The sequence below is a fragment of the Callorhinus ursinus genome, unplaced genomic scaffold (assembly GCF_003265705.2).
Source record: "Callorhinus ursinus isolate GAN/ISIS: 27379988/994484 unplaced genomic scaffold, GSC_fseal_2.0 scaffold5, whole genome shotgun sequence".
Classification (NCBI taxonomy): Eukaryota; Metazoa; Chordata; class Mammalia; order Carnivora; family Otariidae; genus Callorhinus; species Callorhinus ursinus.
The window spans coordinates 24,262,168-24,334,256 of NW_027397067.1; the positions used below are offsets into that span (position 1 = coordinate 24,262,168).

A 72,089-nucleotide genomic window follows, 5' to 3' on the forward strand; every position below is an offset into this window, starting at 1 on the left:
CAAAAACATTCTTCTGAAATAGTAAACAGAGGAGTGTGAACTAACTGGATGCTCATCCTTTAAGACTCAGGTAACCTGAAGCTTTTAGACGTGTTGAGGCCAAAATAATCATGCTGTTTTCTGGGCTTCCGAAAAATTTTGTAAATTGGTAATGGCATTATATTTTAGCTTATTTTTAGGTGTTTCCTCCACTGTGTAAGTACAGTGGATTCCCAATTTTATGCAGTATCTTTATATCCTCTGCTCCTTAGTCTTGGCAATAGGCACTCAATACCTCTTTAACAAGAATGAACAAACATAATATGGTTGAGAAGGATTCCAGAAGACAAATCTGTCAAGTATCAGCATCACACGAGCAAGCTCCATTTATTGGTTGAATTTAATTCAACCAACCCAATGGTTGAATTAAATTACCACTCATTTTTGTCCAAGTCGCATAAAATATTATTATTCTGTGCTAATAGGCTAGAATCATTTTCTAGAAAGAAAATATATTTGGGGGCCTAGAAAATGACGCCCGGGAGAATAAAAGATTTAACCCTAGCTTCCAGGCTTTATCTTTCGCGCATGGCTCTCTTCTCTGTCCTTCCACAGTCTCATAAAGAGCGCTCAAGTCTGGGAAAAGGAAGCCGCGCGCAGGCTGGGCGTTCGAGTGTCCCTGCAACTAGACGCCGGCGTGCGGTGTTCAGAGTTCTGTCCGCAGGAAACGCGCGTGGCAGGGAAAGGTGCAAGGTTACGTATTCTGCGCACGCGCGTGCGGCTAGGGGCGGAGTATGAACGGCAGGTTCCAGCTGCGGCCGGGTGAGGAGCTGGGCCTCAGGCTTCCCCGCTGTCGCCGTAGCGCCGTCTGCCGCCACTTCTCACGCGCGGGATGCTGCTGCTGGCGCTGGGCAGCTCGTGGGCGGCCGGACTTCGGCTCGGAGGGAAGAGGACGGTGCCGTGGGCGGCCGCCGCGCGGCTGGCCTCCTGTAGTGGCTCCTCGGGGCTGGTTGGCTGCGGAAGCGTGGGGCTGCGGAGAGCCTCGCCGCTTCTCGGGCGTCGGGTGCGAACGCAGGTCGGCATTCTGAAGGCCTGCGGACCGAGTGAGGGTGGACGGTGGAGGGAGCGTCGGGCCTGGGGACTCTGGTGCCGAAGGAGCCCTCTGCGGGCGCGCAGAGGCAGCCTGCTTCGGCCGCGGGAGCAGGCCAGGGGTCCCGGGGTTTACACCCACGAGTCTAGGAGTATCCGTTCGAAAGTGGTCATTTTCTGGGCGGTTCCAAGTAATTCACAGCTGGCTGCAAACCCAGCGGGTTTGTGATGACTCTCAACTATTTTCTCTTCTACCTCTGAGTGGAGGCTCGGAAGGGTTAATTTGCAACGAAATTAGATACACCACCTGGTGACCGAACTGAAAGAACTCAACCTGACTTTAAGTTTGTTCTGTTTTCTATTAGATGAGGCTATTTTAAGGAATTCTTTTGCTCCCTGGAAAAGGGGATGGAGACGTTAATCCTCTCATTTTAATCTGAATAAATTGTCTCCTAATCCTGCTCTGTAAAACATCAGAATTAGCAAACATGGTTGGAAAGTTGGAAGAAATGCCTAACATGGGAATTGGAATCTAATTAAATTTCAGCATAAAGGGATTAGGCATATCTTTTGAATTTTGAAGGGTTTAGACGTTCGGGGACCCCTTGTTCCTGTGAAATTTGATGAAGATTTCCAGTGAAATATTTTCTTAAGAGGAACTAAGGGATGCAACGAGATGAATAGGGACAGTTTCTTTCTTTCTTTTTTTTTTTTTTTAATACTAGCTATAGTATAAACATTTTAGAAATCTTAGAAACGGTCTGGACTTGAGACAGTTTACATTTGCAGTGTTTTACTTACATTATATTAACATCAATTTTTTGAAAAGTAATGCATTTAAAATTTTGACAATGGAACAAGAGTAATGTTTTCATTTTAACCACAGAATGAATTATTCCACCAAATTTTTTTTTACTTGTTCGAGGCCACACTTTATCTAAAAGCTTTGAGCTGGGATGCAAACCTAGGTTTTCAAAAAAACACTATTTGTGACTGGAGTTAAGGACAGCTATTTTGTTAGTTTGATTTCTTCAGCTCTGTGGATTATTTGGGAGAATTCCTTAAATCACCTCATGTGACAAGTTCTCTTTTACTCTTCATTATAATTTAAAAAAGTTAAAAAAATTAAAAGGTCTAAAATGCACTTTATTATGTACTCACATTATAATGGTCTCTGTTTCAATAGATACCTCTTTGTTGGGAAAGATGGGTTCAGTGCTTACATACACAGCTTGAAAAATCAGAAGATGGAAGGCTGATTTATACTGGGAATCTGGCGAGAACAGTATTTGGTGGGTAATCAGAAGTGAGGGTAATTTCCTTTTTAACTCCCCTTTTAGTTGTAAAAAATGTACTTAGGATATGTTATCTCTTATTTTAACATCTCTTAATTGCAAGATATGAGGAAAAATTAGGTTATGTATTTTTTTCTTGTGGCCTGTTGAATCAAGATTGAGAGGTTGAGGGGCGCCTGGGTGGCTCAGTCGTTAAGGGTCTGCCTTCAGCTCAGGTCATGATCCCAGGGTCCTGTGATTGAGCCCCACATCAGGCTCCCTGCTCAGCAGGAAGCCTGCTTCTCCCTTTCCCACTCCCCCTGCTTGTGTTCCTGCTCTCACTATTTCTCTTTCTGTCAAATAAATAAATAAAATCTTCAAAAAAAAAAAAAAGATTTAGAGGTTGGGACCTTTGCATTTTTAGGAGATTTTCAAAAGATTTTTTAAGACTGTTAGGACTTTTTGATCTTATTGCTGGGTGCTAAAGCTTACATCCTTTGGTCACTTCCCAAGATGTTTAACAACAAAATAGAACAAGAAGTGTATATTTGTGTAATGTTTGAATATGGAGAGAAAAAATATGGAAGTATACCTCTTAAGAGTAGTTTTTTTGGGAGGGTACACATTTACTTTGCATATTTTTAAATTTGGCAGTTAAAATAAGCATATAATACTTTTATAATTAAAAAATATATTTTTTACATTTTTTAGGTCACCTTGGCATTTTCAAGAAACATCTTCATTTAGTGGCTTTTCAAGGTGGTGTAGAGTACTAGAGAAGACAAAGACAGATTATTATTATTATTAAAGAAGAGAGTACAGAGGGAGGGAGAGAAATAGACCCCCGCTGAGCAGCAAACCCGATGATGATGCCGATGCTGGGCTTGATCCCAGGATCCTGGAATCATGACCTGAGCAGAAGGCTTAACTGATTGAGACACCCAGGCGCCCAAGACAGTGTATTAAACAGCTACAAATTTGAAGCTCTTTCCTTAGTTCTTAATTTGGTATTTAGTATGGAATGATTTATTATGAAGGTCAGAAGAACTTAGATATGTGTTTTGTTCAAGTTCCTGAGATTGTAGTTCATTTCAGTAATCTTAAAGTATAACCTGAAATATCTGAAGGATTGCTTTATAGTCAAATCGGCCACAAGATTTCAGCACCTGCATTTGCATTCCTGTTTTTGGTTATGCTGGTGTCACTGATCATCTAAAATTTACTCTGGAAATCCATATGTTCTCAAATATGTGGCATCAAAATAGACTGTTTAGAATATAATTTTAGGTATTTAAAACTTTGGCAATAAGGACTTACTATAATCACTATTGAGAGGAGTTCTGAAGTTACTGGAAAAATCCATTTTGGTGATTAGAAATTTCTTCAGAAGTCAGTACATGAGTAGGCCATTGAGCTTATGTCACATCTCTGGCCTGGGCTACCTGGATTTATACTATTGGGAGGTGTTAACAGTGACACCCATGATACCTTTCCTTCTGAACAGACACGGTTCCTTCAGATGCAGGGAAGGCTTATTAATTTATTTCTTATTTGCATTTGACTCCATTCTGTAAAGAAGAGACTATAAATAGGAATTAATTTTGGTGTGGGTAGGATGTTATGGTTGTAGAAGAGCATAGCTATTCAAGCTATTCAAAGTTCTAGAAATATAACTTGTATAGGAGTTTAATGTTTGAGTTCTTTCAATACTCTGTACCTTATTCAGGGATTACTATTTTTTCTATGTAGAAACTGAGGGAGAAACTTTTTTTTTTATGTAAAACTGAGTGAGAGACATTAGGATAGAGGTACCATGCTTGGAGATTCTTTAAACTACTGAATGGGGCCTCGTTTAAAGACATTTCAAGGGTCTTTTAGTTGATAGTTCTTGTTAATTCATCCATAAGTGATTACTGATATCATAGTATTATTGTAGGATGAGTAGAATTTGAACATGAAGAGGTGTGAAAGAAGGGCATCTCAGGCATGGCAGTAGTACGAGCAAAGACATGAAGATGGGAGAGCCCAGAATATGTTTAAAAAATAGTTATTTGAATCTAGGCAAAATAAAGTACATGTATGTATTAGTTTCCTTAGGCTTTTGTAATACATTTCCACAAAGTTGGTGACTTAAAGCAACAGAAATTTGTTCTCACAGTTCTGAAAGCTAGAATTCTGAAATCAGGGTGTTGATAAAGGCTATGTTCTCTCTGAAGGCTCTAGGGAAGAATTCCTTGCCTCTTTGAGCTTCTGGAGGCTTTCAGCAATCCTTTGTGTTCCTTGGCTTATGGATCCATAACTGCATAACTCCAATTTTTGCTTCCTAATTCAGATGGCCCTCTCTGTGTCTGTTCTGTTCTGTCCTTATAAGGATATTGTCATTGGATTTATGGCCCACCCTATTCCAGGATGATCTCAACTCAATTTTTTATTATCTGCAAAGACCCTACTTCCAAATGACGTCATATTTGGAGGTTCTGGGTGGACATGAATTTTGGGGCACACTTTTCAACCCACCATAGTGTACCAAAGTCATGGGGAAAAAGGAGATAGTTGGAAGGACTCAGGAGGCTTTATATAGGAGGCATCTTGGTCCCCATTGTATCTATGTTGTATTGTATGTGTACTGGTGTCATAGCAACTACCTGTGGGAGGCAGGAAGGAATTATTTTTAAATTACTGATGCAGGATAATTAAGCCTTCAACCAATTGCAATGTACGAGAGTGTGTTACAGTCTTACCAACAGAGTATGTTGTCAAACTTTTAGTTTTTTGGCATCTCACTGTGCTTTTAATTTCATGTTCTTACGATTGAAGTTTATTAACATTTCATCTGTTTAAGGACCATGTGCATTTTTGGTTTAGTGAACTGTCTGCTTATATTTCTTGCATGTGTGTGGATAGGGTTGTTGATCTTTTTCTTCTCACATACTGGAAACCTTTTATATGTTGGGGGTATTAACCCTCTGTGATAGAGGTTGCAGATAGTTTTCTCATTTGTCTCTACTTTGTTTATGTCCATGTACATTTATAATGTAATCAGATTTACCGGTCTTTCTCCTTGATTGCTTCTGTGTTTTCAGTCATAATTAGAAAAGTTTTCCCATTCTCAGATTATAAAGACTTCATGCATGTTTTCTTATAGCTTCATGATTTTATTTTTTACATTTAAATCTCCAGGTAATTTGGAATTTTCCTGGTAGATGATATGAGGGATGGATTGAATTTTATTTTTCTATATGGCTATTCAGCTGTCCCAACACCACTTTTGCCCACGTATTTGAGATTTTTTTTTTAAAGATTTTATTTATTTATTAGTGAGAGTGTGTGCGGAGGAGCAGAAGGAGAGGGACAGGCAGACTCCGCACTGAGCACGGAACCCTGCACGGGGCTCAGTTTCATGACCCTGAGATCGTGACCTGAGCCAAAATCAAGAGTCGGACACCGGACCTACTGAGCCACCCCGGTGCCCTGAGATTATATCTTGATACTAAATTTTCATATGCGGTCAGGTTTATTTCTAGATTTTCCATTTTGTTCCATTGATCTGTTTATTTGTGCACCAGCACCACACCATTTTAATTACAGTCTTATGTTTTAGTACCTAATTCCTCTCCCCACCTTTTTTTTCTTCTTTTCTTTTTCCAAATTAACTTTGTAATCAACTTGGCTGGGATCTCAACTTGTCTGTTTTCTGAACAGATGGTGTTTTTGTTGGGATCATGTTAAAATTATACAATCAAACTAAGAGAGATTTACATTTTAAGTCATTTATTTATTGTGGTAAAATATGCATAACATAAAATTTACCATCTTAACCGTTTTTAAATATGCATTTGAGAAGTCATTGATTTTTAATCTTTTTAATATGACAGGTAAAAAAAATATCTCACTGTTTTAACTTGAGTGTCTTTTCTTGGTAAAGAAGTTGAATATATTTCCCACATATTTCTTAACCACTGGTGTGTTTTTTGGTAATTTGCTGTTTTAATCCTAGGCACTTAGTCTAATAATGTTAGTCTCATATTTAAACATTTAATGTTAAGCATGTGGAAGTGCTTGTTAATAGAAGGTTTTATTTAATAATCTGCTAACTGAATTAACATTTATAATATGCATAAGGATCTTTGAGTAATGTGAAGTCTTTTATTGGGGAACTGAGGTGGAGGCCAGTTAACCCTAAAGCAGATTTCCTACATGGAGAGGCAGAGCAGTGTATTGGCCAGTGGCCTGGACGCTGGAGTCAAATTGCCTGTATTTGAATCCCAGTACTGCCTGCCTCTAGGTAGCTTTGTGACATTGAGCGAGTGCTTTGTTTTTCTCATGTCTTAACATGGGAGTGAGGATGATAATCATGCATCTGTTGCATAGTGCTTTTTTAAAGATGTTATGAATAAAATCTATAAGGATGTAAAGTACCTAAAACAGCTTGGAAAATAATCACTATATATGTGTTTTGATTTTGTTGTTTTGATGATGATAGAAGAAAGGTGGAAGAATTAATTGAATAGATTGATGCTTTTATAAAATCTATAAATATTAATACTGTCCTTTTTTTTTTATTTCTTGTTTAGGTGTGAAATGTTTCTCTTATTCGACAAGTGTCATCAGCCTTGCATTACTACCATACATTTTTGCGCAAAACAGTATTATATTTGGAAGTCTGCCTTTGCAAATATTATTTTATGGCATCATAGGGAGCTTTACCATGATCACTCCAGCACTGCTTCACTTTGTTACAAAAGGCTATGTCGTTCGGCTGTACCATGAAGCTACAACAGACACTTATAAAGCCATTACTTACAATGTTGTGCTTCTAGAAACGAGTACAGTGTTTCACCAGAATGACGTGAAGATTCCAGACAGCGCACATGTGTTTACCACATTTTATGCTAAAACGAAATCACTGTTAGTTAATCCAGGGCTCTTTCCAAACCCTGACGATTATAACCATCTAATGGGTTATGACAAACCATTCACTTTTGATATGGAAGAAGACAGTGAGAAAAAACAGGTTAAAGATGAGAAATGAGTCTTGTTTTTTAGGTTTGTGCTTAAATGTGATTTATGTTCCAATGTATAATAATGAAATTGCCTTTACTTTTGTTTTCTGTTAGTGACTGATTAAAAATAATTTGAAACTGTATCAACTTTTAATTTTCAGAGAATTATGTTCCTATATAATAAATATGCTGTGTTTGAAAAACAAATCATGTAATATTCTACCATTTGTGTTTTTAAAAAAGTGTGAAAATACATGTTCATGCTGGCATAAGCATGGATAATTTTATATAATAATTGTGGTTGTCTCTAGGCTGGGGATCAGGTGTCAGAAGCAGATGGGAGAGTTGTTTTTCCTTTACGTTTGGATTTTTCTAGGTGTATAGATACTAACTTTGCCCACATTAAAAACTGTTTTTAAAAATTCTAAAATTATGGGAAGCAGTGTTAATCTTCCTTGGGTTCACAGGTTTTTGCTTATCTTTTCGGGCATAGTTGCACATAATAAGGATCTCCATGTCCAGTTGAGTGTGGTAGCTACCTGTGTTAAATAGTGATGGTGAAATGGTGACCTAAATAGTGATGTCTTTGGTGGCAGTCTTCTCCCTTGCGTATCCTATCAGAGTTGGAAGATCATAGTTACTAAATAGATGGACAGTAGTTTTTATAAAATCACAATCTCTGTGCTAATTTTATGAAGTCCTGGAATTTTAAGATTTTTAACCTCTAATTGTAAAATGAAAATTGGTTCTTGTGAAGGATATTCGGCAAGGAGCAGAAGGCCTCAAGTCATGCTATTTAGATTAGTAGCTAACTTATTAAGTGCCCAGTGTGTGCCTGATACTGTGCTAGTAGTTAGAGTCATAGTTAAGAACAAAACACCCAGGGGCGCCTGGGTGGCTCAGTCGGTTAAGCATCTGCCTTCCGCTCAGGTCATGATCCCAGGGTCCTGGGATCGAGCCCCATGTCAGGCTCCCTGCTCAGAGGGGAGCCTGCTTCTCCCCCTTCCTCTGTCCTACCCCCTGCTCGTGCTCTCTCTCTCTCATTCTTGCTCTATCTCAAATAAATAAAATCTTAAAAAAAAAAAAAAGAACAAAGCACCCAGTCTCTGTGGAGCTGTCTAATGTATCCTATTATCTGCCATGATGGTAAATCTTATCTTTATGGCTTACCTGTGTGTGAGGAAGGTTGATGGGAAAGCACCAGAAACATGAGTTCATAGACAAAGATCAGGTCTGAAGCTGCTAGAGGCTTATAGGAGAGACCATGAGGTAGAAAAGTGCCCCCCTTTCTGAGACCTAGAGCCTGCCCTCTGCTAGGATCAGCCAACTTGTGATCCTAGCAGAAGGCGGGCTCTAGGTCTCAGAAAGATGAACAAACGGGTGTCATCCTCATCTTCAGTTTGGGCCTCTGCCTGCCTGTTCCTCAGTTCTGCGTCACCTATATATATACCTGTTGCTATCTTTCTATAAAAAAATTTTCCATGGTCAAATGTTGATCAGATATTAGTAGAAGCAAGAAAAAAAATCACTCTTAGTTCCATTCCTAGAAGAAAAAACAGCTTTGTTAATATTTTAACGTTTTCTTCCAAGGGTCAGTTTCTTCATAACTTGTTCTGACTGTATCATATCTTTCTTTAAATGTCCTGTATCCATATAACCATTATGTCACCTGTGTAGTGGAATGAAAAACCTGTTTTTATTAGTATCAGAATAGTTCAGAAGACAACTTGGTTGTTTAGGGAAAAGAAAAAAAGCTTAAAATACTAAGTGAGAAAGATGACTTCTCAAGTGCATGGTCTGGAGCAACACCAAGAAGTAGAAAAGGAACAGTATGTGTAGAATATGATTCATCACTGAAATAAGTCAGCAGAAACAATTCAGGCCAAGGTGAGGGGGAGAAATTTACACACATCCCTCTATGCCACTTTACTACGTTCACCACAGGTGGAGTAAAATCTTGGAAAGGTTAGGGAGGTGAGGAGTCTCCCACTATCTATAGGAAGGGCGTTGAGTCAGTTTTGAGTCTCAAAGGCAGGGTGATCCTGCCCTAACATCTGGATTATATCAGGTAATACACCCGTTGATAATAAAATGTTTTGTAATCCCTTTTCTAAACCTCGATTTCATTATCCTGAAAGACTTCAGCTTTTAGAAGCAAAAGTAACAAAGTGGCCATTAGTTCTAAATGATAGCCTTAGCTTGGACACAATTTTAAAAAATTGTATTCTGATTTTTTCAGGTACTTTTGTTGTTGGCTTCCTTTTTGTAGAGAATTTCAATCATTCAAAAGTAGAAGAGTACGATGAATCAACATGACTGTCATTCAGATTCAACAAATAACAGTTTGTTGTCAATATTGTTTGATTTAGACCCCAACCACTTGCCCTCTACTTTTATTTGGAAGCAAATCCCAGACATCATAACATCTCTTTCTTAAATGTTTTGTAACTCTACCAGATAATGACTTAAAAAATATAACTATAATAACATAATACCCAAACCACTCCCCTCTCCCCAAAGTTATCAAGGATCCAGTCTGTTCAAATTCCAATTCCTCCCCACATGTTGTTTGGATTAAGATCTAAGTAAAGTACATGCCTTATTCACACCAATTAATGAAATTTCTTTTAAGACTCTTCTATGGGCCCCTCCATTTCTTTCCCTTCGTTTTTTTCTCCCTTGTAAATCATCTGTTGAAGAAATGGAGTTCTTTGTCCTTTACATCTTTTTGTGGTCTAGATTTTCTGATTGTATCCCTGAGGTATAGATTAACATGTCTCTCTGTCTTCTGTATCTCCTATAAATTGGTAGTAGGACTTGAGGCTTCATCAGATTGATATTTGATTATTTTGGATAAGACTAATTCATAGATGATGTTGCTTATATTAACTATTGTTGCATTAACAAATTGCCCCCAAAAGTTAGAGTTGTTTTTTTTTATTTTTTAGACTTATTATTTGAGAGAGAGAGAGAGTGTGTGTGAGCGAGCAGGGGGAGGGGTAGAGGGAGAGGCAGAGAAGCAGACTTCCCACTGAGCGGGGAACCTGACCCTGGGCTGGATCCTAGGCCCTGAGATCATCACCTGAGTTGAAATCTAGAGTCAGTTGCTTAACTGTCTGAGCCACCCAGGTGTCTCAAAAATTAGAGGTTTAAAACATAATACTGCATGGTGCCTGTTGGTCCAGTATCCAGGAGGGGCTTAGGTGAATGCTTCTGGCTCAGGTTCTCTCATGAGATTGCAGTCAAGCTATCACCTGGTGCTGCTGTCATCTGAAGGTTGAACTGGGCCAGGAGGGACTGTTTCCAAGGTGGCTCGCTCACATGACTGACAAACTGGTGCTGGCTTTTTGGTGAGAGGCCTAGTTTCTCACCACATGGTTCTCTCTTTAGGGCTGCTTACTTCCCCTAGAGGAACAGATCAGAAGAGCAGAATGGAAGCCACAAGGATGTATTTTATCCACCTTGGAAGTTGCACACTGTCATTATGCAATATTTTATTAGTTACAGAATCAGCCTGATTCATTGGTGGAGGAGATTACACAAGGATTTGAATACTAGGAAGTAAGGATCATTGGGAGCCATCTTGGAGGCTGGCTAGCACAGGGTTCATCCACCAAGAAGTTCACAAAGTCTTTCTCTCTCTCTCTTTGTGAAGTTAGCAACCACTGATGCTCGGTGCTTAAGCTCAGTAATTCATTAGGTGTTGCAAAATGGTTATGTTCTATTTTTCCTTTTTTCATATATTAGCTGAATACTTCTAAAAATAGATAAAAGAGTATAAGGAGGCAAGGGAAAATTGTCCCATCTACTATCTGGTTACCGGTAGTTCAGTTTCTATAGAAAAGTCAGGATAAATGCTTGATTCTTTCCCTTTATTAGTTTTCAAAAGAGTTGACTTCTTAGCATCATCTAATGATTAATTAGACTTTTAAAATATTATGAGCTCAGGGCGCCTGGGTGGCTCAGCTGGTTGAATATCTGACTTGGTTTTCAGCTCAGGTTCTGATCTTAGCATTGCGAGATCAAGCCCCGCATTGGGCTCTGCACTCAGTGCAGAATCTGCTGGAGATTCTCTCTCTCCTCTTCCTCTGTCCCCCATCCCCCCCACTTGTGCTCACTCTCTCCCTCTCTCTCAAATAAATAAAATCTTTAAAAATTTTTTTTATGAGCTCATAGTTTTAAATATATTTGGTGTATTTCAGTTCATTGTAGTTACTATCTTAATGTTTGTATAGTCTACAAGTAGGTTGGATAAGGGTCCCCCAAGAAATTCATGTCTGGAAACAATGTTAAATTGTATGACAAAAGGGATTTTATAGATAGATCTTGGGGAGATTATCCTGGATTATCCAAATGGTTCTAGTGTAATCACAGGGTTCTTATAAGAAGGAGGCAGGAGGTCAGAAGAGGTAATGTGATGATGGAAGCAGAGAGGGGAGTGCTGAACTTTGAAGATGTAGGAATACATGGGTTGCAGTTCTCTAAGATGAAAAAGTAAGGAAACAAGTTCTTCCCCCAGAGTCTCCAGAAGGAACCAGCTCTGCTGACACCTTGACTTTGGCCCAGTGAAACTGATTTCAGACTTCTGACCCCCAGAACTGTAAGAGAATACATTTGTATTGTTTTAAGCCCCTAAGTTAGTGGTTAGTCATTACAGCAGCAATAAGAAACCCATCTTTGGTCACTGGGAACTGTCTTCATATTGGTTATCTAATATGCTAAGGTGTTCCAGGCTCCACTTACACATTTTCTGCCCCATACCTGGAATCAGCAATTTCTCTAGAGTCTTTGTTCCTTTTAGTGGGAAAATGGTATTTTTGAGACCACTAGGGGCATTCATAGGTTTTTCTTCTTCTTCTTTTTTTTTTTCATTTCTTAAATGTGGTAAAAAATATATAATATAAAATTTACCATCTTAACCAATTTTAAGCACAAGTTCAGTAGTGTTAACTATATTTACATTGCTGTGCAACAGATCTCTAGAACTTCTCATCTTCCAATCCTGAAACTCAGTACCCATTAACAACTTCCATTTCCCCATCCTCCCACAGATTTTTGCCTTTCTAAAAATGGGAAAGTAGCATAGTTCTTTAGTGGAATCTTTTACCAACATATGATTATTTTCCTCTAAACTTGTAGATTTTTAGGCCCTGACTCCATGCTATTTTTATTTCTGGCTACTAATCCCAAACTATGTCCTACAAAGGATTTTAAGTAGCAAAGTATCTAAAAGATGAGCTATTTTTCTAGAACAGAGTGAGAAGTTTGAAATACATGCCACATGCAAAATAATGACCGTTTCATTATCAGGGCTCAAAATACCTATACTTTGCTTAAGTAGGTGCATTCTCAAGCTTGGTGTGGTCCCCGCCCACAATGCAAAAGTATAGCTAATAGCCCATGTCTGCAGTCTCATCTAGTCTGGCTCTGCCCTGTGGCTGCACCTGTTGCAGAGCAGAAATAATTTGCATCATACTATTCAGTTCAGACCTAGAGGTCCAGCTCCCTGAGCCATGAGAAATTGTTGTATAAAAAATTGTTGTATAGGGGCACCTGGGTGGCTCAGTCGTTGGGCGTCGGCCTTCGGCTCAGGTCATGGTCCCAGGGTCCTGGGATTGAGCCCCGTGTTGGGCTCCCTGCTCAGCGGGAAGCCTGCTTCTCCCTCTCCCTCTCCCCCTGCTTGTGTTCCCTCTCTCGCTGGCTCTCTCTGTCAAACAAATAAAAAAATGTTTAAAAAAATTCTTTAAAAAAATTGTATAAAAAATTGTAAAAAGAAAAAAAAGAATAGCAATGCAGATGGAAAAGGAGTGGCAGTCTGTTGGGATTCTAAAGGAGACCTACAGACTGGTTTTGTTACTATTGACCAGGAAGTACCTTGTTTTGTTTTTAAAGTTCTGTGTTCTTATTTGCATTACATGTTCTAGAAGAATATATTCTAAATCATTTTCCTCTTTCCCCTTGCCGGAAGTGCTCGAATACTAAACACATACACTCAAAAGAGGAAACTCAGGAACTCAGAAATCAGGTGACCAATGACTAAGTTAAATCTTTTCTGCTTACTGAAAGGGAAGAGTCTGATGATTAGTTGCCGATTCTCCTTGTATTTTTAAAGTTTTGGAGATACTGAATCATGTTCCCATTTCTGCTTTTTTCCACTCTGTTTTCTTCCATATTCACTGAACCTGGGCAGCAACATTGGATCTGCAACTCCTCTGATTCCAGTGTTTGGTATACCTATTGTGGTAAGTAAAACAGCAACAAGTGGTTCAGGGTAAGTTTTCATAAGAACTTCACGCTGCTGTGGAGGCGACACAGGAAACGACAGTGTGTTCCCACTGCCGCTGCTGGTGGAAAGGTGATGGCTGGTTGCTGTCCTTTGTGGATTTTCTGGATCCTTCACAGACCTCACAAGTCTCTAAACTGTGTTGTACTTGACCTCCGAGCGTTTCTGTTGTTCTCTGTGGTCAACTCTCTCCTCCTTGAGCCCAGTTTCAGATTCTTTCCAGTTTTGGCAGAACTCTTTGCTTCTGAGCTTTTGCCTCAGCCCCAAGACTTACTGGTTCTTCTTGAGAAGGTAGAGTAGTCCTAGCTGCCTTTTGGAATTGATTATTGCTCTGGTATGTGATTTTTTTTTCCTTCAGCACAGCAGTGGGCCTATAACAGCTTCTTTATAAGTGTTTGAGGCAGTGACTTTTGGGGAGTCTGGGAATGATCTCCCTAATTGGATATTAGCCTGGTTCTGTCAGTTACTAGCTGTGTGACCTCGAGCAAAAAGTACTTAGCTTCTCTGTGTCCCAGCTGTTTTGTCTGTAAAATGAAAGTGATTTTTTTAATGTGGGGAGGGGCAGGGGGAGAGAGTGAGAGAGAATCTCAAGTAGGCTCCACGCCCAGCGTGGAGCTGAGGCAGGCCTTGATCTCATGACCCTGAGATCAGCCATACCCTTATGCTATTAACTAGCTGTATCACTGTTTTTTTGTTTTTCCTCCCTATTTCTCTACAGATGTCTGCAGTCTGAAAGCACAGCATCAGGGCTAGACTGCAGTTGTGGTTTGGTATTTTCCACTGGTTTGCTCATCATGGGTTGACTGGTCTTTTCTACCCATTAGTGGTATCAGGAAGGTTTGATGCTTCCGAAAATGCTAGCTCCTTAAGATTCTATTGGGAAAAAGGACTGATGGTCTAATCCTTGGGGGAGATTTACAAATGTACTTTGAGTTCTGAGAAGTTCTGTAAGAAAGAAACCTATTTAATCCCCAGATTTTCAATTTTATTTTATTTTATTTTTTGAGTGTGTGTTGACTTCTTGAAAAACACACTCTGGCAAATGCTAATATAAAGTTACTTCCAGGGAATTAGCGTAATTGCCAGGTATAAGAACAAGACTTAGCCGTGTGACCAATCTTACACTTGTGGCTTTTTTCCTATATGTGGATTGTAACTGAATTCCCTTGCAACTTATCTCTGAAATTTTTCCATCCTGTAAGGTCAGTATACCTCTCCCCCTCCAGGAAGCCTCCCTAGCCCACTCTACCGCCAAGTGTCTCCTTTCTTTTGGCTTTTATGTACCTTCTATTTAAAAAAAAAAAAAAAAAAGATTTTATTTTTAAGTAATCTTTACACCCAACATGGGGCTTGAATTTACAATCTCAAGATCAAGAGTCACATGCTGGGGCACCTGGGTGGCTCAGTCAGTTGAGCATCTGACTCTTGATTTCGGCTCAGGTCATGATCTCATGGGTGGTGGGATCGAGTCCCACATCTGGGTTCTGTGCTCAGCAGGGAGTCTGCTTGAAGATTCTCTCCCCCTGCCCTTCCCACACATTCGCTCTCTCTCTCTTTCTCAAATAAATAAAGCTTTTAAAAAAGAGAGAGAGTCACACGCTCTACCTACTGAGCCAGCCAGGTGCCGCAATTATGTCACCTTCTCTGCACCATGTTGCACATGGCCTTTATTTATATTACACTTCCTATTATTATTCAAGCTTTTAATCTTTTAGTAACAATAATCTGATTTATCTTTTGATCTTTGAGGGAGGATCTTACGCCTTTCTGTCTAATGCTGGGAAATCCTGTGGTCCTTTCCTGCTGCCCCCTGCTGTAGGGACTGAGGGGAGCAAGCTACAGCACAACCCTGCTTGGGGCCATGGCCACCGCCATGTCCTTATCTTCCCTACCTTAGAGAATCTATCCTGGCTGAGCTCAAAAACGGGTGTGTCGGAAGCACTGATTCCTGTAGGTATTCCTGTGGAGCTGGTGGTACACCACCACCTGATTTAGTCTTTCCGAGAGGGTGAATTGCGTTTGGTGAACCTATGGGGTATTTACAGTGTATCGGTTTGCTAGGACTGCCATAACAAAACACCAGAGACTGGGTGACTTGATAGAAATTTATTTCTCACAGTTCTGGGAGCTGGAAGTCCAAGATCAAGGGTCAGCAGATTTGTTTCCTTCTTCCTTGCAGATGGCCACCTTCTTGCCATGTCTTTATATGGTCTTTTCTCTGTGTGCACTCATGCCTGGCACTCCCTGTGTGTCTAAATCTCCTTTTCTTGTAGGGACAGCGATCATATTGGAGTAAGACCTCACCCTAACAGTTTCTTTTTAACTTAATCTCTTGTTTAAAGACCAAATCTCCAAATATAGTCACATTGTAAGGTACTGGGAGGTTAGAATTTCAACATATGAATTTGGTGGGGGTGGGAGGGGACACACAATTCAGTTTATAATCTACAGAAATGGCAAGAAGTAGCTGTGTGTTCCTCAACTTTGGAAAAGGCAGAAAATGTGGGTGTCCGTGTCAGTCCATAAGACCCTGGACACATGCCCTCTTGTAAACTAGAATCATCAGACTCAGATTCGGTTCTAGCCCTTTTTTTTTTTTTTTTTTTTTTGCTATAGGTAGTCCAGAAACCCAAGAATTAATGGATCATTTAATTAAACCAATATTTACTGAGCATCTAGCCTGTCTGTTCTAAGCACTGAGGATATTATATAGTAGTGAACAACAAAGAAAAAAGTCCCTGCCCTTGTGAAGTTTTTTTTTTAAGACTTATTTATTTTTTGAGAGAGAGAGAAAGAGAATGGGTGGGGGGAGGAGTAGAGGGAGAGGAACAAGCAGATTCTGCCCTGACCACCAGAGATCACCACCGGGGCCTAATCAAGAGTCTGACATTTAACTGACTGAGCCACCCAGGCGCCTCCTCGAGGAGTTTTTATCAGTAAAATATTCAGCATGTCAGACAGTGGTAATTTCTGTGAGAAAAAAGTAGAGCAGGGGAGGGGACAGAGAGCAGAGATGGGGAATGCATCCCCTTTATAATGGGGATGCATTATAAAGTCGGATGACCAAGGAAAGCATCCCTGGGAAAGTGACATTTAGTAAACACCTGGAATAGTTGAGGGAGTGGGCCATGCAAGATATCTAAGGGAAGAGGTAGAGCAAAGAGCGAACACAAAGGCCCTGATGTGGGACATGTCTGGTGTGTTGGAAGGATAGTAAGACGTCCAGTGTGGCTGCAATGGAGTGAGGGAGGGGAAGGCAGTAGAAGATGAGGTCATAGAAAGAAATGGGGGGAGGGGGGCCTTGTAGGTCAGGGGATGGCTTATCTTCCACTGCGAGCAAGGCTTGGTCTGGCTCTTGTGTTGATGATAATCCATAACGGGGCGCAGGTGGAGGAGGAGATGTGTTGTGAGGCTGAGGCTGTTGCACAGTACTCCAGGTGAGAGAGATAATGGTGACTTGGACCAAAGGAGCTATGGTGGAGGTGATGAGAAGGGGTCAAATTCTGGAAGGAATCTGAAGATGGAGCTGACAGGACTAGCTGACAGATTGGGTGTGTGCTTGCAGCATGGCTCTCCAAGCTAAGCAGGTATATCCCTGTGTCTTGGTGTTCCCCCCTCTGAATGGGCCAGCCTCTTCACTGGCCTTTAGTTGTACCTCTTCTGTTCACTAACTTAAAATATCCTGTCTGTTTCATGCCAACTTTTTGTGGTCCATTAAAGTCCTACAGAGCATGTCAAGTCAAGTCAGCTGAATTTTATTTAGTTTAACAAGCTTTATTTAATAGGCATTGAGTTTAGTTATTATGTTAAGGAACACTTAGAATGCAAAGGATATGTGAGATACAGCCAGAACCTCAAGGAACTTCTGGCTTTTGTCTCATGTGTAGCAGGGGGAGTAACTGTAACATGAGGATTCATTCATTTATTCTATGAGCTCAGCGTGGCCACTGGGAAGCCCAATAGCCATTTGGAGCTAGAACTCTTGACCTATGCCAAGCTGAGCCCGCTTCTTCCTATCTTTCCCATTGCATCATATGATCTTTTGATTCTTACATCTAATTATTTTTTGTATGTTGGTCTTGTCTTCCCAGAAAAATCATAGACTTCCTGATGTGAAGACTAAGCCTCATATCTCTGTTCTCCACTCTCTAATACCCCTGCCCTCTGCCCAACCTGGGGTATCCTTTAATTATTTCTTTTCCTTATCCCCCACATTCATTGTGTTGATGATTCCCATTTTAACTATCTCCAGAATATGTTCTTAAGCCAGCTACTTCTCACTGTCCTCTACTCACCACTCATACCCCCCATCTCTCCTCTGGCCTCTGCAGGAGCCTCTCAGATTGTCCTCTCTCTACTTCGATTCTTGTCCCCATACAACCTGTTCTTGGCCCAGAGACCGGGGAGGTCTTTTGAAAATGCAAATAAGTCAGGCAATGTCACTCTCCTTGCTTAAAGCTTTCCAGTGGCTTTTCACTATAATTAGAGTGAAGTCCCAATTTTATACCAAGACGTCCAAGACCCCTCCAGATGGCCCCTGCCCACTTGTCTGATCCCTGTGATTCCCACCCACCCTCTCTCATTATTTGCCATCCACACTGGCCTTTATTATTATCATTGTTTATATTACCAACATAACACACATCAAAGTTTCCCTTTTAACCATCTTTAAGTGGATAGTTCAATGGCACTGAGGACATTCACAGTGTTGTGTGATCATTACCACTATCCCTTTCCAGCATTTTCATAATCCTGAACGGAAACTCTGTACCCATTAAACACTAATTCCCCATTTCTCCCTCCCTCTAGTTCCTGGTAATTTCCACTCTACTTTCTGTCTCTGTGAACTTGCTTATTCTAGTTACCTCATATAATGGTCTTTGTGGGTGCATGTTTGTGTGTGTCTGTATGTGCATGTTTTTGTTGTTGTTGCTTGAACATATCAAAGTCATCTCACCTCTGAGTCTGCACTTACTAGGAGTCCTTCTGATTAAAACACTCTATGTCCAGTTTCCACAGGCCTGCTTCCTTCCTGTCACTCCCTGAGTAAGGTAGTAAGTATCTCCACCACCCCGGCCCTCCACTCCTCCATCTCGACCACACACTCACTCTGTGTCCCATGACCCTGGTTGAGTTTCTTAGTGGCATGTACATTTCTCAAGAGCAGAGCCCATGACTTCTTCTTCATTGTTCTTTTTTAGTGCCTAGAGAGATGTTCGTCACATAATAGATGCCAAGCAAAAGTGAATAAGCACACATTTGTTATCTGCCATGTGTCTAGCACTGTGCTATGTGCCAGAGACATGAAAAACAGAGACATTCTTTCTGCCCTGAAGGGTTGTGCTATCTTTATGAAGAAGACGGATATGTAGGGGGCACCTGGGTGGCTCAGTCATTACACGCCCACCTTCGGTTCGGGTCATGATCCCAGGGTCCTGGGATCGAGCCCCGCATCGGGCTCCCTGCTCCGTGGGAAGCCTGCTTCTCCCTCTCCCGCTACCCCCTGCTTGTGTTCCCTCTCTTGCTATATCTCTCTCTGTCAAATAAATAAACAAAATCTTAAAAAAAAGACAGATATGTAAATGAATAATTGTAATAAAGATTTACAAATGAGCACTGAAGGATGGTCCAGTGCTATGAATGATAGTGTGTCTGTGACTGTGGGAGTGGGGAGGTGTGGAGGAGTCAAGGAAGGCTTAACAATGTTGATGATATTTGAATACATTTTGAGGGAGAAGAAGGAATTTCTAGACTGATGATGACAAGGGCATCCCTGTCCAAAGGGACCGCATATTTAGGTATCAGAAATTCCATTAAAGAGGTAAAATGATGTGCTATGAAGATTCAACTCCAGCTAACATTTCCTCCCTAGACCTCCGAGAATACTTAATGCCAACACTCAGAGGGGCACTGTTTTCATTTCCAGTGCCAACTGCAGTTGCCTGTTAAGAAAGATTCTGAGGCTGAGCTCAGTGGGAAAAAGTGCTATGATGGATTAGCAATGCTGACCTTTATGGTCGCAGTGGAAGTTGGAGCCTCTTGTGCTGGGCATTTGTTAAAACTGGTCACCACTTTCTGTAACAAACCAAATAGAGGATTTTATCGTATACGTTGTGACTTTAAAGTAATGAAGCTATCCTCCAGTAATTCCTTGTAAATAATAAAATCACATTCCATACAGTGCTATATGATCTTCTGATTCTTACATCTAATTATTTTTTTGTATATTCGTCTTGTCCTCCCAGAAAAATCATAGACTTCCTGATGTGAAGACTAAGCCTCATATCTCTGTTCTCCCCTCTCTAACACCCCTGGCCCCTGCCAACCCTGCTGTGATACCTGGCCCAACACTGAGTACCCACAGGGGCTCTCTAAACATTTGTCTGATTGAATTGAGTTGTTGACCTTGTCCTCCTAATCAGACAATTTCAGACCTGTGGGAACCTTAATTGGAAATAGAGAATTGCCCTTAGTAACACGACTCTGGTGATTCACTGCTTTTAACTTGTTCTCAGCTTCTGCTCCAGAGTCTTTGGTCTGCTTGCTCTGAGGATTTTCTACAAGGATATGGCTGGCAAAGAAGACACACATTACACTATGCTTGGTAATGCATATGAAAGTTTCCACATTTCAATACCCTAACAACCTTTTTCTTCTTAAGAAAGGTAATAATGGGTATTAATTATGCAAATCTTTGAAAATACAGGTGAAAACGAAGACATAAGGTAACCTAAGCCTATCACAATTGAGTTGGCCGCTGTCAATATTCTAATTTTGGTGAATATTCTTTTAAATATATAAAGGTATATATTAAAAACCACAAAACACCAGAATCATACTGTGTATACTATTGGGTAAACATATTTTTTTAAAACTTGATACTATACGATAAACATCTATGTCATTAAATATTCTAAAAATCCATTTTAATGACTGCATATTAATTTAATATATAGGTATACAAATTTAGTTATTCAACCACTTCTGTACATTTTTAATTGAGATATAATTGACATATAAGATTATATTAGGTATATGTATGTATCACAAAATGATCACAGTAAGTGTGGTTAATATCCATCACCACACATAATTATAAATTTTCTTTTATGATGAGAACTTTGAAGATATATTCTATTAGCAACTTTCTTTCTTTTTTTTTTTTTAAATATGGAACGCTTCACGAATTTGCTTGTCATCCTTGTGCAGGGACCATGCTAATCTTCTCTGTGTCGTTCCAATTTTAGTATATGTGCTGCCGAAACGAGCACTCTATTAGCAACTTTCAAATGTACAATACAGTTTTATTAACTATAGTCACCATTCTGTATACATCCCAGGACTTATTTTATAACTGGAAGTTTATACCTTTGGACCACCTTCATCCATTTTTGTCCATACCCATCGCCCACCTCTGGCAACTACCAATCTCTTCTCTGTATCTATAAATTTAGTGTTTTGTTTTGCTTTGTAGATTCCGCATATCAGAGAGATCATATGATATTTGTCTTTCTCTGTCTGATTTAGTATAATGCCCTCAGAGGCCATCCATGTTGCAAATTGGGCATTTTTTCTTTGGTCATAAACCATTTAGGGATGAACATCTTTTGGTCAAATATTTGTGAACATCCATGATTAGGTGAAATGACTGTTAATATAATTCATTCTATGAGAATTTTGTTGCAGGTAAACTCAATTGAGTGAGAGATGTTAAGATTGATTTTTTAAAAGGTTATTATTTATTTATTTATTTATTTATTTATTTATTTATTTATTTATTTGAGTGTGAGCAGGGGTAGAGGGAGAGAGAGACTCTCAAGCAGATTCTGCGCTGAGCACAGAGCCCCTTGTGGGCTGGATCCTATGGCCCTGAGATGGTGACCTGAACCAAAACCATTAGAGTCTGACACTTAACTGACTGAGCCACCCAGGCACCCCTAACATTAATTTTAAGGGTTGCATTCAGGGGCAAATCCACACAAACCTGTTATCGCCCCCCCACCGCCGCTCCTCAGTGCTTTTATGAACTCTTCTATACCTTTCTTGAAACTCCCTCTTCAGGAAGACTGTTCATTAACTTATTCATTCATTTATTTTTTCACTCACTTAACATTTACCAGATCTCTATATTTTCTATTTTGAACCAATGGAACATATGCAATGTGAAGACAGTGGATAAAAAGAGAGCAATGTTGATGGGAAAAGGTTAAAAGTTCCAAGTTAGAACAAGTAATTTTATGAAAATATTTTGGGGGGAGTTTTTTTCCTCCACACAGTTTAAAGTAATTCAGTATCTTCAAATTCCACCTCAACAATATTAGGCCATTTAAACACTATTTATGTTATGGGGAGTTTTCTTTTCTGTATTTGTACAATATTTTAAAATTCATTTTACTGTGGTAGGAACATTTTACATGAGATCTACCCTCTTCAATATTTAAGTGTACACAATATTGTTGACTATAGGCACAGTGTCATACAGCAGAGCTCTAGAACTTATTCATCTTGCTTGGTTGAAACTTTATGCCTGGGATGCCTGGGTGGCTCAGTTGATTAAGGGTCTGCCTTTGGCTCAGGTCGTGATCCCAGGGTCCTGGGGTCAAGTCCCACATCTGGCTCCTTGCTTAGCAAGGAGCCTGCTTCTCCCTCTGTCTGCCTCTTTCTCTCTCTCTCTGACAAATAAATTAAATCTCTAAAAAAAAAAAAAGAAACTTTATGCCTGTTTGTTAGGATTTCCCCATCTCCTCCTCCCCTTCAGCCCCTAGCAACCACTCTATGAATTTGACTACCTCATATGAGTGGAGTCCTGCAGTATTTGTCCTTATATAACCAGCTTATTTCCTTTAGCATAATGTTCATAGGATCCATTGATACTGTAGCATATTGCAAGATTTCCTTCTTTTTCTAAAGCCTGAATAGTATTTCACCGTATGTAGGCCACTTTATTTATTTATTTGTTTGTTTGTTTGTTTAAAGATTTTATTTATTTGACAGAACGCATATGCACAAGCAGGGGGAGCGGCAGGCAGAGGGAGAGGGATAAGCAGCCTCCCCGCGGAGCCAGGGACCGCAGCTCCGGGCTCGATCCCAGGACTCTGGTGGCTTAACCCACTGAGCCACCCAGGTGCCCCCAAAACAAAATCTTTAAAAAAAAAAGAAATCATGTCTGCATGCAAGGAAAATTTTACTTCTTCCTTTCCAATTTGGATGCTTTTTATTTATTTTTCTTGCCTAATTGATCTGACTAGGTCTTCTGGTGCTATGTAAGGAGTGGGTATCCTTGCTTTCTTTCTAATCTTAGAGGAAAAACTTTCAGTTTTTTACCATTGAGTGTAATGTTAGCTATGGACTTTTCATATATGGTTTTTATTATGTTGAGGCCATTTCCTCTAATCCTAGTTTGTTGAGAGTTTTTATCACAAAAAGGGTATTAAATTTTGTCAAATGCATTTTCTGTATCTATTGAGATAACCATGTGATTTTTATCCTTCAGTCTATAGAATTTTGCATCTACATTTATTGGAGATATTGGCCTGTAATTTTCTTTTCTTGTGGCGTCTTTGTCTGGTTTTAGTATCAGGGTAATGCTGGGCTCATAAAAATAAGTTTGGAAACGGTCCCTTTCAAATTTTTGAAGGAGTTTGAGGATTGGTATTAATTCTTATTTAAATGCTTGGTGGTAAATTTTACATGTGAGGCCATCTGGTCCTAGGCTTTTCTTTGTTGGGAAATTTTTTTATTACTTATTCAATCTCTTTATTAGTTATAGGTTGGTTCAGACTTTCTAATTTGTCATTCCTTTGGGTATTCCCCTTGGAAAACTTGGGGCTCTGGATACATGAACTAACCTCTTGCTTCTTGAGTGAAGCTGGGGGCTAGGGGCTGTTTTCCTGATTGTGCTGTGCCCGATGCAGGGTGTCTAGTAAAAGGACGTCCTCTACTGACTTTGGTGAGTCTGATTTCACATTCTCCTGGGATACAGGAAACTTTCAGTTAGTTTCTGATTTCTCGCAAAGGGAATTTGTCCATGAGTTGTTGCAGAATTGGTATGTTTGTGAGGGGAAGGGGTGGGTCTTGGACTTCTTACTCTGCCATTTTATTGACATCACTCCTCCAGGGAGGGAGATGTTTTTAACCACCCCCAATTTTTCTCATTACATGATTTTAATGGCATCTTTTGGGGAATGATACTTAGAACACTCTACTTACTAGAAATGATTAATAATAATTTATTGACATTATCTTTATTCTTCCATTTAGATAACATGAAAGTTCCTATTTCAATAGATGTTAAACCCTGTATAGCATTGAAGGGAAGCAGGGGATATTTGCATATTTACTACATTCCAAGTAAGTTCAATGTTTTGTTTTGTAATTCAATTCAACAAAATGTTTTTGTTTTGTAGTTCAAGAAGTATTAATGATAAATGATTGTGTTCCAAATGTACATGTATTGGTTTTCTATTTCTGTGTAACAAAGTACCACAATTTTAGTGGCTTAAAACAGCACACATCTATTATCTTGCAGTATTTGTGTGTCAGTAGTCTAGGCATGGCTTAGTTTGTCTGCTTCAGGATCTCCCACAAGGTTTCAGTTAAGGTGTCAGCCAGGACTGGAGTCTCTTCTAATGTTCAAGTAGGGAAGAATCCACTTCTAAGCTCATGTGGTTGTTGACAGTATTCCGTTCCTGTCTGGCTGTTGGACAGCAGTCAGTTAGTTCCTTGCCATATGGGCCTTTTCAACATAGCTTCTTTCTTCATCAAAGCCAGCAGGAGGGACAAGCTAACAAGATAGAAGTCACAATCTTATGTAGGCTAATCATGGAAGTGTCACTCTATCACCTTTGCTGTATGCTATTTGTTAGAAGCAAGCCACTAGGCTAGCTCACACTCATGGGGGAGGGGATTCCATATGACATAGGGGTAAAAATGGAAATAACTCGAGACTTCCAATAATCTAATAGGTATATCCTTTGTCAGCCATTAACTATTCAGCTCGTAAGTAAAGCTGGGTTTCCACTAATCAAAGATCTGCATATGAGCAAGCCACAACTTTTTTTTTAATAAAGATGACCCGCTAGAGAAAACTATGATGATAATGGGATGAAAGAAGGCAATTTTTTGGTTTTGTTTTGTGCTGTGTCTTGTTTTTCCTCTCTATCATTTTACTTGTAATCATTAGTTTAGTAAAAATGAAGTTAGGTAATGGTGATTACCCATTAATCACCATTAATTGTGGTGGTTACATGTGAGGCCATCTGGTCCTAGGCTTTTCTTTGTTGGGAAATTTTTTTATTACTTATTCAATCTCTTTATTAGTTATAGGTCGGTTCAGACTTTCTAATTTGTCATTCCTTTGGGTATTCCCCTTGGAATCAGGATGGATGAGGGTCTGTGAAAACATACAAAATGTTCTTCCTCTCCTAGTCAGCTCTGTTGCCTGTAAGTCCTAGGAAACTTCAAGTCTAATCATCATCATTATCATTATTGTTTTCGTCATCACCAACATCACTTACATCCTAACTTATATTTGGAGCTTATACTTTACAAAGTGCTTTCACATAAATAAACTTAAACATTTCCCCCTGATTTTAGTTCTCCAGTTTACAAGACAAAAGACAGCTGAGAACCCAGAAATATAGACAATAAACTTGTGTTTTAATTTTCTTGAATCTAATTGTTTAAACTTATTTTGAAACTTTCTGTATTCATTAAAAAATACTTAGAAATGCATAGTGTATTTCAAGTATAGTGACAGGGCTTGTGAATTCATTGATAAATAAGATGTTCTCTTGACCTTCAAAAATCAGTGCAGGGGTGCCTGGGTGGCTCAGATGGTTAAGCGTCTGCCTTCGGCTCAGGTCATGATCCCAGGGTCCTGGGATCGAGTCCCGCATCGGGCTCCCTGCTCCTTGGGAGCCTGCTTCTCCCTCTGCTTCTCTCTCTCTCTCTCTCTCTCTATCCCTCTGTCTCTCATGAATGAATAAATAAAATCTTTAAAAAAAAAATCAGTGCAGTAGGAGAGAGAGAGATCTGTAGATAATATGGTATGATAAGTGACATGATAGCATTTAGGCTTAGTGGTAGCCAAGAGGAAAGAATAATCAACTCTGTTTACTCCACTTTCTTGGCCAAAGGTGAAAGAAATAATCTAAGTTTTTGCCTGGCTAAAGTTCTACATTTTTTTCCTCTTTTCTCAGGTTTTGTTTTCTGCTTTAGGTGGTGTGCTTTATCTGCCCCCCACCCCCCATGTTTGGCAGGAGTGATTATTTACATAACAAATGACCTCATTTTCAAGTGAACCTCTTGCCCTTACACACAGGAAGCAGAATGTATCCTTCTAGGCTAAGTAGTATTGTATTATTACTTTATTAAGTAATACAGTACAGTGTACTTGTGGTTCTCTGAAAAGCAGGGACTAAAAAAGGAATTAGACATACAAGAGATTTATTGGGGGAAGTGCAGGGAAAAATAAAGTGAAGAGAATGCCGGAGTAGGCAAGGAGGGAATTCAGATTAATGTGCAGGTCTGATACCTTTGAAATGAGAGAGGAGGGCGCCTGGGTGGCTCAGTTGGTTAAGCAACTGCCTTCGGCTCAGGTCATGATCCTGGAGTCCCTGGATCGAGTCCCTGGATCGAGTCCCTGGATCGAGTCCCTGGATCGAGTCCCACATAGGGCTCCCTGCTCAGCAGGGAGTCTGCTTCTCCCTCTGACGCTCTTCCCTCTCGTGCTCTCTGGCTCTCATTCTCTCTCTCTCAAATAAATAAATAAAATCTTTAAAAAAAATGAGAGAGGAAAGGAAAGAGTATTTGGTAAGATGGTCATCAGACCAAAACGAATCCCTGAGATACTCTGAGCCAGGTCAATGGGGAGCCTTAGAGCAAAGATTGCCTGTCTGATGACAGGCAGGGGTAGTTTGACTGTAGTGTCCTTGTGGAGTTTGGTTATTATAGGAGCAGCCTTGGTCATAATAGGAACATTATAGGAGTTTGGCTTCTGGATGATTCTGGAGATAGATCTGAAGGTGCAGCAGCTAAAGGCTGTCTGCCAACTACACTTCCTTCTCCCAGCAGTTCTTTAAAAGGGAGGTTTGAGTACCTCACCACTGTGGCCACCACAAATAACCTTAATCATTCACTAAATATGACATTTTTATAACATTTTATTAATTCACTAACAAAATAATTATTTAGTCATATTTTAAAAATTGGATTATTTTGCGTTTTTATGGTGTTGTTGTATAAGTTCTTTATATATTTTGGATATTAATCCCTTATTGAATCTATCATTTGTAAATGTCTTCTCCTATTCAACAGGTTGTCTTTTTGTTTTATTGATGGGTTTCTTTGCTGTGCAAAAGCTTTTTATTTTGGTATAGTCCCAATAGTTTAATTTTGCTTTTGTTTCCCTTGTCAAAGTAAACAAATCTAGAAAAAATGTTTCTGTGGCTGATGTCAAAGAAATTACTGCCTGTTTTCTTCTAGGAATTTTATGGTTTCAGGTCTTACATTTAGGTATTTTAATCCACTTTGAGTTTATTTTTGTGTGTGGTATAAGAAAGTGTTACAGTTTCATTCTTTTGCATGTGACTATCCAGTTTTCTCAGTATTATTTGTTGAAGAGACTGTCTTTTTCCCATTGTATATTCTTGCCTCCTTTGTCATAGATTAATGGACCATACAACTGTGGCTTTATTTCTGGGCTATTTTGTTCCATTGATCTCTGTGTCTATTTTTGTGCCAGTGCCATACTCTTTTAATTACTACCACTTTGTGGTGTATCTTGAAATCTGCAATTATGATATGTCCAGCTTTGTTCTTTTTCAGGATTACTTTGGCTATTTGGGGTCTTTTGTTGTTCCATACAAGTTTTAGGATTATTTGTTTTATTTCTGTGAAAATGGTTTTAGTATTTTGATAGGGATTGCATTAAATCTATAGATTGCTTTGGATAGTATAGGTATTTTAGCAATAATTGTTCTCCCAATCCATGAGCATGGAATATTTTTCCATTTGTTTGTGTCACCTTCAATTTCTTTCATCAGTGTTTTATAGTTTTCAGAGTATAGGTCTTTCACCTCCTTAGTAAAGTTTATTCCTAGGTATTTTATTCCTTTTGGTACAGTTGTAAATGGGATTTTCTTAATTTTTCTTTTTGCTACTTTATTATTAGTGTATAGAAATGCAATAGATTTCTGTATATTAATTTTTTATCCTGTGACTCTACTGAACTCATTTATCAATTCCAGTAGTTTTCTGGTGGAGTCTTTAGGGTTTTCTTTATATAGTATCATGTCATCTACAAATAGTGAAAGTTTTACTTCTTCCTTACCAATTTGGATGCTTTTTATTTCTTTTTGCTGTCTGATTGCTGTGGCTAGGACTTCTAGTACTATGTTGAATAAAAGTGGTCAGAGTAAACATCCTTGTCTTGTTCCTGATCTTAGAGGAAAAGCTCTCAGTTTTTCCCCCTGGAGTATGATGTTAGCTGTGGGTTTTTCATATAGGGCCTTTATTATGTCGAGGTATGGTCCCGCTAAACTTACTTTGTTGAGAGTTTTTACCATGAGTGGATGTTTTACTTTGTCAAATGCTTTTCCTGCATCTACTGAAATGATCATATAGTTTTTATTCTTTCTCTTGTTAACGTGATGTATCATGTTGATTGATTTGTGAATATGAACCATCCTTGTATCCCTGGAATAAGTCCTACTTGATCATGGTGAATGATTTTTTAACGTGTTGCTGGATTTGGTTTGTTAATATTTTGTTAAGGATGTTTTTTGCATCTTCATTCATCAGAGATACTGACCCATAGATCTCTTTTTCTGTAGTGTCTTTATCTGGTTTTGGTGTCAGAGTAGTGCTTGGCCTCATAGAATGAATCTGGAAGCTTTTCTTCCTCTTCTGTTTTTTGGAATAGGTTTTTTTTTTTATAAAGATATAATGTATTATTTGTTTCAGGGATACAGGTCTGTGATTCATCAGTCTTAAACAATACCCAGTGCTCATTATCTCACATGCCCTCCTTAATGTCCATCATCCAGTTACCCCTTCCCTCCAATCCCCTCCCTTCTAGCAACCCTCAGTTTGTTTCCCATGATTAAGAGTCTGTTATGGTTTGTCTCCCTCTCTGGTTTTGTCTTGTTTTATTTTTTCTTCTCTTCCCCTATGATCCTCTGTTTTGTTTCTTAAATTCCACATATCAGTGAGATCATATGGTAATTGTCTTTCTCTGATTGACTTATTTCGCTTAGCATAATACCCTCTAGTTCTGTCCACGTCATTGCAAATGGCAAGATTTCATTTTTTTTTGATGGCTGCTATTTTCTTTAATATTTTGAGAAGAATAGGTAATAACTTAAAAAAAACAATAATTGTTTTTATCATAAAAAAGATTGTACATATTTTCCAGTTGGACCAACCAAATGAATTAGAAGGGTTGAGCAAAATGCAGTGTTTACTGGAATTTTCCATGTTAAATGGTACTATGGAGACCATGAAGAAATAATAAGATAACTCATGTATATTATTTTCTTTTTTTTAAGATTTTATTTATTTATTTGACAGAGAGAGACACAGCGAGAGAGGGAACACAAGCAAGGGGAATGGGAGAGGGAGAGGGAGAAGCAGGCTTCCCGCTGAACAGGGAGCCCGATGTGGGGCTCAATCCCAGGACCCTGGGATCATGACCTGAGCCGAAGGCAGATGCTTAACGACTGAGCCACCCAGGCGCCCCTAACTCATGTAATTTTTAATCAAGAGGTTGTTCTATTCTCCATGAACTCTTTCATCAAATCTCCTAAAAAAGTGAGCATGAGTTGATTATCCTCATTTCCTTTCCTTTCCATGTCTTTTTTCGTGAACTTCCTAGCAGAACTGTAAATTTTACATTTCTGTTTGATGGTTTTCTCAAAAACATAGGCTCCTCTCTTTTGAGGCACAGCATACATAATTCTTACTGTGGAATATCCTGTTTGGTTACATTCCACTAATTATCCTCTCAGAACTTCAGTTTTCTCATCTGTTACAGAGGGATAGCAATGCCCACATGGTAAGTTGTTGTGATGATTAAATGAAATAATATAGGAAAGGTGCTGGGCATGCTTTAAGTATACGGTACAGTACATGTTAATTATTATTTATAAAGGAATCTATTCTTTGAAGGACTAATGGGATTTTTTTTCTTTTTAAGGAAGAGATATTAAAAAATTATATTTCAATCTCTATATATCTTTTCACTCCATGCATTTTCCAATGCGCAAAGAAGTTGTTTGCCGAGGATCTGATGATCTTTATTCTTTCTGCAGAGCTCTGAAGGGAGGTAAGCATTCAATTCATATTATTTTCAGAATAGAACAGAATAGTTTATGAGAATGTTCTGAATATTAAATGCACTGAAAATGTGCAGTTCCTTTTCTAATAATTTTTTTCATCCAAAGTTTTTACTTTTAGCGGCTTAAACAACATTTTACAATTATGTCATTGAATTGTGAGGATGGTACTTACTTAAGTGTGTTTGAAGATATATTAAAATTTTTACCTTGTTCAGATTAATATTGTACATTTACCATTGGTTATAGATCCCTTTTTCTAAACATTACACTTATTATTTTTTATAGAAACTCACTGAACCACAGCCAAGGGAATAGGATTGGTGGAATCAGAGGGGAAAGAAAAAAAAGGGAATTAAAAAAATTTTATTAAAAAAAAAAACCTCACTAGGTTTTTCTAGTGTTTTCTTCAATGTCTTCCCCCATCTTTTTCCACCCTGATGTTATTCACAGAATCACAAAATTTCAGAGCTTAGGACCTTAAAGGCTACTTATTGCAAACTCATGAATTTTTCCTTAATAATTTTTAAACTAGCATTTTACATAGTTTCAATGTTTATAAATATTATACAGTCACATTACCAAAAATTGGGAAGTATAAACAATAAAAATATCACAGAATCATATTTCTAAAAACATTTTGGAGTATTTCCTTCTGGTTTTTCAATGTATGTGCATTGCTTATGTACTCATAAGTATGCTACACTATAATAGTTTTCTTTTTTTAAGATTTTATTTTTAAGTAATCTCTATACCAACATGGGGCTTGAACTTACAGCCCCAAGATCAAGAGTCACATGCTCTACCAGCTGAGCCAGCCAGGTGCCCCAGTAATTTTCTTTTTAAAAGTTATTGTATTCAATGGGGCGCCTGGGTGGCTCAGATGGTTAAGTGTCTGCCTTCGGCTCAGGTCATGATCCCGAGGTCCTGGGATCGAGTCCCGCATCGGGCTCCCTGCTCCTTGGGAGCCTGCTTCTCCCTCTGCTTCTCTCTCTCTCTCTCTCTCTCTCTCCCCCCCTCTGTCTCTCATGAATAAATAAATAAAATCTTAAAAAAAAATTATTGTATTCAATTTTTTGAGTAGTTGATCCATGTGGTTCAAAAACCAAAGTATAAACATTACATAATGAAACATCTCCCTTAATGGGTATGCTCTGGTTTACTTAACCATTCTCCTGTTGGACATTAGTTTCCTTATGATATTTTTACTATTATAAATAATATTGTAATAAATATATTTCTGTATATAATTTTTCTCATATTTTATATTTGAATATGTTTGCAAGGAGTTACATATAACTCCCCGGGAAATAGCTGAGCTTAAGAGGGTTGACTGTATTTGTGGTTTTGTTTACATAGGCCAAATTGCTTTTCTAAAGGAATGTATCAATTTATACATTATATCACCAGCAATGTTATATACAGTAGTTTAATCTCTGTCTTGTTAACAGTGGACGTTATCATCTAAAAAATAAAGAAGTTAAAAAAAAAACTATTGGGGGCTTCCTGGGTGGCTCAGTCGGTTAAGTGTCTGCCTTCGGCTCAGGTCATGATCCCAGTGTCCTGGGATTGAGCCCTGCAGGGAGCCTGCTTCTCCCTCTCCCTTTGCCTGCCTGTCTGCCTACTTGTGATCTCTCTCAATCTCTCTCTGTCAAATAAATAAACAAAATCTTAAAAACAACAACAACAACAACAACAAAACTATTACGTTAAAAAAACCCCACCAGTTGTTTTATTAACATTTAAAAATTACTATTGCAGTTGAATATTTTCCTATACAATTAGTTATCATTAACCTGTGGTCCCTCTTATTTAAAAAAAAGGTTTTAGGTAGGGGTGCCTGGCTGGCTCAGTTGGCCAAGCATCTGATTCTTGATTTTGGCTCAAGTCACGATCTCAGGGTTTCTCAGGTGAGATTGAGCCCTGTGTTAGGCTCCCTGCTCAGTGGGGAGTCGGCTTGGGATTCTTTCTCTCTCTCTCTCTCCCACTCTGCACCACACTCTCCCCCAGCTCTCTCTCTCTTAAAAAAAAAAAAAAAAGATTTTAGTAGTTTACATGCATACATTAAATTTAACAACATAGCATAAATTAGATGTAGATGGGACAAAAAGTGGAAAATAAGGGCTGGGAATTAATGGAATGAGAGTGGTATAAAAATTCATATGAGGCTTATACTGGCTTTGACATTTATATCAATTTGATTATACATTTTCTAGCAGTCATTAAGAAAATTGTTTCTAAGTACATCAGTTTTTTTGCTATGCAAGTGAAGCTTTGAGATATATCTCCTAGCCAACCATCTCTCCATGGCTCTGACTTGCCTGCCACCCCCAAACCATATGCAAATTATGGAGCTGGCATTGCTTCTAAGTCTGGGCTCAGAGTTGGAAAGACCTGAGTCTCTGTCCCAGCTTTTCCACCTACCAACAATGTGGCCTTGGGTGGGTTATTTAACCCCTATTGGCCTCATTTTCCTAATCTGTAAAATGGGGACAGTGAAACCTATTGAACAGGATTTTAAGGATATAATTAGAAAATGCATATTAAAAAAAAGGTTAGTACAGTGCTCAGAATAAGAATTCAAGAAGTATGGTTCTCGAATAATAAATACTCATGTGAGTAATAGGGGTCCTTTTTTTCCCTGATTTTACAGTCCTGTCATTTTTACAAGTGAGGAGACTGATGCCTGGAGTGACCCAGTAATGTATCCTTGGCCATTTGGAGAACTAGTAACAGAGTAGTCTCATGACTCTTAAGGCCCACCCTTCCACTGTACCATGATTTCTCTTTGGAAAAAAAAAAAAAAACATAAAACCCTCTTGGAAGATTACTGTTGTTTTTTTTTTTTAAACAATTGTTTCACAATCCCACCTAATCTCTGTGAGATTATGTTGACATTTTATCTAAATTTTTAAAATTTCACTTTCTTGAGATCTAAGATGTGTCAGACTCAACCCAGTCTGCTGGCTTTTCCCTCCCTTCCTCATTTCCTTCCACAAACATCTGTTGAACCTAATTTGAGCGAGTCATGATTTAGGCTTTGGTGATCCAAAGTTGAATGATAGGGTCTCCCTCCTCAGAAGGTCCCTCTGTTCTGGGAAAGTCACGGGAACAAAAATTATAATGAAATGTCATAAACGCCAATAGAATTACATGCTCCTAGTTTTAACTATATAGTTCTCAATTTGCTGTGACAGAACTCAGATAAGGTTTCAGAGATTATGTTATTAAAATCTTGAATCTGAGAAAATCAGAGAGGAGGAGGAAGGGCATTCCTTGGAGAGGAAACAGCAGAGGCAAACACATGTAGCCATGAAAGAATATGGTTTATTTGGAGAGTAGTTTTTTTGTAGCTGGAGCAGAATGTGCTGTGGGGAATTGCTGGAGATGAGCCTAGGAAAGGGGGCAGGGGTGAGCACGTAAGTCATGCACAAAATATTGGCCTGCATCTTGTCATCAGTGGGTAGGGATGACCCACAGAGATTTTCAGTTTTGCAGATAACTGGTGTCCATATGGAAGGAGGCGGGGGTTGGCTGAGGCAGGAAACTGGGATGGAAGGAAGACCAGCCAGGAGGCTGTGTGAGAGACCATGAAGTCTGAACAAAGATGGCAGCCTGGGAGCAGAGGGGAGGAGAAGAGAGAAGGCATATTTGGAGACAGAATTGGCAGGATATGCTGATTTATTTGATGTGGCAGGCAAAGATTAGGGAAAATCAAGGGCTGGTAGAGGGCCAGTGACTGGGATTAGCAGAAATGCCATTATCTGAAATGATGGGTGCAGAAGAAGGGGCAGATTTTTAAAAAGAAAGCAATGGGTTCAGGTTTGGGCATATCGAGCTCAAGGTAATTTTGGAACATTCAAATAAACATGTCCATCTGGTAGCTGAGTATATGGGCTCAGAGCTCAGGGCATTCTGATTTACAAAGCACTGATGCTATCAAGAGACCCTTGAAAATTTGGGAATCAAATTAGTAAGTACCATACATATCCACTTTTAAAATAATTTTCTTTTTTGTATTTGTTACAAAAGTCATATATTTCTAGGATATCATATTTAGAAAATGTACGGAAGCAAAAATAAAATAAAGATTACCCATAATATTACCACTTCTTACACACACACACACACACACACACACACACACACACACACACACACCTTTGTTTCTTTTAAAAACACATTTGAGGGGGCGCCTGGGTGGCTCAGTTGGTTGGGTGGCTCAGTTGGTTAGGTGACTGCCTTCGGCTCAGGTCATGATCCTGGAGTCCCGGGATTGAGCTCCCTGCTCAGCAGGGAGCCTGCTTCTCCCTCTGACCCTCCCCCCTCTCATGTACTCTCTCTCTCTCTCAAATAAATAAATAAATAAATAAATAAATAAATAAATAAATCTTAAAAAAAAATAACAACACATTTGAGGGGCACCTGGGTGGCTCAGTCGGTTAAGTGTCTGCCTTCGGCTCAGGTCATGATCTCAGAATCCTGGGATTAAGCCCTGTGTCAGGCTCCATGCTCATCAGGGAGTCTCCCTGACCCTCTCTCTCTGCCCCTTCCCCCTGCTCTCTCTCTCAAATAAATAAAATCTTTAAAAAAACCCACATTTGAAAATAAATAAATGGATATTTCAAAGGCATATTTTTTTTTAAAGATTTTATTTATTCGTCAGAGACAGAGAGAGGGAGAGCACAAGCAGGGGGAACAACAGGGCCCAGGGTGCCAGCAGAGCAGTGGGCAGCAGGGAGCCAAGACCCATCTAGGGGAGTTGCGTGCATGCCCCACTGTCCCATCCTGCTTGGTACCCCTCTCCCCATTTACAGCCAGTGACCCCTGCTACCTGGTGGGAGCCTGGATGCAGGGAGGGTCAGGGTTAGTCAAAGTTGCCCTGCAGTGTCTGAAGTGGGGTGTGGCCATGATCAACCGCCTGGGCTGGCAGCACCGGCATTGTTTAGTGGGTGATTAGGTGGGGGCAGGACTGCCTCCCCACCAACAGGTAGCTCATGGAGGTATTACACAGAGGTTGCAAAACCCTTGAGGGTCACTCATGGGACAGCAGGCCTATGGGAAGGAAAGAAGCCTGATTTGTCTTCTCTGACCCGATGTGAGGCATGAGGCATCTGGCAGCACGGGGGAGGGAGACCTTAGGCAGCTGTCAGGCCCGTGCTTTGTGCAGGTGCCCCAGTCATGGAGCAGCCCCCTGGGTGCCCTTGAGCTTCTATACTCACCTTTCACTCTGTGCCAAGAGAACATCCCTTGGATCATTCCATGTCTGGGGGTAACTTCTCTTCCTTCTTTCAAATTTCCTGAGTCAAGCTTGTGTTAGTTTTCTCAGCTTGAGATACCTTCTGGGGATGAGCCACCAAATACAAGTTGTGTCGTTTCAGTGATTCTGCCTTAGAGTTAAAAGCTCTGATATTTGTGTTTAAAGCTGTCATTGCACAAAATAAAGATGAATGGCAATTTAAAATTTTGTTTGACTTCAAATGATACTACATAGCAAATAAAAAATATCATGGCAAGTCTAGAGAGAGAGACTGTGGAAGAAAGCTTTATATTTCTGTACCTTTAATAGGATGTCTCTCCTGCTTTTTGATCAAGGAGCCCCCATTTCTACTTTGCACTGGGCCTTGTAAATTATGTAGCTGAGCCAGGGACTCAGGGACCAGGCAGTAGGAGCTAGAGATTCAAAAGTGACCAAAGCAAAGCCCCTGTCCTCAATGGAGCTTATAGACTAGTAAACAAGATCATAAAATAACATTCAAATGAAATAAGATTCCGTTTATGAGAAGTACTCTCAAGGAAAGCAGCAGGCTAATGAGATAGACCGTAAGTGTCTGTGCGGGGGGCACCTGAGTTGGTGGGCACGGAGGGCATTTACCTGCTCTTCTCTTCACCGCCGTCACTGCCTCCTGGCCTCTAACTGGTCTCCCTGACTCTTAGTGCCCCCTTAAATCCGTCCACAATATGGTCATGTGACCCATCTTTCTAAACACAGTCTGACCATTTCATACCCTTGGATGTTCTTTCATTGCCTCCATTCTCTCAGATGTGGAATCTGAGCACATTTATGTTTACTTCTTCAGATTTCCTTCTTAACACTCCTGCTTCTCCTTTGCTTTAATAATGCTGCGCCCCTTGCAGGTGTATGCATTAGTCATACTGATTTTCACTTTCTCGCCTTTGCTTCTCTTTTTCCTGCCACCTGGAATGTCCTTCGTTTCCTTCCTTCCCAACCTCTGTGACGATTCAACTCCCTTCCTTCTCTTTTCTAGATTCCCTTCCCATGGCATCTTGTGAATAAAGTAACTACAATATCAATGATAATTATTAAGACATCATTGTTATTCACAAGACGCCATGGGAAGAAGGTCTAGAAAGGAGGAATAATATTTAATGCTCTAATAAACATTTTAATGTTAATAACATTTTAAAAAATATTTTATTTATTTATTTGAGAGAGAGAGCCTAAACCCTGGGGGAAGGGCAGAGGGAGAAGCAGGGTCCCTGCTGAACAGGGGCGATCCCAGGACCCAGAGATCATGATCTGAGCTGAAGGCAGCCGCCTAACTGACTGAGCCACCCAGGTGCCCCCAAATATTAATAACATTTAATGAGTGCTAAGTTCTAGGCATTGTTCTGAGCACATACATATCTTAGCTCTTATAGCCTTCATGTTAATCCTATGAGAGCGGTGTTATAATCCATTGCCATTTTACCAAAGCACAGAGAAGCTAAGTGACTTGCCCAAGGCCACACTCCAAGTAAGTAGAGGAGCTGAGATTCAGACTCAGAACCATCACTCTTACCAAAAATGCTGTATGCTGCTTTTATCCTTGCTACATCTTTTTATGGCATTGTATTTGGAATGGTTTCTTTACATGCCTATATCCCCATAGATGTTAACTCTCTGAGGGAAGGAACAGTGTGTACTAGCCCTTGTCTCCTCAGTCCCTGGTAAGAGTAGCTTTCAATAAATACTTGTTGAACTATTACATTTGAATTAGATTGGCCTTGAATGAAAGAAATCATAACATCATGAAGACAAGATCACTTTACTGAGCTCAAGAACTAAGATTTCAGTGTATTAACACCCCTATTAAGGAGATACCCAGAAGCAAATAGGTGCTTTTTTATGAAAATAGAAATATATATATACACACACACACACACACACACACACACACACACACACACACACACAGACATAATCCATTCATTTGCTATTAAGGATTGTCTTTAGCTAGTTAGGAGAACAATAACCATTACTTTAAAAGAGACTTTTGGCCACTATTGCTTTTGTTAGAGATTCAAAACATTTCTACTTTTCTATCCTGATCCCGTAAGTTCACTCCTTCGGTGTTTCTGATTAGGTCGGTGGAGTGTGGTTTTTCCTGCACTTCTGTCTTCCACAGCTTCTGCAGGCTCGGGCCCATGGCCATGCATTTCAAATGTGACTACTTAGGCTTCTCAGTGGCGGGACTGGAAGGAGATTTGGTATCCTGGCTGCCCCCCAACTCTCTCCTCCACTTTTAGGAAGATCTGTTATACTCTGCTGAAGGAGCAGCAGTATTAAATATGCACATATCTAATTTGGGATGATGCCTATGAGCACTTGCTTGCTCATTCATTCACTGTTGAGACTAGTAGGCCTTCAAATTTTGCATCCCCCGAGGGATGAAATAGGGGCTGATACTGAGAGACGCTTGGGGTTGGCAGAGAGTGCCATCGGAGAATCATAGCCAGGATACAAAACTCACTACTTCTACAATTTTCTTGGGATCACCTCTGCTAGCAGCGGTGTAGAAGGTGCGCTCCAACGACATTAAAAAAAAAAAAAACACCCGATGATGACCAATATAACTTTTTGTATTTTGTATTTTGTTTGTAGAGACTGTGAATACAACAGTATCCTTCTCCTTCACGGGATTACGATTTTCTAAGGTATTGCTCAAGTCATTTGTACTTTCTTGAGAATCTTTTGCAAAGTAGCAAATGTGTTAAGAATTTGAAACAAGCCATTCACAACTTCAAAAATTGCTATTCAGTATTAAGGTGTTTTAAGACTGTGTTTTTCACTTTTACTTAGTTTTGGGTATTTTGTATTTCTTCTTTCTGTGGAATATGGAAATATGGAAAAGTAACACAAAAGAAAGTTCTTTTGCACTTCATGTTTTTCCTCTAATATACATGGCTAAAAGTAATTTGAATACTCATTATTAATCTGGTGAATGATCTTTGGGTGAAAGTACTGTACGACCGACCGCTGTGTGTGACTCTGGAACTGCCTCCATGAATAGTAATAATGTAATTTTAGGTATTTGTATTAGATACCTGGCAATGAAATTTTGTACATGTTTCACTTTGCGTGACCATTTTTAAAATAGTCTTCATGAATGCATATTCCTTACCTATTTTGTTCTAAAGGATATTGAATGTTTGAAAATCTCACAGGCTTGTTTCAAACAATTATTAAAAAACATCCTCTTGTAATTGGGAAATAAATAGGTTTATGCTCGCTGAATTCAAAGGCATACAAAATTTCATCTCATTAGAAAACCAAGATAATGATAACCAATTTAATTTAAATGGCTTCCTTCTACTAAGACAAAGTTCTTATAAAAGTCTTACAAAATAGAAGCATCTAACATTTTATTTGCTTGTATTTCTTATTCCTCCTTTTAGGGACAATACAGATGTGTTGCAGAAGCCATCTCTGGAGATCCTGAAGAAACGCTCTTTTGTTTGAATTTTACCATCATACACCACCCTGATTTCAATTAGAATAAATAAAGTATATTTTTATTTTTCAGAGGTCGTATTGTTCACTTAAATTTTATCTTTCATAGTGTATTAATGTCTGCCATAACAAGTAGCACAGCTTGGGTGGCCTGAACAATTAGAAATTTGTTTTCTCACAGTTCTGGATGCTAGAAATGCGAGATAAAATTGTGGGTAGGTTTGGTTCCTCTTAGGGCCTCTCCCTTTGACTTAGAGATGACCACCTTCCAAGTGTCTTCACATGGTTTTCCCTCTGTGTGTGTGTGTGTGTGTCCTAATCTCTTGTTATAAGGACACCAGGCACACTGGTTTAGAGCCTACCCTAATGACCTCCTTTTACCTTAATTACCTCTTTAAAGGCCCTACCTACAAATCCAGTCACCTTCTGAGGCGCTGGCGGGGGGGAGGACTTAAGCATATGAATTTTGGAGGAACAAAATTCAGTCCGTAACACACAGGTAGTGAAATCTCTTGAACTGGTTGACTTCTCCCCATTTCCTGCCTCTCTACTCTGGGGCAAGTTACCAGCATTGGCCTCCTGGACTACTCAGCTGCCTCCTGACTGATCTCTCTGCACCCGGTCAGGTGCCTCTGGTAAAGTATTCTCCACAAAGGCAGTTTCCATAATACTGTCAAAATACGTGTCCAGTTATGTCACCACAATGCAAATGGAACAAAATGAAGTGAAACCAAACCAGGTCCTTCCTGTGGCTTCTGATTCTTTTTAGGGTAAAGTTGCAATCTTCTGGAGAGCCTGCCAGAGCCTGGCCACCCTTTCCCTCTCCAGCCTCTTCTCCCGCCACTTCTCCCCTTGCTTTCTGTGTTCCAGAATGTACCACAGTCCTTCACCTCTAGAATCTTCAGCCACAGTTTCCTCTGGCTCTATTCTCCTCTTCCACTCTGCCCTGCCTTTACCCCTTCACCTCTGTAATGGGTGTGGATCTTTCCTGGCTCAGGGGCTACTTCCTCAGGGAATCATCAGTGGGTAGTATGGAGTGCAACTCTTAACACTTTTGATGCTAAACAGAGGCAGTCCTGAGCAAAATCATAGAGAAATCAAATAACATGGAGCCTAATTACCAGTCCCCTGTGGTTTTCTCCCTCCCCAAGTCCTTTTGCTCCACTCCCCTTTATCTAGTCCAGGTAGGGCTAGCTTTCTTTGTGATATACTTTTGTAGACTTGTGTCCCTTCCTTCCAATACTTAACACTCATTTTGTCATTATTTTGATCATCTATCACTAGACTAAGCTCCGTGAGCCCAGGTAGTGTAGTCAGCCCAGTTAGGCTCACCACTCTTGACTCAGCACCTAACATAGTGCCTGGGCTTGGGTTTGCTCTAAATCTGTATTTGTTGAATGGATAAATGAACATTTTATTCTTGTAAAATATTCACAATACGTAACTATAGAAAGCAAAATATTCATACAATCATTTGATAATTATTGAGCACCTGTCATATGTCAGGCCCTGTTCTAGATGCTGGAGATACAGCATTTAACCAACCAGATTAAAAAAAAAAAAATTCCTGCCCTCATGGAGCTTATATTTTTGTGGGATGAGACTGACAAATAAGTAAATGATAGAGTACTGTAGAAGCAAACAGGCTATATGTGTGCTATGAAGAACAATAAAACAGGGAAGGGGGCAGGGCCTGGGGAAGGTGGTGAGGGTTACAGTTTTAAATGGGGTGGTCAGGAACAGCTTCACTGAGAAGATGATATTTGAAAGGGTTGGGGGAACAAGCCATGTGGCTTGCTGGAATTAAAGGCCTTGGAGGTTGAGAGAACAGCTGGTGTCAAGGCCCTGGGGTCAGAGTGCGTCTGGCGTGTTTGAGGAACAGGTTGCTGTTCAAATGAAGTAAGTGAGGGGAGATGTGGTCAGGGAGGTATGTGTTTGCATTGGGGGTTAAGTAGGCATGGGCTGAAGAATATGATAGGCCATTATTAGGACTTTGGCTTTTGCTCTGAATGAGATGGAGGGTTCTATGTAGGAGAATGACACCAGCTCACAGTTAAAAAAAGGCTTATTCTGGTAGCCAACTGTTCATGCATGGGAAAAACAAGGGAATTTCTTATGGTAATTGAGGTAGAAAAAAAAGGAGAAAGTTGGGAGGCATTTGAAGCAATCCAAGAATCAGGACTCTATTACTTGCAAATAAAAGCATTGTAGTCGATTCACAGTCACATTGTCTACCGCATCTCAGATGTCAGGCTAATTTCCAATTCTGGCCCTCCCTCTATTCCCTTCTGACTTTTCCCATTGCTTTTAACTCTTCTGTTGCTGATGCTTGTGGGGCCGACTTATCTATTAGGCACAGTGGGCACAATGCTTATATTTATAAATTATATTTATGTGGGATGGGGCCCACGAAAGTCAAAATGTGGCCCTGAGTGCTTAGTTACTACATTCTCTGATTTTTGCTAATATTACAAGTTTCCTAGGTGAATTGATTTCTTTAATATCTATTTAATGCCTACTGTTTTCCAAGCACTGTGCTAGGCCTTGAGGATACAGGGGTGAACAAAACGAAGAACAATAGTTCTTTCCTTCACAGAGTTTTTGATCTAGTAGGAAAATCAAACAAAACAAGTGATTATTGGAAAATATGATGGGAATAACTGTTGGAGGGTAAGTATGGAGTAGTGAGGCAAGAGAATTGAATCTCATCTATGGGATCAGAAAAGGCCCCCTAGAGGCAGTGACGGTAGGGCTGGGAGTTGAGGATGAGTTTGGAATTAATTAAAGTCTATTCCAGGTGTAGGGAAGAGCAGGTGCCCAATTTAGAAGTGAGAGAGATACAGCATATTTAAGATGTTGAAAATGTCTAGTAATGATATTATCAGGTATCAGTTATTGATGCTTATCATGGCAGGTGGTGGACACTTTTCTAGGCACTTTGCATGTCATGAATCTAAGTGAGAGACTATTATTAATCCCATTTTGTAGATGAAGAAGATAGAGAAGATGAAACACAGAAAATTAAATTAACTTAGTCCATATATGCAGCAAGTGGCAGGGCTAGGGTTGGATCTTGACAGGCTCCAATATTAGATTTCTCATCTAGGTACAGTTGGAAGGCAGAGGTGAGAGGGTTGTTGAAGGCGAGGCAGGGAACTGCACTGCATTCCTGGGTAGCCCTACTCCCGAAATCCAGCCTTTGAGTGTGAGCCCTGCTTCTTGACCTCCATATTCATCTCACCACATCCACCCTACCCTCGCTTCCTGGACCACTGCAGTTGCTCTCTTAGTGACGTCTACTCTTCTACTTTTATTTCTTATTCCCCAAACCCTCCATTGGCCTAGGTAATCATCTTAGAATGAAATCCCTCAGTCTGGCCCTTAAAACCTGACACCATCTAGTCCCAAAAGACAACCTTTCAGTTTCATGATCTATTTATCTTGGCATCTTTCATTTGGTTCCAAACGCATGATGATCTCCTTTCTCTTCCATCAATATGTTTAGTACATTATTATTATTAGATTTTATTTATTTGAGAGACAGAGAGAGAGAGTGAGCATGAGTCAGGGGCAGAGGCAGAGGGAGAAGGAGAAGCAGGCTCCTTGCTGAGCGGGGAGCCCGATGCAGGGCTCTATCCCAGGACCCTGGGATCATGACCTGAGCCGAAGGCAGCAGCTTAACTACTGAGCCACCCAGGCGCCCCTGGTCTTTCATTTAGTATATAAACAAACACACACACACACACACACACACACACACACACACACACACACAAAACAAACCAAAACAAATAAATCAAAAAAACCTCAATTTTTTTTCATTTCAATCAGACTTCATCAATATTTGTCAGGATACAAATTTGGTTCCTGGGACAAAGACTCTGTATAGCAGTGACTTAAATAAAATAGAAGCTAATTTCTCTCTCATCTGGGACTAATGTGGTACCTTGAGGACCCAGGAATGTTTTATCTGGCCTTTGTCTGAATGGTCCAAAATGGATCTTCACTGTATCTGTGACCCAGATGGCACCTTTCCATTAATAACACCACTTAATAGACAATTTTATAAAATTATCAGACACCACTCTTTTCATTCTTGTTTATTATCGGTCTTTCATTGTTCATAAAGAGTTAATGACATAAAAATATTGCTTAGATGTTGATCTCGTATTCTTTCTTTTGGAGTCATTTTAGGATTTTTCAGCATCATTGCACATTGAATTTCTTCACTGTATTTTATAATATCCTAACTGGCTTTGTTTATCCTAGATATAAATTCATCCTATAATGTCCCATTATTAAGGGAAAAAAAAGTTTATGAAGCTGGACTTTTCCTTGTGCCTGAGCTCTTTTATGATGTCATATCTCTTCCATCAATCTCTTTCCCTGCCCCCAACCCTCAAATAATGGGTTTCACCGTTCAACGAATTTCCTCAACTGAGCTTTGTGAGAATTTTTCCTACGGATTTCCACATTGCCCATGAAGAGTAAATTTCATTTGTGGAGGTATAAAGTAACTTGTGGCTATCACATTATGCTAGCTTTCTGAAGCTATTTTAAAATTACATCCTTTGTTCTTCTTGGTTCTCATCTCTTTTCTAAATATGTTTGTAATAATTATTATAGTAAATATGTTTTTAGAAAGTTCTTGATCTACAAACATAATTCAAGGATATACTGAAAAGAGCAAATCTTATATTTTGATTAATTTATGGCACCATCATAAGCATATAATGGAAAGCCCCACATTTTGTGGAAATAGCCTTTTCCCTCATTGTTGATTTCCTTTAGGAATTAAGAAAAGACCATGGTTGTAATGGTTTACTTGTATGGCCCTGGGTAGCCGAGGCTAAAAGATTTATATGGATTGCTATTCTGTGTAAAGAAAGCTGATGTGGCCAATTTTCAAATGAGCTAGGAGGCCTAGATTAATAAAAGTCAGGGGAGACCTAGAAGATGTTTATTTTATCCCAGAGTGATCCTTTGAGGCCAAAAGGTTCAGATTGATCTCGCAAGTCCTCCTGCAGAACTGCACTGATGTAAACATTTCCTGATATGATTTCAAGATGAACAGAGTTGGAAGGTTTTAGGTGACCTATTTGCTTTTGCTATTTTTAATTTGAAATTGTTCTTCACAAGGTGTTAAGTTTGAAAAAAACAACAGGTGGAAGGTTCTATAAAGTAGTTCTGTAATTTAAAGTTATTTTTCCTTTTCAAATTAGAATTTCTCTTTAGATTAAAAAAATCCTTGTTAGCCTCTTAATTAACAAAATAATGCATTTCATTTTAATGATTTCACACGATTTGTGCAAAAAGCAAATGAAATTTTTTTTTTTAAGATTTTATTTATTTGACAGAGAGAGAGACACAATGAGAGGGGGAACACAAGCACGCAGAGTGGGAGAGGAAGAAGCCGGCTTCCTGCTGAGCATGGAGCCCGATGTGGGGCTTGATCCCAGGACCCCAGGATCATGACCTGAGCTGAAGGCAGACGCTTAAAGACTGAGCCACCCAGGTGCCCCAGCGAATGAAATTCTTTTCATTTCTTTTTCTATCATGCCTCCTCAAAACCATTTTAACAGTTTGGTATGTGACTGTTCAGACTTTTGTTTCATATGTATGTTATACTATACATGCTATTTTTATGCACGTGTATATGCAGATCACATGTGCATTTTAAAATATGAAATTACCTGTATTACTTTTTAATTTAAATCTGAGAAATATTTCCAAGTGAGTACATATAGATCTACCTCATTTTTTTTTAAAGATTTTATTTATTTATTTGACAGAGAGACACAACGAGAGAGGGAACACAAGCAGGGGGAGAGGGAGAGGGAGAAGCAGGCTTCCTGTGGAATAGGGAGCCCGATGCAGGGCTCGATCCCAGGACCCTGGGATCATGACCTGAACCGAACACAGACGCTTAATGACTGAGCCACCCAGGTGCCCTTATATCTACCTCATTATTTTTAATGGCTATATAAATTTTTATTGTTTGGCTATACTTTAATTTAGTTACCCATTTCCCTATAGAATCTGTAGCATAGATATAGAATATAGTGCTACACACTATCCTAAGTATTTGTTTTAAAGATTTTATTTATTTATTTGAGAGAGAGTGAGAGAGAGCAGGGAGCTTGATGAGGGGCTTGATCCCAGGACTCTGGGATCATGACCTGAGGTGAAGGCAGATGTTTAACCAACTGAGCCACCCAGATGCCCCCACACTATCCTAGGTATTATCTCATTTAATTCTCATACAACCTCCAGGAGGTAGATATTATTGTCTTCATTTTATATGTGAGAAAACTAAGGTTAGTGAAATTAAGTAACTAGCCTAGGGTCACACAGTTAGTGGAGGATCTAGGATTTAATTTCTATACTATAAATCCCCCCAATCTATATGTGTTGCCTATGATTTTAGGTAGAAGTGTTTTAGATTTAGTCCTTGTATTTTTCTGCATTGACTTGTATGTATTGATTTTTGTATTCGGCTAAAATGAAATTAAAAAGACTACTTTCATTGTTAATCACTTAAGGCCATTGACTTACTTAAAATTAATGGAACATTTAAGCAATTTCAATCAAGATCAGTGAAAATGGGGAACAACGTAAGTGATAATCATTTTGGATAATGTTCAAGGGAAATTGTAGTACTGTTAACACATATTACACAGCAGTTTAAAAAAATGAGGTAAATGTAGATGTATTTATATTAATATGGATAAATTAAGCAATATTGCTGAGGTAAAAAGTTAAGCTGCACAATCCATCCTAAAATTAATATGACATCTCAAGGGACCTTGAATTGCCAAAACAATTTTGAGAAAGAACAAAGTTGGAAGACTCACAGTTCCTGATTTCAAAACATATTACTAAGCTACAGTAATCAAAGCAGTGTGGTACTGGCATAAAGACAAACAAATAAACCAATGGAATAAAATAGAAAACCTAGGAATAAGTCTTTGTGTATATGGTCAAATGATCTGCAACAAGGATGCTGAGACCACTTGAAGGGGAAAAGACAGTATTTTCAACAAATGGTGCTGGGAAAGTTGGATGTTCACATGCAAAAGAATTAAATGAGATACTTACACCACTCAAAATATATTAAAGACTTAAATGTAAGATCTAAGACTATAAAGCTCCTAGAAGAAAACATATAGTAAAACTTCATGATATTGGACTTGGCAATGATTTATTTGGAATGATGCCAAAAAATGCAGGTGACAAAAGCAAAAACAGACAAATGAAACTATATCAAACTTAAAAACTTTTTTCCATCAAAGGATACAATGCACAGAGTGAAAAAGCAACCTAAGGAATGGCAGAAACTATTTGTAAATCACTTAATCAGATAAAAGGTTAATATCCAGGCTGTTTAAAGAACTCCTACATCTCAATAACAGAAACAACCAATAATCCAATTAAAAAATGGGCAAAGGAGGGGCGCCTGGGTGACTCAGTCAGTTGAGCATCTGCCTTTGGCTCTGGTCCTGATCCCAGGGTCCTAGGACTGAGCCCCGCATCGGGCTCCCTGCTCAGCGGGGAGCCTGCTTCTCCCTCTCCCTCTGCTGCTCCCCCTGCTTGTGCTCTCTCACACTCCCTCTCTGTCAAATAAATACATAAAATCTTTAAAAAAATGGGCAAAGTATTTGAATAGACATTTCTCCAGTGAGGATATATAAATGGTCAATAAGCATATGAAAAAATTCTCAACATCACTAAACATTAGGGAAATGCAAATCAAAACCATCATGAGATATCATCTCATACCCATTATGATGGCTACTATCAAAAATATAGTAAGTGTTGTTTGTGGATGAGGAGAAATTGGAACCCTTGTGCACTATTGGTGGGGTTGTAAAATGGTGCAACTGCTATGGAAAACAGGAGTTTCCTTAAAAAATTTTTAAATAAAACTACCATATAATCCAGTAATCCTACTTCTGGGTATCTCTCCAAAAGAACTGGAAGCAAGGTTTCAAAGGGACGTTTACATCCATATTTATAGCAGCATTATTCAGAACAGTCAAGAGGTGCAAGCAACCCAAATGTCCATCAACAGACGAATGGATAAACAAATGTGATATATACATACAGTGACATATTTTTCAGCCTTAAAAATGAGAGAAATGCTGCCAAATACTACATTGACGAAACTTGAGGACATGCTATGTGAAATAAGCTGGCCCCAAAAAGACAAATACTGTATGATTCAACTCTATGGGGTATCTAAAGTCAAGAAACAGAAAGTAAGATTGTGGTTACCAGGAGCTTGGTCAGGGAAAAAGGGTAATTGCTTAATGCACAGAGTTGCAGATTTGTAAAATGAAAGTTCTGGAGATCTGTTTCACAACAATGTGAATATACTTAACTATACTCTTAGGTTAAAATGATAAATTTTATGTGAGTTTTGCCACAATAAAAAAACTTTAATCAAAACATTAAAAACTCTGTTGATTATAAGTGCGTAGGGAAATGGAAAAATATTAAAACTAATATTTATTTAGTACACTGTAATTTAAAACATCGAGGCATTAAAGTGTTTTACTTCTTTGTAAAAAAAGACAAAAAACAAATGTTAAGCCATAGATAGACATGTATAGTATGATACATTGAAAAAAAAAAGTAAAAAGTCAAAACACACCAAAGTATACAGTGTACTTTCTACAGGGACATATATTCATATCTAAAGACATTCGAGAAGAACTGGAAGGATATACACCAAATTGATCACAGTAGCTATCCTTGGCTATGGGCAAAGGGAACCAGATGGAGAGTGATGGTTAAAAGGGACTTATCCATAGTGCTTCAAGTTTTTATGAAGAGAATCAATTCATAAATTATTTATATAAAATAGCCTCTAAACATATAAAAAGATGTTCAGTCTCACTCATAAGAAAATTCAAGTTAAAACTACAATGAAATTCTATTTCTCTTTTCTCATACTGGCAGAGATTTGAAGGCTTGATGATATATTCTGTTGCGGAGGCTATGAGGAAACATTGCTGCTGGGAAGGGAAATGATACCACGCCTACAAAGGGGAATTTGGCAATATCTAACAAGCCCAGCACTCTACTTCTAGAAATTCACCAGGAACATACGCCTCTAACAAAAGAAAAATAAACACCCAAGGTGATTAATTGCAGCATTACTTATAAATGCAAAATATTGGAAAGTACCTTAATGGCCAAGCAAAGAAGACCAACTTTTGTCACATACATACAATCAGTTTCTAGGTAGGATGATGTCTATGAACTTGTAGGGAGTGATTTACAGAATATCGTGAGTGATAAACGGGGGTTGCAAAATTTAATGAACTTAGTGACCTATACAGAGTGTGTGTAGAGGAGGCATGGAAACTGTAGAGGCCAGAGTAACACTTCTCTGACCATACCTTTTTATATGAGGTCGAAGTCAATTTATGTTAATGTTCTAGATATTTTGAAATAAAATGAATCAACGTGGACCAAAAAATTCCTAAAATGGAACGTGAATAGAAACACATAAACCCAACTATATTTTTGAATGAATGTCATGTCCACTTTGAAGGTGGGAGAAAAGCTAATCCAAGTAACTTTCGACTATACAATAATTTGACTATATATACCGCCTAAAGGAAAAAAGAAGGGCAAACACATCCTGAATTCTTCTTAGTAGTTTTTTTTTCTCATAGTAGTGGGGGAATAGCAATTCTAAAGCTACTTTATGTATATTATAGGATTGACCAAAGGAAAAAATATATTGATTTGTTGGGAGTTAGGGTGCCCATTATATAAGAGAGGAGATACAAATATGGACAGTGGGAGGGAGAAGAACTCTATGAAATTTACTGGAATTGGTCTTAGTTAAACTTATGATTTCTAATATTTTTACTAACTCTTTTTATTTAAGGGCCTAGGAACAATGACACCCCAGCAGAAATTTAGTGCATGCAATGCAATTCCCCACTGATAGGAATTGGTACTCTTTTTTTTCTTTTTTACTCCCTTCACCCATTTCTCCCATCCCCCGCAATCCCTTGCCTCTGGCAACCACCAATCTGTTCTCTGTATCAATGAACTAGTATTGTTTTTTGTTGTTGTTGTTTAGATTCTGCAAATAAGAGAGATCATATGGTATTTGTCTTTCTCTGTCTGACTTATTTTACTTTGCATAATACCCTCTTCGTCAAACCATCTTGTCACAGATGGCAAGGTTTTAGTCTTTTTTTATGGCTGAATAATATTCCATTGAATGTGTATGGCACAATTTCTTTATCATTCATCCATTAGTGGACACTTGGGTTGTTTCCATGTCTTGGCCATTGTGTATAATGTTTCAATGAACATGGAGGTGCAAATATCTTCTTGAGTTAGTGTTTTCGTTTTCTTGGGATAAATACCCAGAAGTGGAATTGCAGGATCATATGGGTTCTTTTTTAAATTTTTGAGGAAACTTCATACTGTTTTCCATAGTGGTTACACCAATTTACATTCCTAGCAGTGCACGAGGGTTCCCTTTTCTCAACATCCTCACCAACACTTATTATTTCTTGTCTTTTTGATAACAGCCACTCCAACAGGTGTGAGCTGATATCTCATTGTGGTGTTTTGTTTTTTTTTTAAAGATTTTATTTATTTATTTGACAGAGAGAGACACAGCGAGAGAGGGAACAGAAGCAGGGGGAGCGGGAGAGGGAGAAGCAGGCTTCCCGCTGAGCAGGGAGCCCAATGCGGGGCTCGATCCCAGGACCCTGGGATCATGACCTGAGCTGAAGGCAGATGCTTAACGACTGAGCCACCCAGGCGCCCCTGTGGTTTTTTTTTTTTTTAAGATTTTATTTGTCCATTTGACAGAGAGATAGAGAGAGCGCACAAGTAGGCAGAGGGAGAGGGAGAAGCAGGCTCCCCACTGAGCAGGGAGCCGGATGCGGGGCTCGATCCCAGGACCCCAGGATCATGACCTGAGCTGAAGGCAGCACCCAACCGACTGAGCCACCCAGGTGCCCTCATTGTGGTTCTGATTTGCATTTCCTTGATTATTAATGATGTTGAGCATCTTTTCATGTGCCTGTTGGTCGTCTGTACATCTTCTTTGGAAAAATGTCTATTCAGATGCTCTGTCCATTAAAAAATTTATATTTCACAAAAATAGAATAAACAGATCTAAAATTTGCATGGACCACAAGAAATCTTGAATAGCCAAAGCAATCTTGAGAAAAAAGAACAAAGCTGAAGACATCACACTCCCTGATTTCAAACTATATTACAAAGCTATAATAATTAAAATAGTATTGGATTGGCATAAAAACAGACACATAGATCAAGGAAACAGAAGAGAGAGCCCCAAAATAAACCCATACGTATATATGGCCAATTAATTTATAACCAAGGAGCCCAATGGGAAAAGTCAGACTATTCAGTAAATGGTGTTGGTAAAACTAGACAGCTAAATGCAAAAGAATGAAACTGGACTATTATCTTACACCATAAACAAAAATTAATTTAAAATGGATTAAAGACTGGAATGTAAAACCTGAAACCATAGAACTCCTAGAAGAAAACGTAAGTAGTAAACTCATTGACATAAGTCTTGGTGATAAGCCTTTGAATATTACACTAAAGGCAAAGGCAACAAAGGTAAAAATAAAGAGTAGGACTACATCCATCTAAAAACCTTTTGTACCACAAAGGAATCATCAACAAAATGAAAAGGCAACCTAGTGAATGGAAGCAAATATTTGCAAATCATATGTCTGATCAGGGACTAAAATCCAAAATATATAAAGAGTTCATACAACTCAACAGCAAAGAAAACAAACCATTCCCCTCCACTCCAGCAACCCTTAGTTTGTTTCCTGAGATTAAGAGAGTGGAGGAGGGTGGGAGGGATGGGGTGGCTGGGTGATGGACATTGGGGAGGGTAAGTGCTATGGTGAGCGCTGTGAATTGTGTATGACTGATGAATCACAGACCTGTACTCCTGAAACAAATAATACATTATATGTTAATAAAAAAAAAAAAAGCCATCTGTCCACCAAACACAATGATTGACCTGTGACCTGACCCAACGGCTTCTGTGGGAGATCTGTCCACACCTGCAGACACCGAGCTCTGATCTCCAGCCTGTGGAACAGTAAGGGGCTGCCCTCCAGGGGCAGCAAACCTTTCCTGTCCCCACCCCACCCCTGTGCAGACTGCAAAGGGCTGCACCACATCCCTACCCCCCAAAAAGAAACAAATCATTCAATTAAAAAATGGAATTGGTACTCTTTATATAATGGCTGATTTCAGGATTGAGGCAGGGAAAGTCTGATGAGCCTAAAACACTGTATGTTCCCAAAAGTGAGGAAGCATCTTCCCCCAACCCCCATTGATGGCAGCATGCTAGAAACACTCAGAAGCCAGCTTGAAATCTTGCTCACTGGCCAAAATCTGGTCAATTAGTGCATCAAGATATATATGAACAGTAATATATTATTACCCATTTAAAAGAAAGAGGATCCAAGAGTATTTGCTGATAATACACAGAAAAGTAAGTAAATGAATAAGTTAATAGAGAAGGGAGAGTTATTCTTTTTTTTTTAATGGGATTGATTCCTTGATTTCTCTTTCTGCCGCTTCATTATTGGTGTATAGAAATGCAACAGATTTCTATACATTGATTTTCTATCCCACGACTTTGCTGAATCAGTTCTGGCAAATTTTGGGTGGAGTTTTTCAGAGGGTTCTTTCTTATATGCCAACTAAATGGGTTAGAATAATAATGGATTTACAAAATCACCTTTTTTTAACCATCATAGTCAAATTTATTTAAACAAGAATCATAACTAGGTACTAAATCTAAGAAAGGAAAGTTTGAAAAGAAATGAGTAATTATAACAGGAAAAACAGTAACTATCCAGTAGAGAAACTGGACAACACCTTAACCAAGTGATCACAATTAATGTCACCAATGAAGTGTAAAGGGACATCATCATGTGCCTCCAGATGGATTCCTTGAAAAGGATGCAATACTATATAGGTAGCACTCCAGCCAAAATGCACCTAACTTACCAGGAGGATGCATTAAAGAAACCGAAATGAAGATTGTTATACAAAACAACTGGCCTGTGTTCTTCAAAAATATCTGTGTCATGAAAAACAAAGAAAGGCTGAGACATGGCAGTTAAATGAAATAAGTGATGTTGGCCCAAACAAAAATTGCTTATAAAAATTATTAGGGCCATTAATGAGACTGAAAGGTGGACTTACAGATTAAATTCAAATTCCTTATTAAATTTTCTAAATTTAATAACTGTACTATAGTTATGTAAGAGCATATCCTTATTTATAAGGGTTAAAGGGGCATGGTGTATGCAATCTACTCTTGGTTTAGAAGAAAAGAAAAGTCCATATTATACACACACACACACACACACACACACACACACACATACATACATATACATATATGAAGTGTCAGTGTTGGATTCTGGCTGTCAGACTTCAGGAGGGTTTTATGCAGGGCTTTGGAGAAGTGAGATGCAAACTTATACCCCAAAACAATGAAATGAAATACTCAGTGAGGGTGGCTAGGAAGAGGGTGTGTGGCAGTAGTCGGGCACTGCCATTGTCAGTGACCTTTTTCCAGTTGAAGTCAATTGGAATTTGCTCATGTTGTTTGTCACCAGGTGACACACACATATTTTGTCATTTCTAATTGGCCCAATGTGCTTCATCTTGCTTCTCTGCTTCTTATTGTTGGGCAGATGGGTTTCTTATAATGCTTGCAATTATAAACAACACTATGAAGATTTTGAGATGTTATTTTTTTATTTTGTTTTGTCTTTAGTGTGGTTTACTTTCTTGGTGTGTATTCTTCCAAAAACGGACAAAGGACATCCATAGTTTAATAGTTTTTTTTTTTTAAATACTACCAGATTTCTTTCAAGAAAGACGAACTAATTCACATTATTTCTTGTAACATATAAATGTACCTGCTTTCTTGCAGCCCAGCCAACTCTGGGATACTTGTAAACACTTTTACGCATTTCACATCCTAAACTGTCATGAGCAAAATTTAATTGAGATGATAAAAATGGATGAATTCCTAATTATGATTCTAATTAGAAGAGGATGATTAGGAGGGCAAGATTAAATACGAAAGTTTTGGCATTCTAAAGGTTAAAACAAGGACCAAGTGCCAGGCATAGTTTAGTAGAAACCAAATAATAAGAATATAATATATAGATGTTCTGAAGATTCAACTCATCAGGATTTTAGGAGATGAAACTCATTATAGGTACTTGTCTGGAGACATTGAGTTTGGCATTAAACAGATCTTAGTCAGATTCTTGTTCTGCCATTAACTAACCTTATGACCTCAGACATGTTCCTGAATATAAAAAAGGTGGATAGTTTATTTAAAATTATTTATTTATTTACTTGTTAAAGAGAGAGAGAGCGAGTGCAAGCAGGGGGAAGGGCAGAGGGAGAGAGAGAATCTCAAGAAGACTCCCTGTCAAGCATGGAGCCTGATGTGGGGATTGACATCACGATCCTGAGATCATGACCGGAGCTGAAATCGAGAGTTGGATGCTCAACTGACTGAGCCATTCAGGCACCTTATTTACTTTAAATAATTTAATGTAATACTTGCACAAAGTAAAAAAAAAAAAAAATCCACAGCATACAAAGTAAATATGGGGTAGAACTATTTACCTCACAAAAGTGGTGCAAGGGTAAGATGAAGGAACTTGGAATGTGGTGGTTTGACATAAATGATATTTATCTCCTCTGACCTTGCTTTTTCATGTTTTCCTTTCATACTAAACTGTTCAAAGATGGAAATTTCCAGTGTTTTTGAATAAATATCGGGGCCTGGCCCTCCAGGCCTCTTCTTTATCTTGGTGGCCTTTGGCTGTCACCAAGCACAGTTGCTTCTTTTGTGGCAGCTTTACCTGTCATTCTCCAGAGTCTGTCCGGTCCCTGTCAGTCAGTGGGTGGGCTTTAGAAGATGACTAGATAGTGCCCAAGGGGGCCAAATTCTATATCACTGGACTAGTCCAGATGCACAGAGCCCTCCCTTTGTAACTGTTTTTCCAGTGGGAAGCCAGGGAACATTGGTCCTAGACCTGGATCTACCACCGATCTGACCTCAAACTTCACAGTCCTCATCTGCCAAGAGAAAGGTTTGGACTGGATCATCACTAATGGCCATGGCTTGATGAAACAAGAAAACCTACACATAATTTACTCTGTCAAAGAATTCTATTATTTTCTAATTTTGCCTTGAGTGTTATATGCCCTTACAGCTTAGTTAGAGCTAGGTTATATAATGTGAGTCAAAAATTAGGGATGAACCCAAACCCTCGCTTTCCATTTTGAAGTAAATTTTTGTTCATAGAGAATAGTGGATTATTAGGAATGTAAAAGGAAATCTTACAACTTGACAACCCCCTGAGTACAAGATAGCTGAAATGTATGAGACAGAAACCATTACTTCTTCTTTTTGTTAGAAGTAAGTTATTGTGGTTAATTCATGAATGTTTAAGTGGGATAATTGGCTCAGAGAAAAAGAGTTGGTCATCTCTGAATTTTTGAAGAAGAGAATTATAAGACAATGTAAGTCTGTGAGCTACCTCAGCTTCTGATTGTCTGCCTCTAAGTTCTCCATGTGCTTTGCCCTCACTGCAGACACGACCCTCTGACTTGATTACCAAGTGTTGTTTACTTTTCTCATGTTTGCTCTCTCAGGAGACAACTGTCTGATGATTTCTGTTCCCTAATAACTGAGATCCAGAATAGACATCCTTCTCCATTCATTCAAAATGTCTGTCCTAAGTTCCATTCCATGCCAGGCTCTGTGACTGATGCAGAGGATACAAATAGAAAAATACTTCCCTGTTTTTGAGGCCTTCACAGGCTTCTGAGTCCAGAGGTTAGAGGATAAAAAGCAAATCCAGCAAAGATCAAATGGGAGGGAGAAGTTTCATGTCTTCACATTATATAAGTATAAAGACTTCTCAGGGAACAACAGATGGAAATAAAAACACAAAGGCTATAAATGCCTGTGACAAGAACAAAGAGATGGTTGTTCTACTTACAGCAGAGTGACTAAGAATCAAACATGGACACTTGCATTTCTAGGTCTGTTGTTTAAAAAAACTTGAAAAAAAACTTGTAAAAGTGCTATCCAAGTACAAATAAATCAATGAAAAACTGTAAAAGCCTTTAGCTGTAAGGTATTATTACTGTGTCAGTCAGGGTCTCAGCAGAAAACAGATGACACATTTAAAGTAGGGTAATTTAAGGAGAGTTTAATAAAGAACTGTTTACAGAGGACCAAGTGTAGGGAGACCATGCAGAATAGTGCAGAACCCAGGGCTAGTAACAATGGGCTCCATTATTGCTCTAGATCAAGGGTAAGGGACCACATACAGGAACTGGAGATGGAGAGGATCTGTCTGAGAGACACTGAGACCCCCTACCTCTTTTGGGCAACTAGACCAGCTGGAAGTAACTGCATGGGGGTAGGGGGAGAATCGCACTCTGCACCTCCCTCAGACCTCCTGCTGGGCTCCTTGCTGGCCGAATCCAATGAACTAGAAGGTGAGGGAGCTAGCTGTCCTCGTCTTTACTGTTCAACCTCCCAGGGCACAGAGCAGGGTAGGGAAGACAGGGATGAATGGAAGATGTCCAGAAAAACTACATAACCAAGAACCTGAGTGTCAGTGTTCACAATGATGTTGGTATCATCTTCCCAGCCAATGTTTGACAAACATCCTACAACTGGTCACTTAGTAGTTACACTATGGATGACAAACCGTGAAAGCATATCCACAAAAATGATTGCAATTTATGAGGGACACATTTTCCAAGTTGGTAAGACAGTGTAATTTGGAGAAAAAGGAGCTTCTGCATATGGGAAAAACACTTCCTTACTAAAAATAAACAGAAAGCTGGCCTGACATGTAGTTTTTGGTAGTATATGGTCAGTAATAAAGACAAAGAAAGCTTTACCAAGTCAGGTTATTCTTAAAGTAGGCTCTGCCAAACTATGAAGGGTAAATTATGAATTTGTCTTCATAACCCTTCACCTTTTCTTCCAGCAATCCCCTTTCTCCTTCTTACATGCCTGTTTCTGTTTGTCATTTATTAGAATTTATCTCTTAAGGCCTTTTTGGGGGACATGAGCATGTTTCCTGATCCACTCATCCTATATGGATTTTCTATAGGAAAGACTTGGTTCTCATTTCATAGAAGAACCAGTTCCTTGCTCCATTCCCTGCCGAATGAGCCTCCTGGAACAATAGCACAGAGTCAGAGAGTTCAACACCATTTGGCTTCTTTATGTAAACAAGGAGATATGGTGGACCTGCCCCTCACACTGTGCTTTTGGCCCCATGACTTACGGGCAGGCACAGAGGCTGACTGTTCAGGAGAATTTCTCCACTAGAAATAGGTAGAGAAAAGGGTAGAGTGATGAAGAATAGACGATCTCAGAGGATCAAGTTGTATGCTTCACTTTGAAAGTTGGGTAAAGCATGGTGCCCAGTAACACAACATTTGTGCACATGACACAAGCTACTCTGCTATTTGAGTCCAATGATAGGGGCCTGGTAAGTAAATGGTGGGAGTGCTGGTCAGACCTTGCTTTGTATCCTGGCTCAGCCACTAACAGTGTGACTTAAGCCTCAGTTTTTATCTGTCAAATACTCTGGGCAATAATGTTAACACTTCAGATGGTTGTGAAGATTAACAACACAACATGTGCAAAATGCCAATGCTGAAATGGAGAAATCTCTCCCCAACTGATGGTGTGAAGGTGGTAATGATAATCAAGATTATGTCAATGTAGCCATAATCCCATCAACCGATATATCTAGTCAGATCCAAGACCATGTTATTTTTAAATTCCAACCGTCTTTCCCATTTGCTCCCTTTCTTCTATACTCATGCTGCTACCTGGGTCGGGCTTACATACCTCTTGAATGGTCTTCATGCTTTAATAAGATAGAAGTTTATCTTTTGCTTATAATACAATGTTGGCCTAAGCAGCCCAGGATTTGTCTGGAGTCTGTCTTGATGTTGGGAGCCCCAAATCCTGCTACCTTGTTATATGGACGTCTCTAAGTTGTTGCCCTCGCCAGCATGCCCTAAGACAATTCACCGCCATATTCCCATTCCAGTCAGTGGAAGGGAGGAAAAGGAAAGGGAGGGCATAACCACTCCTTCTAATGGCATGACTCAGGAATTGCACTTATTACTTTTACTCACCCTTCACTGATCAGAACTTGGTCACATGGCCACATCTTACTGCAAAGGAGGCTGGGAAAAGTAGTTTTTATTTTGGCTGCCATGTGTCTAGCTTTGAACCTGATCTGTTACTATAGATGGAGTGAATGGATATGGGGACACCTAGTGTTCTCTGTAGCAGTAAATCCAACCCAGATTTCAATGAAACATTAATTAGTATGATTATTTGATTGATATTTATCCACCCCACTAGACTGTAATCTTTCCAAGAGCAAATTAAAGTCCAAATTAAGCAGCACACTCAGGGACTTGCTTGATGGAGGAGAAGAATATAAAATAGTGCTGGAATTAGGGCATTCATGCAATTTTATGTCAATGCTATTTCTCAGACTTGAACTTTCCATAAGGCTTGGGAAGCAAAGAGTTAAAGGTTATATGCTCTCTTTAGAATCTACAGGGATGGTGTGATATTCTGATTTACAATAAGAAATATATATTTGGTCTCTGTCCCTATTTCTGGTGCAGAACTCCTAAAACCCTTGGAATTTCCTAAGTGATAAGAACAGCAAAGTTTCTTGATTTCCTAATTAAGCACCTTTCAACCACACCGAGATTATGATAATAAGATGACTTGGAGAAGCACTTAAGAATGGGAGGGGAAAGGGTCTTGAGGTCAAATCAACGGCCAATGGCTAATAATTTAACCAATCACACCTGTGTAATGAAGCCTCCATAAAACCCTAAAAGGACAGGGTTCCAGGAGCTTCTAGGATGGTAAACCAGAACACATCTACATATCAGGTCTCAAACTCCACAGGGACAGAAGCTCCTGCATTTGGGACCTCTTGTTATATATCTCTTCATCTGGCTGTTCGTTTGTATCCTTTGTAATAAACCAGTAATCTAGTAAGTAAAGGGTTTTCCTGAGTTCTGTGAGCTATTTTAGCAAATTAATTGAACTTGAAGAGGGGGTTGTAGAACTTCTGATTTACAGCCAGTGGGTCAGAAGCATAGGAGATAGCTTGGGCTTTTGATTGGCATTGGAAGGGGGGGTGCAGTCTTGTGGAACTGAGTTTTAACCTGTGGGAACTGATACTATCTCCATGTAGATAGTGCTGAATCGAGTCATCTGAGATGTTTTGTTAAATTGCTATTTAAGGAAATATCCATGAGTTTTAGTAGCCAGTAAAGATTAATGTTGTATTGATAAATGAGTCAGTATAGTTGAGACTTGGTGAGAATGATGGCCAGCTTACCCACAATCACCCAACATACTACCACCACCTTGCTTACTGTATACTGAATGATATGAATATAAAAAGCATAAAATAATATATTTCATATGGACACACTGAATGAAGCTTTATGAAAAAATGGAAATATGTGAGGGTGGTGGCATTTAGATTTTATTACTATTTTAACATTTTTCTTTAATACTGTTGCTAAGGAAGCTAATTCACAGCACCTGTACCATCACCAAAACATAACCACCACCAATAATTCTGTTAGAGATGCCCTTTTAAAAATACTTAAGACCCATAAGATATAATTTGTAATAGAGAAAAGTAGTGGGGGCTGTTCTAAACATAAGCAAGCATGTGGCCAGTGTGCTGAAGACACATTTTCCTGTATAAGATTCAATTTACAATTCTGAACGCCAAGAGAGGAAGCAATAATTCAAGGCAAAGGAAGTGAAGAGTTTCTATTTCCTTAGTGTTCATGAGCAGGCCTGATATGGACATTACTGCTAATGAGAACAACATGCTTTCAGACAAAGAGCACATGTCAGGTTTCCATGGGCAGATAACCCAGGATCAGCAGAACACTATCAAAGGGGAACTCAGCTGTTTTCCTCTTGGTATAAGTTGGGCATGGCTGCAAGTAGCCTACGTATCCTCTTGACTATAGATCCTCCAATGTACATAACTTCCCATGAATCATCTAGGTTAGGAGCTTCTCTTTCCTAATGTCAGAATCCTCAGCAGGGTTCAATTTTACTCACTTCTCAATTCAAATTCCTGAGCTTTCAAGTTCAACTATTGCCTAAGCTTACTCATATAGGTGTTTAGAGATGCTGAGTGTGCAGAAAAGGAACAAGAAAAACTACTTGGTAATATGGTTGAGGAGAGAAGAGTTTATTTTGGAGAAAGGGAGGAGATTTTGGTGGATGGGTAATTTTGGCCACAGGAGCATGTGAGCATGTTCATGTGAGTGCATATGGGGGTGCAGATAACAGGGGCTCAGAAAAAGTAGAATCATAACATAACTGCCTCCATTGCAATTTCAGAGTGGCAGCCCTGGGTAATCATGTGAACCTGGAAGGCTATAACCTTTAGCTTCCTCCAGTTTAGCCCAGTGTGTCCTGACCAGGCTGATCCATTTCTGACCCTTCCTTTTCTGTTCTGACAGAGGTCTACTCCTCTGGTATTGGAAGGAAGAAGAGCTAAAAAGACAAAGAAGGGGAAAATGCTAGATGGCAGCTTTAGAGCTTATGGGCCATGGCACCTGGGAACCAGACACTCTTTTTGGGACAGAGCTATAGCAGGAAACCCAGCTATAGATGAAGGTGATGGAATGTGGTAACCAGAGTTTGTTGCTAGATGGGCTTCAGGTGCTACTAGAAATGCACCTAGAATGTGGGGTACATGGGAGTGATGGGAACTTGATTCAGGGGGTGATACTCCCATGACATCAATTTCATCAGTATGAGGGGTTGCAAATTCAGATGCCTATAGGGGTCAGATAGAGCAGGCTGGGTGTGAGACAGTGGCGGGGGGAGTGTGCTATTATGGTGAATGGAAGGGCACACACATAATTTAAATTTACTGTGTGGGAATACCAGCCCAATGTGGTCAGATCTTCTGATTTTCCAAGAGAAGGCATAAATTAGGATTTTTATGTAAAAAATGTAATCACAAAATGTTGGCAATTGATTTTAGAGACTAAAAACCCCATGCAGCACGTTATTGTACCCGTCAAACAACACTTGCATATCTCACAGCCTCTGAAACTCTATCAAAAAATGGAACTCATTAGTTTGTGTTCCCCGTTTCAGTGAACGATGCCACTGACTCCCAGGAAACTCAAGCTAGAAAGGTGGGCATAAGCCCTGATTCCTTCCTTTCCTTTACTCTTCACATGCATTAGGTTACCTAACTATGTGGGTTCAACCTTCTGAAATCTTGTACTAGTTACCCCAATCTATGTCCTTCTTCTGTCTTTGTTCAGGTTTTCACAATTTCTTTCCTAGCTAACCCATTTTGAATCCACTAGTGGCCTGTCCGAAATAAAAACTGAAGCAATTGCCTTGTCCCCTCAAATTTCATTTTGACCCGCTACCTGTAGGATAAACTCGATGTGTTTTGGCATGACACACATTTGGTCTCCTCTTCTGACTCCTGTCTACATCTTCAGCCTCATTCTGTCTATGGCTTCCTCCTATTCTGTGCTCCGATACTGAAATGCCTGCAATTCCCCTAAGGGTCATGCTGTTCTGTTCCTCTCTACATTTGCTCTTCCTGCCCCTCTTACCTACAGTGAATGCCCTTGCCTTTTTGTACCAGGGTGTATTCAGTTCTAAGAAACACAAAGCCCAACTCAAACTGGCTGAGATAATAAGGAAGATTTATTGACTTATGTAAGTAGTAGGGCAGACTTCAGAGTTTGTCTGATTCAGTGGCTCAGTGATGTCACAAAGAACCCATATTTCTCCTTTTCCATGTTCTATTGTGTCATCTTCATTCCAAGGCTGACATTACAAGATAGCTGCTGACAATCCCTGGGTTACCTGCTTCCTTGTCCACATCTGAGGTGGAGGTGGTTGTATGGTGGGGAGAGGAACACATGGTTTCCAGAAAGTCTCTCAAAAGAGCAAGGAAACCTCTTTTCTAGAATCCTTCAGTTAGTGTTGCCCTCAGTCTCATTAGCTGATACTGGGTTAAAGTAGCTATGGCCAGAAGATGGATTATATGGTTCAGATTAGGTAGCCTGACCTCACCTTGAGAGGGGTGTGTCATCTTGAGAAGGGTGGAACTGGGTTCTTCAGTAGTACATGGGCTTCATTGGGTACATGTGGATACTCAGTCTGAAACTGAGATGGTTTCCAAAACAGGCAATTAGATGTGAGGAAGGAAATTATCATTCTCAGTAACTTTTTTTTTAAGGCTTGAATTTTTAGAGTTATTTTTTTATTGAGGTATAATTGAATTACATTACTTTAGGTGTATGATATAATGGTTCATATTTGCATATATTGCCAAACTGATCACAGTTTAAGTCTGGTTAGCATCTATCATCATAGTTATAATTTTTTTCTTGTGATGAGAACTTTAAAGACTTACTCTTAGCAACTTCCAAATATGTAATGTAGTAGTATTATTTTTTCCCCCAAATAATAAAAGCTGACCTTTATTGAACATGTGCTATATTCCAGGCATTATACCAGGTACTTTATTTTATTTTATATTTATTTTATTAAATTTAAATTCAAGTTAGTTAACATATAGTGTAGTATTGGTTGCAGGAGTATAATTTAGTGAATCATCACTTACATATAATACCCAGTGCTCATCCCAACAAGTGCCCTCCTTAATGTCATTTAGCCCACCCCCCCACCCACCTCCCCTCCAGCAACCTTCAGTTTATTCTCTATAGTTAAGAGTCTCTTATGGCTTGCCTCCCTCTCTGTTTTTAACTTCTTTTATTTTTCCTTCCCTTTTCCTATATTCATCTGTTTGGTTTCTTAAATTCCATATATGAGTAAAATCATATATTTGTCTTTCTCTGACTTATCTCACTTAGCATAATACACTCTAGTTCCATCCACATCATTGTAAATGACAAGATTTCATTCTTTTTGATGGCTGACTAATATTCCATTGTATATATATATATATATATATATATATATATATATATATATATATACCACATCTTCTTTATCCATTCATCAGTTGATGGTATAATGTAGTATTACTGACTATAGTCATGACTCCGTACATTACATCCCAGGACTTATTTTATAAGTGTAAGTTTATACCTTTTGACTCCTTTCACCTATTTCGCCCACCCCCATCCCCCACCTCTGACAACTATCAATTTGTTCTCTGTATCTATGAGATACAAAAAAAGATATTTAGGAAGGATTCTTTTGGGGGGAGGGTTTACTTTTCTAAATTCCACATTTAAGTGAGATAATATGCTACTTGTCTTTCTCTGTCTGGCTTATTTCACTTAGCATAATACCCTGAAGTTCCACCTACTTTATTACAAATGGCAGGATTTTCTTCTTTTTATGGCTGAAAAAAATATATAAACCATATATACATACCACATCTTCTTTACCTATTGATGCTGCATTGAATATGGGGTGTGCATATCTTTTCAAATTCGTGTTTTCATTTTTTTAAAGATTTTATTTATTTGAGAGAGAGTAAGCATGAGAGAGAGAGTATGCATGAGCATGTGCGAGCATGAGTGGGCTGGGGGGAAGGGCAGAGGGAGAAGCAGGCTCCCCGCTGAGCAGGGAGCCTGATGGGGGGCTTGATCCCAGGACTGTGGGATCATGACCTGAGCCGAAGGCAGATGCTTAATCAACTGAGCCACCCAGATGCCTCTGGGTTTTCCTTTTCTTCAGATAAATACCCAGAAGTGGAATAGCTGGATCATGTGCTAGTTCTATTTTTAATTTTTGGAGGAAACTCCATACTCTTCTCCACAGCAGCTGTGCCAATTGATATTCCCACTGGCAATGCACAAATTTCTCTTTTCTCCACATCTTCGTGAACACTGTTATTCCTAGTCTTTTGGATGGCAACCATTCTAAGAGGTGTGGGGTGGTATCTTGTTATGGTTTGATTTGCATTTTCCTGATGATGAGTGATGCTGAGTATCTGTTCATGTAATCGGTATTTTTAAAAATCTTCCTTTATTTTACTAGTGTTTGTTGAGCACCTACTATGTGTCAGGCACCATTTCTAGGCACTTGAGATTCAAGATTGAACACAACAAAGAACTTGCTTTCACTGAGAACAAGTAGAAATTAAACAAGTAAATTAATATATAAGCAAGATAACTTGAGTTTGAAGGAAGGAGTTTATAGACTAGTAGATTTAGGACCTGTTATGAGTGAGATGTATTGAGGTTCCCTAGGCAGCAGGTTTATGACTCAGTAGGTGTGAGCAGAGTGTTCATTTTGCTGAGTGAGGTTTGATTAGCTATTACCTTGTAGAGCAGGAATGAAGGGATTTTATAGTGAAAGTGTGGGGGTGAAGTTGAGAAGATTTTATATCTAATTTTATCTTTATGTGAAGACAGAAGAGAAGAAAAAAATGAAGTAACTGTCATGAGAAGAAAAAAAGATATTTAGGAAGGATTCTTTTGCGGGGAGGGTTTACTTTATGTTACATAGTAGAGCCTACACCTTTATTTCTTTATTTTTAGAGATTTTATTTATTTTAGAGAGAGAGAGTGTGAACAGGGGGAGGGGCAGATGGAGAGAGAGAATCACAGGCAGACTCTGTGCCAGCATGAGCATGGGGTTTGATCTCACAACCCTGAGATCATGACCTGAGCCGAAGCCAAGAGTCAGACACTTCACCAACTGAGACACTCAGGTGCCCTACCTTTATTTCTTTAAAAAACCTTGGGTAAAGTCTACATTCCATGAACAGGCACTTCACAAAAGAGCACAACTTAATGGTAACATGAAACACAAAAAAGTGCTCTACATCATTAGGAAAATGGAAATTAAAACCTGAAGGAGGCACTACAATACCTCCACCAGAATGGTTAAAATGAAAAGACTGACAATAACAAGTGTTGGGGGGAAGATGTGGAGCAGTTGGAATTTTCCTGTATTGCTGGTGGGAGTGTAAATTGGTAGAACACATTTAAAGCTTACCATGTATCATTATAACCCAGCAATTCTACTCCTGGTTATACACCCAATAAGAAAAAACATTTAGTGTACACCAAAAGACATGTGAAAGAATGTTCATTGCAAACTTATAATCGTCCCAAACTGGAAATAATCCAAATACTCATCAACAGCTGAATGGAAAAATTAATTATAACATATTAATATTATAAATACATATCTGAGTACCTCAGAGCAATAAAAAACTACTTGGAACAATGTAGGTGAATCTCACAGACATAAACATGAGTGAAAGAAGACATACAAGTTACATGAACTTCAAGAATAAACAAATTTAATCTGTCGTGATATATAAGTCAGAATAGGGTTTCTTTTTTGAGGGAGGAAAGAATTAACTAGGGGTGTATGAAGATGCCTTTTGAGGTGTTGAAATTGTTCTGTATTTTGATATGGATAGTGTTTATAAGGGAGAAAAATATATAAAATCTTTTGAGCCATACAATTAAGAATGTGCCCTTTACAATATCTAAGTCATAACAATAAAGTCATTTTTAGAAATTCTACATTACACATCAATACCTTCTTAATTAAATTTGTGTCTGTGCTTTTGATTTGATACTTCTGAGACTAAGCAGATGTAGCCTAATAAGGCAAAGTCACATGTGTGTTTTATACATAATTATAATAAAGTTACCTTTCCAGATTTATCTCTAGCACTTCCCAACGTATACTACATTCCAGCCAAATTGGATTACTCATTCTTCCTTGAACACCTTATCCTTTCCACTTTGTCTTTGCTCATGTTCTCCGTATATTAATTTTTCATAAGTTAAATCACATTTTAAATGAGACAAAAGAGCTTTCTTTTGAATCAAATCTTGTTAGACCTTTTGCAAAATGAAGAATCTCAAAATCTTATTATACCATTTATTTTTTTGAAAAAACTCAGATTTTCATATATTGAGCTTATATAAAATGCAAATCACATGATCCAGAAATATTCACTAATAAAACTAGTAAAAGTTATTAGCAATAATGAAAACAGCTAAAAACATTAATTCTGTGAGGCAGTATAAGGTAGAGGAATGAACATAGTCTTTGATGTCAGATGGATAAGATTTTGATTTGTTTTTGCTACTTGTTAGATGTGAACTCACTTAGGTCAGTTAGGTTCTTTTTGATAAATAGCAGTAGCTTCTAAAAATTAATGGTAGTAATGGTTCTATGTCTCATTTCAACTTTTCTGTCAGTTTGCAAGGATAGCAAGTTTTCAACCAATTTCAGTCACACACATAGAAGCCAGTTACTATGTTGTAAGGACTCCCAAGCAGCTCTGTGGAGAGGGCTATATGGTGAGGAACAGAGGCATCCTACCATAGCCCTGTGAATGAGCCATCTTGGAAAATGCTCCTTCCACTCTGGTCAAGCCTTCAGATAACCGGAGCCCAGGCTGTCCTCTTGACACCAACCTCATGAGAAACTGAGCCAGAACCACCCAGCTAAGCCTCTCTTGGATTCATGCCCCATAGAAAAAATAAACATATATAATGTATTTTAAAGCTGCTAAGTTTTGGGGTCATTTGTTACTCAGTAATAGATAATTAAAACAGCTAGACTAATATTCCACTGAAAAGACATCTAGTAATCTCTTTGGACCATAAATAAGCCTTGGACATTAGAAACAGATTCCTTAACTTTTGGGGAGTCATATTATATATAATATATATATATAATTTTTTAAAAGCCAAATTTTTTTATAATCTCTTTACAATCAACACATTGAAATATATTTCTTAGGAAATTGTTTTTTTATTTAAGTAAATGATTGACTTTAATTTTAATAAATGAGCAAGTTATTTGCAAATGTAAGGTCGATGTAGGTTTAGTTAAACAACTTTTAGGAAGAATTTTAGGGAAAACGTAGTTTTGTTGAATATAAGAAATAAAAACAGTCAAGCATTTATATTGGCTGAGCTTAGGATAATTTTGGCAATCTGAACCTTCTGACATCTTGCGGCAACACAACTCTCGGCTGCAGAAACAGTCCTATAGAGGGAGTGTGGTGTGCCGGTAAAGAGCACAGATGTGGGAGCCAGAGCCCCTGGGTCTGAAGCTCACCAGTGCCACTTACAAATTGTGTAACTTTGGGAAGCTTATTTCACCTTCTTTGCTCTGGTCCCCACCTGTAAAAAATGTATGATATTCAAGGTACCAAATCATCCAGATTTTTGTGAAAATTAAATCAGTTGATGTATGTAAAGCACCCAAGACAGTATGTTGCATGAGTATAAAACATACCATATATTGTAGGCAGATGACCCCCAAAGATGTTCACACCCTAATCATGGGAGCCCATGAATAAGCTATATTATGTGGCAAAAGGGGCTTTGAAGGTATAATCAAGGCGTCAGACCGTAAAATAGAGGAAATTAGCCTGGATTATCCATGTGTGTTCAAACTAATTACACGAGCCGTTAAAAGCAAACAAACTGAGGGTTCTAGAGGGGAGGGGGTGGGGGAATGGGTTAGCCTGGTGATGGGTATTAAAGAGGGCACGTTCTGCATGGAGCACTGGGTGTTATATGCAAACAATGAATCATGGAACACTATATCAAAAACTAATGATGTAATGTATGGTGATTAACATAACATAATAAAATAAAATAAAAAAGAAAACCTGAGCCAAAAAAAAAAAAAAAAAAGCAAAGGACTTTCTCTGGCTGGAGGCAGAAGAGATGCAGAAGAATGAGAGGTCAGAGCATTCTCAAGCATGAGAAGGACTAGTGCTACGGCATTGTTGATCCTGAGAGGTAAGGGCCTCTTCGGATCAACACGTGACCATGTACAAGAACTGGAGAGAGGCCCCTAGAAGCCAAAAGGCAACACTGGCTGACAGCCAGAAAGGAAACAGGGACCTGAATAAACTTGGAAGCAGATTTGCCCCCGGAATTTACAGATGAGAGCACAGGCTGGTTGACAACTTGATTTTAACCTTGTGAGACCAGAGGGAGGGAACAGTTGAGCTCACCAGACTTTTGACTTCCATAATTGAGAGGGGATAAATTTGTGCTACATGAGCAATGGACTTCTTTATATTAAGCAACTGAAATTTGGGGATTGTTTGTAACCACATCCTAGTTTACCACAACTAATATAGCAGTTCTGTAAATATAAATAGTTACAAATTGGGAGAAAAATAATACATGCCCCAAAATGCCATCTACTTTTTTCTTCCTATGAAAACATACCCAGGAAAACAAAAACAAATGAAAATTAAAGTGTGTGGGAAGGGTTCTTGGCAGGAATACATGGAAATCAGTATGTGTCCATCATTTCAATTCTTTAAATATATATTGAACATCTGAAAAAAATGTGTTGGGCAGCACTGGATAGAGAAATACATTGTATAGTCCCTACTCTTTTTTTTTAAATTTTTTTAAACATCTTTTTTTTTTTAAAGATTTTATTTATTTGACAGAGAGAGACATAGCGAGAGGAGGAACACAAGCAGGGGGAGTGGGAGAGGGAGAAGCAGGCTCCCCGCTGAGCAGGGAGCCTGATGCGGGGCTCGATCCCAGGACCCTGGGATCATGACCTGAGCCGAAGGCAGACGCTTAGCGACTGAGCCACCCAGGTGCCCTCTTTTTTTTTTTTTTTTTTTAAAGATCTATTTATTTATTTGAGGGAGAGAGAGTGCATGGAGGGGAAGGGGCAGAAAGAGAGGGAACGAGAGAATCTGAAGTAGACTCCTGGCTGAACATGGAGCCTGAGATCATGACCTGAGCCAAAATCAAGAGATGGACACTTAACTGACTGAGCCACCCAGATGCCCATGTAGTCCCTCCTCTTGATGAGCTTGTGGCCGGTGGGGAGGCATAAAGGCAAGGGTAAATTGACATCTGGGCTATGTTTAGAGATGAGAGTGGCATAAAACCTATAAAGGAGTGTTGGATTTTGTGATACCAATCACTTGTGCTATCAGTATTTAGAGAAGAGAAACTATTCAGGGCTGGTGGTGTTGCAAAGATTCATGGAGAAAAGTACAGAGGTATATACATGAGGAATGAGCTCTTGGCTCCTCCTTGCCATTTCTACTACTCTCTCTTCCCTGTTTTTATTTCTGGGTTTAATACTCATATCATCACAGAATTATGAATTCATAAAAGAACTTAGAGATTATCTAGTTACAGATAAGGAAACAAGTCAAGTGTATAATTATAGCTAACTTCAGTAGGCACATAGTGAAAAATATCAATCATTTGGTGGTCATTAATGTGATAACATAGGGACACATGGGTGGCTGAGTCAGTTAAGCATCCGAATCTTGATCTCAGCTCAGGTCTTGATCTCAGGGTTGTGAGTTCAAGCCCTGCATTGGACTCTATGTTGGGCATGGAGCCCACTTAAAAAAAAAGTGATAATATAATTATATATTAATGATAATGTATTTATTGATTAATAATTATACAAAATTAACTTTATTGTTGATTGGGGGTTTCAGTCCAATAAATCATCAGTTTCTTAAATATTTTCTGTCCCAAAAGATGTGAGGGAGGATGAAGGCGTGTATGTCATGCATTCATGGGCTTGCCTAGTAAACCCCTATACCATTCTTCATTTGACCATGTCAAAACTTCCTATTCTCCTCCAGCCTGACCCAAATTCCTTACTGTGACTCAAAATCACTGGAGGTGCCAGCAGGAAACAAATGGCATTCTGAAACTGACTAATTTGAGGAGAGTTTAATAAGAGGATTATTTACAAAGATATGTGCAAGATTTAAGGAAGCCAATGGAGGAGAGTGTATCCCAGAGGTAGTGACAACAGAGGGGCTATTACCACCTTCATCCTGAAGACACAACAGGGAGGGATGGTTAGCAGAACATCGAGGTTGGGGGGAGGGTAGTTACATGGAGACCTGACCTGGCAGCATCTGTGGGTCTCTGGTACAAGTACGGAGCCAACCTGTGGTATCTGATAGGGAAGGAGCTGTGAAAAAAACACCCAACCTCAATCTTCCTCATGCCCTGATGATCTGTCAAGGTCTCCTACTGGTGAATCCCAACCTGATTTGGAAGCAAGGGTCTTATTAACTTAGTTCATCACCTCAGCCTCCCAAGCTCAGAGGAGGATAAACGCCGGAGGTCAAACAAGATGTCCAGTATACCTTCTCTTGATACAAAGATACTATTCTGAAAAGATTAAGACTTCCTAAGTTTGGATGTTTCAGATTCTTTCTTCAACCCTTTGGATATTGTCTATCCTTTTCTCTTTCATTCTTATCTTGCAGGAAATGTCTTTTTTTTTCAACACTAAAATAATTCCCTTTATCTCACCTTTACTCCCTCTAACATAGTATGAGAGATGAGAAGGTAAATAGTTGCTGCAGAAATTTTCAGTGTTCTTCCAGTAAATCCTAACACTGAAAAAAAAAAAAAAACATGCCAGAGTGTAAAACAGATATCATTATTGGGACAAATTTGGATATATTCTAATTTATCTAAATAGCAAATCATCAGTACACTTTAGTATTCTCACTCTTATCTTAACAAATTATATGTGGTGCTCATCACAAGTGAAAGTGACACAAGACTGAGATTGGTGGCCTCCAACAGTGATTTAGAGGACAGTGATAGTGTCAGGAGACCTGCATTTTAGAGCAGTTGCTAGCCATGTTAGGATAGATCAAAGATCGGTAAGTTGGAGGGGCACCTGAGTGGCTCAGTCATTTCAGCGTCCAACTCTTGGTTTTGGCTCAGGTCATGATCGCAGGGTTACGGGATTGAGCCCTGCGTCTGCTTGTCCCTCTCCCTCTTCTCTCTCTCTCATAAATAAATAAAATCTTAAAAAAAAAAGATCAGTGAGTTGGAGGTAGGGCAATCTGAAGCTACTTTTGTCATCCAGGTGACGGTGATGACGGGGGGGTGAAGTGAGGGGCAGAATATGGAAATTTCAAAGAGGTCCAAGGGTAGACCTAAGGGAGTGAAGAATGGGAGTGAGTGCAGGATGACTCCTGGGTTTGTAGGTTGGGTGGCTGAGTGGGCGGTGTGTTAACTTAGTTATCAGATTGTTGGATGCTTTGAACTATGGGAACAAAAAGCTCAACTAACAGTGGCTTAAGCCAGCATTTCCCAGCCAGTATGCCCAGGGACAATAGTGCACAGCAGGTTGGTTGCAGGTGCTCTGAAATATTGATCTCCTCAGACACTGGGGCAACCAGGTAAGAGCCTGGGGTGGCCTGGACCCCTGGGAGCTACCCATGAACATCCCCAACTGCTTACCCCAGTGTGTCATATAAATATCACTTTTGTATATGTGCTATAAAATGAAAAATTCATTTGACTTAAACAATAAATCATGTAAATTCCAGTTGAAGTTAGATCTAAGATTGATTAATTCAGTAGCAAAACACAGTTGTCAGGAACCCGGATGATCTCCATCTTTACACTCTGCCTTGCTCAGCATGTCAGCTTTCATCTTCAGGCTTGTTCCAGATGGTTCCTGGGTATAGGTCAGTTGTTTCCTGTCCCGCAATTTGGGCTTTTCTGATGTTCTTCATGATTGGATTCAGGTAATGAATTTTGGTAGGAATATATCTCCCCCCCAGTGAAAGGAAATTTTCCTCAGAAGCTCCCCATGATACTGCCTTATGTCTCCTTGGCCAGAGCTTAATCACCATCAACTGCCAGAACAGTCCTGGCAAAAGGGAATGAGATCACCATGACTGCTTGCCAAACCAAATGTGTGGCTACGTCTTCATCTTGTGCTTAGAAGCCAGGGTCCTCTCTACATTTTAAGTCAGATTCTCATTCTCCCACCTTAAAGCCCTTCAGTGCTTTCCTATTTGCCAAGCCAAAAGTTTTGGTCTGACATCTGTGTTACTGAAATCTTTTCTGTCACTATTCTTCACACTCAATATTCTAGTCATGGTGAGCTTTTTCTTCTTCTTCTTTTAAATTCTGATGTAACTTTTATTTTTTGGTATTTGTGTATTTTCTTTATTTTTCTCTTTTTATTTTTAATTGAAGTATAGTTGACATATTAGTTTCAGGTGTACAACATAGTGATTCAGCAATTACATACATTACAAAATGCTCATCACAGTAAGTGTGCCATCTGTCATCACCAAAGTTATTATAATATTATTGACTATATTCCCTATGCTGTACTTTTCATCCTTGTGACTTATTTATTTTATAACTGGAAATTTCAAAAAGTTTTTATTTAAATTCGTTAGTTAACATACAGTGTAATATTAGTTTCAGGTGTACAATTTAGTGACTCAACACTTCCATACAACACTACATCCTTGTCAACATGTGTTATTTCTTGTTTTTTCAATCCTAGATATCCTAACTGGTGTGAGGTGATATCACATTGTGGTTTTGATTTGCCTTTTTCTGATGATTAGTGATATTGAGCATCTTTTCACAGGTCTGGCCATCTGCATGTCTTCTTGGGAAAAAATATACATTCAGGTCTTCTGCCCATTTCAAAATCAGTTTGTGTTTTTTGGTGTTGAACTTATGGTTGCATGAGTTCTTTATATATTTTGGATGTTAACCCTTTATTTGATATGCCATTGTGAGTATCTTCTCCCATTTAGTTGTTCTGAGTTTATTTTTATGTATGGTGTAAGACAGTCATTCAGTTTCATTCTTTTGCATGGAGCTGTCCATTTTTCCCAGAACCATTTATTGAAGAGACTGTCTTTTCCCCATTGCATATTTTGTCTCCTTTGTCATAGATTAACTGACCATATGAGTGTGGGTTTATTTCTGGGCTTGTAATTCTATTCCGTTGATTTCTGTGTCTATTTTTGTGCCAGCTATAATATTTTGATTACTATAGCTTTGTAGGATCGTTGGAAATCTGAGATTGTGATACCTCCTGCTTTCTTCTTTTTATCAAGATTGCTTTGGCTATTCAGGGTCTTTGGTATTTCCATACAAATTTCAGAATTGTCTGTGCTAGTTCTTTGAAAAGTATTATGGTTATTTTGATAGGGATTGCATTACATTTGTAGATCGCTTTGGATAGTATGGATTTTTTTTTTTTTAGAGATTTTATTTATTTCAGAGAGAGACACAGCGAGAGAGGGAGCACAAGCAGGGGGAGTGGGAGAGGGAGAAGCAGGCTTCCCGCCAAGCAGGGAACCCGATGTGGGGCTCGACCCCATGACCTGAGCCAAAGGCAGACGCTTAATGACTGAGCCACCCAGGCGCCCGGATAGTATGGATATTTTAATAATATTAATTCTTCCAATCCACAGCATGGTATATCTTTTC

The 72,089-nt window shown here is 39.1% G+C and overlaps 2 protein-coding genes and 1 non-coding gene across 4 annotated transcripts; 2 read left to right on the forward strand and 1 right to left on the reverse strand.

Moving 5' to 3' along the window:
- The first annotated feature begins 751 nt into the window (after positions 1–751).
- On the forward strand, positions 752–8,433 carry TMEM70 (transmembrane protein 70). Its single transcript, XM_025870741.2, has 3 exons — positions 752–1,054; positions 2,255–2,360; positions 6,917–8,433. The coding sequence occupies exons 1-3, from the start codon at positions 872–874 to the stop codon at positions 7,372–7,374; spliced, it is 747 nt and encodes a 248-aa protein (XP_025726526.1). The 5' UTR covers positions 752–871; the 3' UTR covers positions 7,375–8,433.
- A 4,941-nt stretch (positions 8,434–13,374) lies between these two features.
- On the forward strand, positions 13,375–38,768 carry LY96 (lymphocyte antigen 96). Of its 2 annotated transcripts, XM_025870742.2 has the most exons (5): positions 13,382–13,587; positions 23,889–23,978; positions 29,824–29,952; positions 37,848–37,900; positions 38,642–38,768. In XM_025870742.2, exons 1-5 carry the CDS (start codon positions 13,476–13,478, stop codon positions 38,738–38,740), a joined length of 483 nt encoding a protein of 160 aa, XP_025726527.1. In that variant the 5' UTR covers positions 13,382–13,475; the 3' UTR covers positions 38,741–38,768. The 2 variants fall into 2 exon arrangements, with proteins under 2 accessions (XP_025726528.1, XP_025726527.1); XM_025870743.2 differs by lacking the exon at positions 23,889–23,978 and having other exon boundaries at positions 13,375–13,587.
- On the reverse strand, positions 20,793–20,899 carry LOC112823773 (U6 spliceosomal RNA). Its single transcript, XR_003208131.1, has one exon. It is a non-coding gene; the product is annotated as a U6 spliceosomal RNA (small nuclear RNA).
- Positions 38,769–72,089: the final 33,321 nt, after the last annotated feature.

Excerpts from the sequence above, each read along its gene's own strand:
- TMEM70 (XM_025870741.2), top strand. The coding sequence starts at position 872 with ATGCTGCTGCTGGCGCTGGGCAGCTCGTGGGCGGCCGGACTTCGGCTC. Across the intron at positions 1,055-2,254 it reads GGCGTCGGGTGCGAACGCAG|ATACCTCTTTGTTGGGAAAG; the intron begins GTCGGCATTCTG and ends CTGTTTCAATAG. Across the intron at positions 2,361-6,916 it reads TCTGGCGAGAACAGTATTTG|GTGTGAAATGTTTCTCTTAT; the intron begins GTGGGTAATCAG and ends TTTCTTGTTTAG.
- LY96 (XM_025870742.2), top strand. The coding sequence starts at position 13,476 with ATGTTCCCATTTCTGCTTTTTTCCACTCTGTTTTCTTCCATATTCACT. Across the intron at positions 13,588-23,888 it reads TGTTTGGTATACCTATTGTG|ATAACATGAAAGTTCCTATT; the intron begins GTAAGTAAAACA and ends TCTTCCATTTAG. Across the intron at positions 23,979-29,823 it reads GCATATTTACTACATTCCAA|GAAGAGATATTAAAAAATTA; the intron begins GTAAGTTCAATG and ends TTTCTTTTTAAG.